Source organism: Notechis scutatus, chromosome 13 (assembly GCF_049901735.1).
Source record: "Notechis scutatus isolate UNSWTSFEM ecotype Mainland chromosome 13, rNotScu1.2, whole genome shotgun sequence".
NCBI lineage: Eukaryota > Metazoa > Chordata > Lepidosauria > Squamata > Elapidae > Notechis > Notechis scutatus.
In genome coordinates this window covers 6815970-6885593 of record NC_142021.1, presented here as the reverse complement: position 1 = coordinate 6885593, position 69624 = coordinate 6815970, and the positions used below count along the sequence as shown (strand labels likewise).

Here is a 69624-nt window from a genome sequence, read left to right as displayed (position 1 = left end):
GAGGGAGAGAGATGGGCTAGGTTGGGTTGGGTTGGAAGATTTCCTTTGCTTTTTCTCTCCCCCACCTTCTTTTTCTTTCTTCCCTTTTCTCTTTCTCTCTTTCCTTCAACCTTTCCTTTGCTTCCTTGCTTCCTCCCTCTCCTCCCTCCCCTTCCTTCATGTCTTCTCTTTCATTCCTTTCTCTGTTCTTTCTCCTTCCTTCCTTCCTTCCTTCCTTCCTTCCTTCCTTCCTTCCTTCCTTCCTTCCTTCCTTCCTTCCTTCCTTCCTTCCTTCCTTCCTTTCCTCTTTCATTCCTTTCTGTTCTTTCTCCTCCCTCCTTTCCATCCTTCTTCCCTCCCTTCCTTCTTTCCCTCCCTTCATCATCTACAAGAATTCTTTATAGAAATATAAAGGCTGATGTGCACGCTCACTCATCACCACCCCCCCCAGCTTTGTTCACAATCAGCAAGTCAGTGTGTGTGTGTGTGTGTGTGTGTGTGTGTTGGGAGTGCCAAAAGCCTGCTCTGGGGCAGTCTGCTACTCTTTCTTTGTTGCGCTCCTGTCCAGCATCACCTCTAGCAGTGCAATAATGAAAGGGCATCAGCCACTCCACAAATCAACAGGGAAAAAGGGGGGAGGGGAGACTGGATTAATTGCTCCTTGGGATCCTGGAAGGGCAGCCTTCCCTCCTGCCGTCCCCCTCCACCCGCACACCCCTCTTCCGCTCCAACCTCAGGACCATAGCTGAGGATTTGCTTCTGTTTTGGGGGGTCCCCGGTCCTTGGGATAAGGACAGGGGGCTCCGTCTCTCCAGTGGGTTGCAAGCCAATTCCTGCTTGCTTGGCTTTGATCGATCAATTGGCCTGCCAATCAAATTTAGGCACCGCCCATCTCCCTATCTGGGTGGACTCTGGGCAGTTCAGAGAGATGCAGGTAGTCCTTAACTTGCAACGATTCGTTTAGTGACCCTTCAAAGGTGCAACAGCACTGAAGAAAGTGACTTGGGGGCGGGTTTTTTCCCCCACAATTATGACCATTGGACATTCATGTGGTCACGTGATCAAAAACCTTGGCAACTGGCTCATGTATATGCACCGGAATTAAGCCCCCCCAAACATCCCCAAATGCCAGACTTTGCAACTGGCTCATATGTATATGCCAGCTGGGTGAATTGGGGCCAATCGCCAGGAGACGTTGAGTTCTAGTCCTGCCTTAACCATGAAAGCCAACTGGGTGACTTTGGGCCAATCACCAGGAGACGATGAGTTCTAGTCCCGCCTTGGGGCACGAAAGCCAGCTGGGTGACTTTGGGCCAATCACCAGGAGACAGTGAGTTCTAGTCCCGCCTTGGGGCATGAAAGCCAGCTAGGTGTCTTTTGGCCAATCACCAGGAGACAGTGAGTTCTAGTCCCACCTTAGCCATGAAAGCCAGCTGGGTGACATTGGGCCAGCCCCTCTCTCTCAGCCCAACCCACCTCACTGGATTGTTGTGGGCAAAAAGAGGAGCAGGAAGCGGTGTTAAACACATTCACCTTCTAGAATGGCATGTAAAATAATAAAAGTGTGGCCCAATGAAATAAACACATCAAAACAACATTGCTGCCCCATTCCCACCAGTTCCGCTCCGACCTTCGGAGGCGACCACGAGATGCCCAGGTACCCCCAAAGGCTTCAGGGGGGATATTTGGTGGGTCAAATGGAGCCCCCTCCCCTCCGTCCATCGCCCTTCCCCGCTGATCAGCCGGGAACTGGCCAACGTCAGTTTGAACTGGAATAAACTGGGTGAGGAGCTGGCTAGCTAGCCGGTTGGGGCCTCCTTCTGTTTTGTATTTCTCTCGGCTGCTAACCCCCTTCCAGGGCAGGCAGCTGCATGCAGCCGCAGGGCCTTTGAAGAAACGGGAGGTGGTGACCCCAAGGCCTCCCCTGTCCCCCCTCCTCTCCCCATCCCAGGAGGTCTTGAGTCAATCAAGAGGAAGGGGACTTGAAAGGAGAGGTGGGGAGGGGGACGAGCGGGGTGGGTTGCTGCACTCCAGCCATTTGTCAAGGGCTGAATGAAACAGGAAAGGACAAGAGGCAAAGGCAAGAAGTAAAAAGAAAGAAGAAAAGAAAAGAAAAGAAAAAGGAATTACTTCCAGTTTGGTGAACTGCTGAACGGCTCCCTCCCTCTGGAAAGGGAGTTGGGGGGGGGAGAACTTCACCCCCTCATGTTTAAAATACCTCCCCCCCCCCTCTGATCCCCTCCTCGCTTCAGATGCCCCCATCACCCTTGCTTGGATTGACAGCCCCCAAAGAGCAGCTTTTCATTTTTCTTTTAAAAATAAAAAATAAAACAAAGACCCATGTGGTAAAGCAATACCGATAAACGGAGGAGCAAGCAATCCTGGGGGTGGGGAAAGAAAGAGAGAATGCAAAATGGGTAAGATATAAAGGAGGGGTGGGGGGAGAGAGAGAGAGAGAGAGAAAATGGGATTGAGAGAGAAAGAGAGAATGGGATTGGAAGAGAATCAGACATAGAGAAAGCGAGAGAAAACGAGACAAGAGAAAACGGGATTGAGAGAGAATGAGACAGACAGAGAAAAAGAGTGGAAAAAAAAGAGAGAGAGAGAATGGGATTGGAAGAGGAATGCAACAGATGGAGAAAAAGAGAAAAAAAGAGAGGAGAGAGGACAGAAAAAGAACGGGAGAGAGAAAATGGGATTGAAAGAGAAAGAGAAAATGGAATTGGAATCAGACAGATAGACAGAGAAAAAGAGAGAAAACAAGACAAGAGAAAATGGGATTGAGAGAGAATGAGACAGACAGAGAAAAAGAGTGAAAAAGAGAGAGAGAGAGAGAAACTATTACATACAGTATTACTATTACATCTGACAAGGGTCCTTTCGTAAGACTTTTCAGGAGATGAATAAGCCAGAATCTTAGCCCACATTGGAAAAGCCTTAAATCCTCTCCAGGGCATAGTACAGGCTGGGGATTGTGGTTTGTTGCCTCCTGGGGGTTAATTTGGAAAAATTGGGGCGGGAGGGAGAGAGCTCACTTTTGTGATGCTTTTCCAAACCTAGCCCCCCCCCCCCCCACTCTCTCTCTTCTCTCCTGTTGCGAGTGGATCAACAAGAAACACAGGACCAAGAATTTTTGAAATTCGGAAGGTTGTGAGATCAAGTTGCTCCTCTCTTCCTGTTTCCTTTGCTAATAGATTTGGAGAGATGGGCTCCCTGACAGACAAAAGGGGCAAATGTGGCCATCTGGACCTCTGGAGCATATGGGGTGGTGGTGATGTCACACGCCCCCTAAAGCATCAAGCAAGATGACCAGTGGCAGTGGCAAAATTCACACCGCACCTTTCCTTAAAAACAATCTCACCACACTCATTTAGAGAAATGGTGGGGTCCCTTCCCTATGTTTGCAATGAACACACACACACACACACACACACACAAAGTGGCTTGAAACTTGGACAAACCTTTCCAAACACCAACATCGGAACGTGCCCACACCAGTTAAAAGTCAACGCAGAACCTCGATGCAGCAAACGAGAGAATTCTTACCGATACGAAACAACTCAGCATTACAAGAAGGAAATAATCCCACTCATATGAAGAAGAGAGGATGCAAATCTGGATCCCCACACCAGTGCTAAGATACCCCCTCCACTCCTCAATGGGGTGACATGGGCTGGCCTAAAGCAGAACCACCTGACAGGTGTGACATGCTCAGGTTACAGGAGCACACCACTGTGCCCATGTGCAAATGAAGCCATCATGGGCTTGGCTAAGTTCCTTGCTAGATATGAGCTCATCACCCAAAGGACTTTGGAAGGTTGACGATCGGCCAGAAAGTTACAGAGCCTGGCGAACTTTCTTCCAAAATGCAATAAGGGATCTTGTGCACGGAGGAGGTGTCCAGTATCTTATTATAGATAAACAAAGTTGGAAGGGGCCTTGTAGGTCACCTAGTCCAACCCCCCCACCCAAACAGGAGACCCTGCACCATTTCTGACAGATGGCAGTCCAGTCTCTTCTTGAAAGCTTCCAGTGATGAAGCTCCCGCAACTTCTGAAGGCAACTTCTGTTCCATTGGTATAGGGTTTCCTGCCTAATCAGGGGGTTGGACTAGAAGACCTCCAAGGTCCCTTCCAGCTCTATTCTGATTGATATTGATGTTTAGCTGGTTGCCCACTAAGACTCCAAGATCCCTCTCCCAGTTACTTCTACTAAGCCTGGTTTCACCCAGTCTATAGCTGTACTTTTTGAGTGATTGAATCTTTGGATCAGGAATATTAACATAAAAGGCCCAGAAACCAGTTTTAAGAAAATCTGGGACAGATTAGAGGAGGGTTGTGGCTCAGCAAAGGCAATTGAGAGTACCCCCCACCCCCCCACCCCCGTTTAAGAGGCTTGAGGATTTTCCTAAAATAACCAGCAGGGGGTACCACAAACTTAGAGAATTAAGTGATTTGTTAAGTATTTTTTATCAAGGCAACCTGGTCTACCCAATTATGGGACAGAGCACACTGCTTCCACCTTTCAGCCCGCAATCCAGGAGCCTTTGCAGGCAGTTGCTTCCATGGCAAACTATTTTTGGGTGTTGAATTTATGTTTACCGGCAAAAGAAATAAAGGGAGACTACTGGTATAGGTCTATTTCAAGTGATTTAGCTCTCAGCAGCTAGCCATACCCTCCTGGGTTATGCCATAACCCAGAGCCATGCCCAGGTTCGAATCCCAGAAGGGTATGGCTAGCTGACGAGAGCTCAATCGCTTGAAATAGACCTATACTAGTAGTCTCCTTTTATTTCTTTTGTCGGTAAACATAACTTTAACAGAAGTGATTTGTTGCGAGGACTACAAGCTGCCAAAGCAAGGAGTGTCCTGCCAGGCCTCTCTTGAACACTGCCAGGGGGATTAAACCCATAGTTTTGAAGGTTCCTCATGACTTACAACAGAAATGGGTTATGTACGGGTTTGAGCGTAAGACGAAACTCAAGCTGCCCTTCCCACCGTTCCGGGTGCTTGTAGACTTTGTCTTAAGAGCAAGCGAAGATTATGAACTATCCCCATTGTGCCTTCGTACTGCCACACACCACACCTCCCTGCCCCAAACAACACAGGCCGCTGGGTGCCAGGGCATAAAACCACTAGCCCCAGTAAGCAGTGTGCCCTCTACGCAGGGAAATGCATCCTCTCCTGAAATGCAGAACCTTCTAGAAGATCACAAGATCTTCCTTGAAAAAGAATCACATCTGCTTCGGGTGCTGCTCACCCACATCACACTTTGCCAGGGATTGTAAAGGTAGCGTATCATGCACAGAGTACGACAGCATGGACCACAACACGGTGTTACACTCTGGCCCAGGACTTTGGATCATCCAAGCCAACTGAGGACGTCAACAAGCATAGCGAGGAGCGGAGGAACACTGGTGTACGGAAGTATATGGAACTCAGTCAGGTGGCAGGCCTGGCCCAAAATCCCGTCTAGTTAAGAGTATCTAAGCTGTAAAGTTGTATTCAATTCTAGACAATCAAAGCAACAGGGGTCTCTAGCCTGTCTTGGACATGTTTGATAGTAAGAGAACTAGTTCCCCCTTACTCCCTCGACACCTGTGTGGTGGAGGTGGTATTCAGCCAGTTCTGACCAGTTCTGGAGAACCGGCAGCGGAAATTTTGAGTCGTTCGGGAGAACCGGCCAATGCCACCTCTGGCTGGCCCCACCAACCCCATCTCTTCTCTGCCTCCCGAGTCCCAGCTGATCGGCTGAGTCTGCTTTGGTTGCCCTGCACAGGAGAACGGAGCTGGAAAGCAGGTTAGTGAGGTGGGGAGAGAATGGGGGTTTTGCAGTAACCTTCCCATGTCACGCCCACCAAGCCATGCCCACAGAACCAGTAGTAAAAAAAATTTTGAATCCCACCACTGCTGTGTCGCCATTGTTGAGATGGTGGGGAGGAAAGCTACTGCTTTCAATGTAGACTTCATAGATGGCTGTACTTGTCTACTATAATTTGAATGCAACCAGAGTCCAGATGACTGGACGTAAATTCTCACTCCAGATCCAGCAATTCAAGAACCTCAGCTGAAACACACAGCCCATGATAATACTGCTCCTGGGAAGAGACATCTTAGGGGTCAACAAAGAGATCAGATTAAGGGTCTCCACAATGGCCCTTCTGCTGAGAGACATGAGACCTTGGGTGGGCCATCATAGGGGAATATTTGTTTAGGAAAAGTGTACAAATCCACGTCCATTAATATGTTCACCAGCACGCTAGACAAAGGAGGTATTTCTCGCTTCCAGCCATGTCACAACCGCTTCTTCATAAAGGAGCTGCCAGGTAGTAGCATTCATGTGCCCATGAGCTGTGGTGGCGCAGGGTTTAGAATGCAGTATTGCAAGCCAATTCTGCCTGCACACCAGCAGTTTGAGCCTGACTGGCTCAAAGCTGCCTTCCACCCTTCCGAAGTCAGTAAAATGAGGACCCAGATAGTTGGGGGCAAATTTGCTAAACCACTTAGAGAGGGTTGTGAATCGGTATATAATTCTTAAGTGCTAGTGCTGTTCCTTTTTTTCCATCCATGAATCCATGGTGCATAACGGTTAGAATGCCGTATTGCAGGCTAATTCTGCCCACTGCCAGGGGTTCGATCCTGACCAGCTCGAGGTTGACTCAGCCTTGCAATCTTCCGAGGTGGGTAAAATGAGGATCCAGATTGTTTGGGGGGCAACAGGCTGACTCTGTAAACCGCTTAGAGAGGGCTGGAAAGCACTATCAAGCAGTATATAAGTCTAAGGGCTATTGCTATTTCCCTGTCCCTTCATAAGCCCGGACAGGGATGAACATGCCTGAGACAGTGACGAAGACCATCTCAAATGTCCCATATTTCCCAGAACAAAGGAAAACCAGCAGAAAGATAAGTTGGCGCCTGCCTAACAACAAGGAGCAGATCCTTAAACACAATCATTTCGTTACAAAGCAGCCCAATTTCTACAGCGTGCTCAGAAAGCATCTTGCACTTTTGCACAATTGCACAGTGCACAATTTGAGTTGCACCCCCACCCTGGCTCCCCCCCCCCAGCCTTCCGTCAACCCCCAAGGAGAGCCAATTTCCCTGAAAAGAAAATTGGGGCGGCCAAGGGAAATTTGAGAGGGACAACAAACTCAAACAAAAGGACAGCAGTACAAGGAAGTCCTTGACTTGCAAACCACAATCAAACCTGGAATTTTCATTGCCAAGCAAGGCGATTGGGACTCACTGCACAATTTTACGACTTTATTTTGCCATGAAGCAAATCGCTGCGGTTGTTAAGTGAAACACCTGGCTGTTAAGCGAATCCAGATTCCCCATTGATCTGGCTTGTTTGGAAGCGGGCTGGGAAAGCCACAAATGGCAATTGTGTGTGACGCTGCAACACTGCAAGCATTATAAATGATCCGTTTGCCAAGTGTCCGAATTTTACTCATGTGAATATGGGGAGGGTGCAACGGTGAAGTGTGAAAAATGGTCGTAAGTCACTTATTTCAGTGCCTTCCCAATACCAGCTGCAGAAGCCCCCTCCCTCACTGGTGGCCCTGGAGTTGCTTTTGAGTAATTGATTCTGAAACGCAGCAAATCAGTAAATATTAACTACACACAAGAAATCAACGGGGGAGCCAGATTCACTCAACAACCGTGGCAAGAAAAACTTATTTCTTATTGTAGAACTCAATGATTGAACAGAAATTGGCAGGTCAACTGTGTTCATATGTCAAGGACTTCCTTTGTAACGGCCTAGTAATAGCAAATTCGCTTGTTAAACCAACATTGAAAAGAAAGTTCAGGCTACTTACAAGCCAGGGTGTAGTAGGTCCATTCGGTCTGGTCCAGAGATCCAAGCCAGGAAGAAGCAGCAGCAAGCAGGTTTCAGAAGGATGAGTGGCCAAGTTGCAGGGCTGCAGAAAATCAGCTACACACAGGCAACTCCGCGAATGAGAGCTCAGCTGGCACGTATCGGGAATAATTGCAGAGCTGAATTATTGACTCCCAAGAAGACTGTTCTTCTTCCTGCAGTTTGGCAAACTCTTTCAAGGAACCGTGTTTTGGGGCTGTTGACGGGTCCATATGGATGCTCTTGTGGACTTGGGAGCCATTTCCTGACCTCAAAGTTAGAGCACATCAAGGTTGGAAGTCTGAACCAACGGACCTCGGTTCTGTCAAGATTGTGGAGCTTTATTTATTTGTATCCTGCCTTTTATTATTTTTACAAATAACTCAAGGGTGATGAACATATACAGCACACCTTCCTTGTGTATTTCTAACAACCACCACCATCCTGTGAGGTGGGTTGAGCTGAGAGGGATTGGCCCAAAGTCACCCAGCTGGCTTTCATGGCTAAGGTGGGATTAGAACTCAAGAGTTTCCACACTTACCCAGCCACCTTTCATGCCTATAGTGGAACTAGAACTCACCATCTCCTGGTGATTGATCCAAAATCACCCAGCTGGCTTTCACACCTAAGGTGGGATTAGAACTCATAGTCCCCTGTTTAAGACTCCTCCTGCTTCAAATTTGTCCAGGCTTTTCTTCCATCTCCTCCACTTCAGTCTCTCTTAAGTAAAAGGTAAAGGTTCTCCTCGCACATATGTGCTAGTCGTTTCTGGCTCTACGGGGCCGGTGCTGATCTCCGTTACAAAGCCGAAGAGCCAGCGCTGTCCGAAGACGTCTCCATGGTCATGTGGCCAGCATGACTCAACGCCGAAGGCACGCGGAATGCTGTTACCTTCCCATCAAAGTTGCCCCTAATTTTCCTACCTGCATTTTTACATGCTTTCGAACTGCTAGGTTGGCAGAAGCTGGGACAAGGAACAGGAGCTCACTCCGTGACGCGGCGCTAGGGATTCGAACCGCCAAACTGCAAACTCTTCTGGTCGACAAGCTCAGTGTTAGCCACTGAGCCACCGCGTTCCCCTCAGTCTCTCTTACATGCAGGCAAGACACCTGGAATGGTAACCTTATTACATCTAAGCATTGCTTCATAAGGTGATAGAGATAGGAATAAAAGAGACGCCGTTCCAGTCTTGCAGTTACGCCTCTGGTTGTGTTTGGTTCCCAGGTCACCCTTGCTAAGACTGGGAGACCCCAGGTTTGGGGTTAACAGCCTGGGTTACGTTGGGGGATGCCACACTGAGTGTTAGCAAACCTTGCTAAGGTTAGGGAGGATGCAAACAATGGCTAGGATTGTGTATTTGCACAACCATGCACAATCCTTCAATCCTACAGGAATGCTCTGGGAATACTTTGGGGTTATTTCAGGTTGCACTAAACCAAAGGTCTTGGCAACTTTAGGATCTGTGGACTTCAATTCCCAGAATTTCTGGGATTTGAAGTGGACAAGTTTTAAACGTTGCCAATTTTGCAGACCCCTGCACTAAGCCGTGGCATGCTGGAAGACGGGGGAAGAGATAGATTCAAATTCTATGCCTAATGAAGACCCGTCTCTCCATCTTGCAGCCCAACCCACCTCACAGGGCTGTTGTTGTGAGGAAGATAGGAGAAGGAAGGAGTGTTGTATTTCCAGCCTGGAGTTATTTATACAAATAATAAAGGCGGGATTTAAAAAAATAAATACATTTGCTGGGTTGAATTTACTAAGTCCTCTATGGCTCAGAGTTTGAACAAGTCACAGGCTGCGTGACCAAACAGGTGCAGAATTTAAATATTGGAAAGGAGATGTCACAGGGTGCATTTAAAATGGAGGAATTATATTTTGTTTTGATTGTATACTCAAAGAAAATTGGGATGATGTGTTTTATAGTTTACTATTTTGCTCCATTTTTGCTAAAACGGATTAAGGTTCTAAAAACTTTTTTTTAAAAAATACCCAAGAAATTTATATTTGAAGTATACAGATAAATCTGTAATTGTCCTTTTGCTTTGTATCATAATTATGATACATTATTGATTAGTTGCAAGGCTGCACCAGGGTATAAAATGCAAGACTGTAACAAGACTTAACAAATTTAGAGTAAAAGGCAAAATTAAAAGAAAAACCAGTTCATATTTCTGTTTTTCTTCTTCTTTGTGTACGTAATAATGTCTTTTAAAGTAGATGATTGTGTATTCAGAGGGGGGGGATAAAAAAAAAACACCGCTGAGCCTGGATCCAGATGTTGTTATCCTTTGCACAGATCCATGGAAATCAGCGAGACTTAAATTAGCGACATGGATTAAGAGGATTAAATTAGCATATTTGCACCCAGATAAAAAACAGCAGTGGGGGGGCTTAAGTCAGGATTTTTGGAGCTTGTGCCTTCTGCAAAACAGATGGGACATCTGGCTATGGCTGCTAGAGGGGAAAAATGAAAGTGAATTCGGCTAATTTCTGTGGTTATAAAAATCTTCTAGAAGTCAATCCTGTTATAGCTGCTGGGATTATTTCGGTTGTAGAGACGTGGGATTTTCCCGGTTTGCATTTGCACAACAGAAGATAGCATGGTGGGCATGGCAGCATTTCTTAAATAGATTTCATGCCTTGTATTCATTCTTAAAATAAACAAATATTTTTCTCCTCCTCCTTCCTTCCTTCCCTATTCTTCTTCCTCCTCCCTTCTCTTCCCCTTATACATGTAGACTTCAATTTACAACCATTCGTTTACTGTTCAAAGTTACAACGGCACTGGAAAAAGTGACTTAGAATCGGTTTTCACACTTATGACTGCTGCCGTATCCCCACGGTCACATGGTCAAAATCCGGGCACTTGGCAACTGGCGTGTACTTGTGACGGTTGCACTGTACTGGGGTCATGTGATCACCACTTGTAACCTTCCCAGCAAGCAAAAGTCGATGTGGGGGGTGGGGGAGGACTCAGACTCACTTAATGACTGCATGACTCCTCTAACAGCTGCAGTAATTCGCTTAACAACTGTTGGCAAAAATAAAACTGCTTTGTTTAGCGATGGAAATTTTGGGCTCAATTGTGGTTGTAACTGGAGGGCTGCCTTTAGCAGGTCCATTCTATGTCTCTCTTAGATGGGTGCCCCGGAGGCAGGGGAAACGTTCACAGATCTCCTGGTGGTGCTTGCAATCAATCAATCAGAATAGAGCTGGAAGGGACCTTGGAGGTCTTCTAGTCCAACCCCTTGCTTAGGCAGGAAACCCTATACCATTCCAGACAAGTGGACGTCTGTTCTCTTTTTAAAAGCCTCCTGCGATGGAGCAGCCACCAACTTCTGAAGACAGCCTGTTCCACTGTACAATTGTTTTATTTGTTGGGAAATTTCTCCTTAGTTCTAGGTTGCAACTTTAGAATATGAATCCAACCTCAAGACGGGGTCTCCAGAAACTTCTGACATAGAATGACAAGAGTTGGAAGGGACCTTGGAGGTCTTCTAGTCTGACCCCCTGCTCATGTCTTCCCTGATCCCAGAAATGAGAAGCCAGAAGCCCCCAAAGAAGCTGGAATGGTGGAACGCAAAGCTCTTGTGGGCCTCAGCTGGGCAGGCAAAAATGCCTGTTAAACCCTCCGTGTGAACTTTTGAAAAAAAAAAATTCACCCTGGATCAGCTCTTCTGCACCTGCAATATCTTCCAGTCTTCCCTCCACCCTTGTCCAATTTGATTTTTCTTCTCCCCTCCCTCCCTTGGGAGGAAAAAAAAAGGGGGGGGGGGTGAATTCTTTTGATTAATAAGTCATGCTAGCAGGAAGGTTTAGGAGCTGAGTAATAGATGGTTTCTAGGTTTTTCATCTTTGGTTTCTGTTTTTTTTTAAAATATATATATTAAAGTACCACTTCCCCTCTGCTGGAGCCTGTGGTTGGTTTTTGGTTTTTGTTTTAAAGATTTAACCCTTTGTCATTTTAATTGTTCTTCTGTTTCTAATAGCGTCCGTGTTTTGATTACAGTGTAAGCTGCCCAGGGTCACTTTGGACAGGGAGGTGGATGGCGGATTCAATTGAATAAATAAATGAAAATAAATTCATTTGGCTTCACTGTTGGGTCGCTGCGCCGATACAAGTTTAAGCATCGAACAGGGCATGTCTAAATAAAAGCTAAGCATCTTTTTGCAGCTGGTTCCCAAGTATTTTCTCAAAAGCACCATCAAATTCCGGAGCTTTCTTCCAAATAATCCAGCACAAGGGCCTACACAGCTTGGTGAAAGTCACATACAGGTAGTCCTTGAGCCTAAAATATCCAGCGCTAACCAGAGCAGCTGTTAAGTGAATTTTGCCCCGTTCTACGACCTATTTTGCCACCGCTGTTCAGTGATTCACTGCAGTTGATAAGTGAATCAAGTGATCAGAATTAACAGAGTTGGAAGGGACCTTGGAGGTCTTCTAGTCCAACCCCCGATTAGCTTCTCCATTGACTTTGCTCGTCAGGTCGCAAAAGGTGATCAGGCCTCCAGGACGGTGAGACGGTCATTAAATAGGAACCAGTTGCCAGGGATCCGAGTTTTGATCGCACAGCCATGAGGATGCTGCAGTGGTTGTTAAGTGTGAAAAATGGTCATAAGTCAATTTTCCCGTTGCAACTTCGGTCACTAAACAAATGGTTCTATCACTGTGGCCCTCAAAATTCACATTGGGAACAAATGGCAAGGATCAACCACGCGTTTTATAAGATGGATTGATTTTCTGGCAAATTTACTTGTTTGCCAGGGGAATTTTACCACAAATATGCGAACTTGGTGAGTCAGACACCAGTAAGACACTGCGACTTTCATTAAATAGCTCCAGGCGTGGGGCGTGCTCCCATCTAAGGCCTCAGAGGTGATTTCACTGCTGGAGTAATTTCTGCCAAAGGGACATGATCAGAAAGGAGAAATCGTAAGCCCTTGAATGTTTATACTTGGGAATAATCTAATGAACTTTTACTTTATGCAGTCTTTACGTCTCCCCTCAAATGCATCATCCCCTTACAAGGAAGGGACATGAGAAGATTCGAATAGGGATTTGAAGATGAACAGAAGTCCTTAAGAGGGGGTGGAAAATCTTAGAAAGAAAATTCAGAGCAATGTTGATGATGACAGAATGTCCACCGACAACTGGAAAGAAAAAAAAAGCACGACAAATGAAGGTGGGGGAGACAACGTGAAGCATCACACCTAGGCTGGGCAGTGAAGCTCAAATTTATGGACACTTAATCCTTAATTTACCACTTGGTTAGATTTGGGAGAAACTTCTCAGCTGGATGCTAATTGCAGAGCAAATAAATCAGAGACTCCAGAATTAAAACTTTTTTTTAAAAAAGTTTCTTCTTCCCAATGTTCTGAGTTCACAGGTACGTAGCAATTTGCTAGAAGTTCCTGGAAGGTAAGAGTAGATTTTGAACGGTTTTCTGAAGCCTTGAACTGCTAGTTCTCACTGCACTAGTATGAATCTTTACACACACCAGGATGGAATGGAGTAACACAAAAGAAGGTGCAACATCCCACCCTCCTAACGTTTTATAGCAATTTCCCCATGGCTTGTTCTGGAGTTCCTTAAAGCACTTTGCGGAAAACTTTGTTCCTTTTCTTTAAGCAACTGTTTCTTATCAGCAGGGGGGAAAAACACCAGCAGGTTGTCAATTTCCCATGGAAATTGAAGATAAAACAAATGAATCCAACTAAAGGTTGTGTGAAGTATTAGAGAGATGAGAGCAGCAGAAAGTTGGGGGTGATCTAAAGAATTCACTTTTTAATATATATTTTTCTATCCGTCTTCTCCTGGTCTTCTCCTGCCATGGGCTTTTCAAAAAGGGCAGAGTAATTGGCTGACCTAGCAAGCTTTTTACGGACAATCAGGAACGCAGCATCCATGACTGTCGATGGGAACATATTTCAGGAGTATTTAATGAGAAAGAATTACAAAAGTTAGGTTTTATTGCACCTCGGAATTAAGAATATAGACAGCAAATCATTTTTCCTTCCTTCAGGGGAAAAAAGGGGGCAGCGGGCTGCAAATGAATGAAACAGGAAGAAGAAATGGCTAGGGAAAAGGAAGAGGAACCAGTCGGATTTAGATCCTTCGAAGTGAAGCATGAGACGCTGCCCTCCCAAAGGTGTCTCCATGCCCTTTTAAGATGCTGAGCTTTGAGGGAGGGGAATTTACAGGAGGGGGGGAGGGGAGAGGAAATGCTTATCAGGACATATTCAGAGTTCATCATGCTTCGTGGAGTCCGAGTTGGGCTTGATGAAAACCCCCTCCATGGCTTTCCAGTAGTTGTGGTGATTAGCGGAATGCATCCCGTGAACTTCCCGCTGACCCCGGATGGGGTGCCCGTATTGTTCCCCCGTCACTGAAAGGAACACATCAGTTCCCATGTGCTTGAAGCGCACGGCGTCATCTCGTTCCCAGTAGGTGCCACTGCACTGGACTGTCCACACATCTAAATCGTCCCCTTCGCCGTCATCGCCAAAGGCACTCACTTCCTGTCAAAGGCAGAAATGGGGTGGGAGAAAAAAAATGGCCGTGAAGATGCATCTTTGTGGTGTGATTTAAGCTGGGTTGACACTATAAGCTGCACCGTAAGCCGCAGAGTGCAAACAAGACCAAGCCGCCACATGACGGCTTAAGATCCTGGATGGACAAAACTGTCTCCTTAATCTTGCCAGCTTTAAGATCTGTAAGACTTCAACTCCCAGAATTCCCCAGACAGCAAGGTGCCTGGGGAATTCTGGGAATTGAAGCCCACAGATCTAAAGTTAGGAAACCCTGAATTGTGTTGGTTTAGCCTGCAGCATAAACACAGTTACTGTGATTTGTGAACTGGTTTTTAGCTTGTAAAACAAAGGCAGCAACCCAGATAAGAAATGATAAATTGGGACCAATTAGCTTTGAAATAATGATCTGATTCAAATTACATGTATACTGTGACTTGCTGAAGCATGAACTGCAAATGGTTTAAAATCATGAGTGCACACACTTGCTCTGCTTTAGTGCACGGTGACTTAAGTCAATATTTTCTAGAGCAACTTTATCCCTTTTTAAGGCATCAAAGGTTTGTAGCTAATGTCTGCAAAAAACAAACAGAAACTGGGAGCAAATAAAAATGTTGCTTTAGATAAAAGTACTTTCCCTCAGCCCTGTAGCAGTTTCAGTAAGTTTAACCTGCTAGTAGAAATAATCAGATAGTTATATCAGTTCGAAATAGGTATGAAACACTTTAATAGTCAACTGCAATGTACACAGTGTATGACACCATTAACAAACCACTCACACCGATGTCAAGTAGAATGCTAATTACAGAGGTACAGAGTTTCCTGGAGAAGGTTGCCAGACTGGGGAGATTTCTATATTATAGGCAGAACATAATAAAGTAGCTTGAACTTTGAATGTGTGGGCCTGGATCTTTGGGCCTGACAAAAAAAGTCAAATTGTACTGTAGAAAAAAATAATGGCATCATATTCTACTTCTACAAAGTAGTCCTTTAAATAGAATTAGAGATAGCTTGCCATTTGTGTAAATATATCTGAGTACAAATCATGTTGGATATGTATTTTTTGCATAGTAAGAAATGAACAGAATACCTCGAACAAGCTTTAAGGACTTTTAACATTGGAACTGTCAAAAACAGTTCATGAATGTGTTGTAAATTCATTTAAAAATCCACAAAATTGAGACCTATTATGCAAAAAAATCAAGTCACAGCAAGACTGATTAAAATTGTATAGAGTTATGCTGTATTATCAGGGGTCCCCAAACTCCGGTCCATGGACTAGCACCGGGCCACGGCATGCACAAACTGGATTGCACAAACAATCGAAGCCCCGTCCATAGGATGCAGGCAGCACACGAAACCAAACCCCCTCTGATCCGTGGAAAAACCTCTCTCCACGGGGTCCCTGGTGCCCAAAAGCTTGGGGGCTGCTGTTATATATATGTAGTGTCAAATGGTAGATAACAAATTAAAAAAGAACAATTGAACATTTCAACCAGGTAAGCATCCTTCTTAAAACTCCAACTTCAACAGTAGAATCAATTAGCTTTAAAGGTATCCACGCAGCTGAAATTACATCAAGTGTGAAAATACTCCAGTTTTACCTGGTTGTTGGAGAGCGGTGACGAGAAGTGGTGGGTGTGCAGATTCTTCCCAGTGTTGACATGAGTAAGGCGGACTGTCTGCCCGCATTTTACTGGTACTCCTCGTTGGCAGGATCCGTCATTTTTGCCCCTGATGCGCCAATAGCTGTTGGCATCATCTGATCCTTCGACTCCAGTCACAGACTGCTGACCACTACCTAACAGCAAAACAGTTACCCTCTCAGTCAGTGAATTGTTGCGCTGACGTTATTTGTTCCCAAGAAAGGACAGAAAACTCAATAGTTATGTTGCACTGCATTCATTTTCCCTTTTTCCTGATCCATCAACAGCAAATAAGGAAGAATGCTAAATGAAATCTCTTTGTACGGGATTTCTATTATTTACTTTTCACATTGGCAGCTCTGTGAAACTTCAATAATGTCTCCTAAATCTACATGTAGAACATCAACAATACAGAAGCCATTCTAGCTTTGAATGACAGACAAGGGACTTTCCCCTAGATATTCTGCCAATCCCTCAAAAAAGGTGGCTCAGTTCGATGAAACTCTGGTCTGACTAAACTGGTTTCCTCAAAATTGATGTTGAAACTTCATAGCCAGAAGCAATCTACAAAGCCGAAGCTAGAGAACAAACGCTGGAACTAGCAGGAACAAACTGGTAGCCATAACAAATAGATCAGCTTGGTATAGCAATAAGAAGCATAATAATAATAATAATAATGAGGTTTATTAGCTTTCCAGAGGTTGAAGAGCAAAGCAAACACCCTCCAACCCTATATAAAGCCCGTTTTGTACACTACCCCCACTCCCCTGTTAAACATAGCACTCAGCCACGGCAGCTTCTGGGTTTTATTTCCTGATTTTACTCACGGAGAAAAGACACACAGCTTCCCTTCTTTGGTAAACCCTATATGGACAGGTTGGCAAAAGCTCAAGAGGTGATGCCAGGGGAAGGGTCCCTGCCTAGCTAGGGGAGATTAAACCCATCTCTGCAGGTAGCACCCATTTGTAGTAGCGCCTTCCTATTCAGGAGCTGTCTATCTGAAATACAAGTCAACAGCTTCCCCCACCCAAGGGGGAGTTTAGACCCTTCTTTCCTTTCAGCTGCCATCACTGAGGGACCCTCCTGGTTCAGGAGCTGTCTATCTGAAGTACGAAACCTACCCCCAGGGACTTAGGGCAACTTTTCCAGGTAGCCCATATCCCTGAGAGAGCCTCCCCATTCAGGAGCTGCCTATCTGAATGCAAGGCACCATCAACCCTACCTCCCCCCACCCCAAGCACTAGGGGACTTTCCTGATAGCCCCCCGTTTGTAATAAACCTTCCCCATTAAGAGCTATTTATCTCAAGTAAGTATAAGCACTTTTACCCGTTGAAGTGCGTGTGTGCTTAAACCCAGCTTGCCAGAGAGTTCCCCGATGTGATAGAGCCTCCCCATTCAGGAGCTGTCTATCTGAAGGCAAGGCACCATCAACCTCCCACCCAGATCAGGGGACTTAGGCTTTCTGGGAGCTTCAACTCATGATAGAGCCTCCCCATTCAGAAACTGTCTATCTGAATACAAGGCAGAATTACACACACACACACCCCAAACGAAAGCACTTAGGCCCGTCTTTCCCGACAGGCCTCATTCACGATAGAGCCTCCCCATTCAGGAGCTGTCTATTTGAATATAAGGCACCGTCAAACCTCCGCTCCTCCCACCCCTCCATAAAGCACTTCAGGCCGTCTTTTCATAGGGAATAGATCCTCCCGGCTCAGGAGCAGTCTATCTGAAAGACGGACACCCCCCCACACACACACACCCCGCCCGCTCCTCCCTCCCAGGCTGGGTATTCTGGGAGTTGTAGTCTCCTCCGCTTCTCCTCACCGGATCCGTACTTGACCTCGTGCGAGTGCAGCCGCACGTTGTGCCGCGTGTTGAGCAGCTTCAGCACCGAGCCGCAAGTGACAGCGCCCGCCTCGGCCTCCTTCGCCCGGCCCGGCCCGCAGGCTAGCAACAGCAACAGCAACGGCAGCAGCAGGAGCGGCAGCGACAGGAGAAACGAGCCGGGCCGGGCCGAAGAAGACGAAGAAGCGCCGCCGCGCGGTTGCCGCATCTCCGTTCCTTCCGAGGCTTCGTCCGGCTGGTCGGCCGTGGCGGCGGCTGCAGCTCGAACTTCGCCTCAGGAGCCGTTTCCGTTGCCGGCGCTCGACGGCAGCCAATCCGCGGCTGCCAACACGGAGCACGTGTTCTGGTTCCGCCCCCCGGCGTCGCGACGCTGGGGAGCTGATAGGCTCGAGGCACGCGGCCAATCAGCTGCGGCGGCGTGGCGGACAGGAAAGGGGCGGGAAAGCTGAGGAGGAAAGAGTGGGTGGGGCCGCGAGGTGGCAGCTGCGCGCTTGAACCCGAGCCTGGTAGTAGAGGCTGGTTCGAATCCCGCCTTCCGTTCACGTGAATTTTAATTTGTTTGGTTAAATAATAAAGGCTCTTATTAAAATGCCTCCTGTTTGCGGGGATTAAGGTGGTTCTGCTATGGTGCTTAGTGAACCAAACGGTCGTTCTTAGGGCGTTGAAAGATTAAAAAGGGAGCTATTTGTTGGTGTATTATGCCAACTAGCATGCCACTTTAATCTCTGGGTGAAAGAGAGGGGAAAAAAAGGAAGGGAAAGAAAAGGGGAAAAAGAAAGAGAAGAGAAAGAAGGGAAAAGAGAGAGGAAGGAAGGAAGAAGGGGAAAGAAGGGAAAAAAGAAAGGAAAAGAGAAAAAGAAAGAGGAAGGAAGGAAGAAGAAAAAAGAAAGGCGAAAAAGGAAAGGAAGGAAGAAGAAAAAATAAAGAAAAGGAAAAAAAGAGGAGAGAAGGAGGGAAGGAAGGATGAAAGAGAAAGGAAAAGAAAAAGAGAAAGAAGGAAAAAAGAAAGAGAAGAGAGGAGAAAGAAAAAGAAACAAGGTGAAGGAAGGAAGGAAGATAACAGACCAAATACATGAATAGAGTACCATCTGGTTAAATTTAAGTTTTTGCACAGTATGCTTCTATTCTCTGAGAAGCTAATCTTTCCTTTTTGGGAGGTGGCCCACTCTGTTTATGTGCAGCGACAAAGAGAGCAAAGCCCACTCCCTTGTAGCATTGATAACGTTACCTAGTTGGGTCCCGAAACACCTGCAAAGAAAACCACCCAGCTCAGAGGCTCGCACCAAGGACCCCCACCCACCCCCAGTTCAAATATTCCCTTCTTAAGGAAGCTTCGTTAAATGGGTTAAAAACAAAGTATAGGATAGATGGGAAGCCAAGGGGGGGGGAAAAAGTCTCTTTTTTTAATGTTTAAAAAAGAAAAAAAGCAGGAAAAACTCAAGACATCTCTGACCAGGAGATGGAAGAGAGGATGGATTCTGAAGAATAAAACTCAACATTTCATGAATTTAAAACAAAAACAAAAACTCAATATCGGAAAGTTCAAGAGGCTGGTCGTTTTGCAGAGGAGATACCGGTTAGATTCGGTGGCGGGAAAGGCACGGAATCGGATGTTGGCAGGGCCCGTAGACAAACGTATATCCTTTATTAATCAGAGAAGGCTTGAGTTTCAGATTTTCGGCAGCACGGTTTTGCTCCCTTCTCCAATGTAGCTCGTCTTGTGCGACAAAGATTTCCTCCCCTGGACTTCAGAGCCCTGGCTGGCGGCATCCACCTCTGGTAAGAGACCAGCTGCGGTAGGTTTTCGGTTGGTCAACGAATGCCTTGGTGTGCCAAGAGACGAAGGCGTCTTCTCCAAATCGGGAACTCCCAATTTCTTAGGATTGTCCTCCATGATGGTCGAGGCCTTTGCACTGGAAGGAGAGAACTTCGAGCTTGGCGGTTCAGTGCCGTTATTCTCATCGGCTGAGGCCGGCTCAGCATCGGATGGGAACTGGGGAGGGACGATCTCAAAAATCTCTGGTTCTCCCTGATCCGATGAGCCCTTTATGGTGCCGTGCTCCCCAGCTGTCTTCATGCTGATCACTTTTCCTTTGGGCGTGTCTAGTGGTTTCATGAACAAGCTCTTCTTCTCATCGGTTTTTTTCTTCTCCCCACCTTTCTTCTCTTTCTTCTCTTCGCCTTTCTTCTTCTTCTCCTGTTTGGGCACTTTGGGCTTGGGTGGCCGTTTCTTGTAGAGCTCGTCGTAGACTTTGGTCCAGTCGATCTGAGAAGAAAGACGTATCCCGCTGCCCTTAATTTTCTTGTAGCCAAACATGATCTCCAGAAGAACCTTGGTGACCGGGACGGAGATAAAACCCAGCTTCTCGGAAAGGAGAGTTTCATAATTGTACTTGTATAAGATCAGCTTTGCGGCGTTTTCGATCAAGAAGTCGATGATGGACTGCTTTGGAACAGGTTTACCCTGTAAGCGGGCCCGTTTGATGTCTTTTGGAGTGATGGCATGCCTTATCTGAAGAAGTGGGAGAAAAGAAGGACCACGTTTAGAGAACCGATTAAGAGAAGCTCTTGCTCAGAGGCTACAGGGCTAGGATTCCTGGGGAGACAGACTGAACCCCTGGAATAAAGGGGTGCCAAACAGGAGAGTGGAGAAAAACAGAAATGAAAATAAACTTCGGTGGGATGACAAAGAACATGCCAGAATATTAAAAGGCCACTGGGATTGTATTTTCTTTTTTTTTGGCCTTCTTTAGAATATATTTTATAGTCCATGCTGATAATTAAAGATGGGCCATGTTTACAGATGCTTAATCCAATCCAATCCATCTATCCATTTGCTATCTAATCCAATCCAGTTGTAGGATAAAAGAGGGCAAAACCTGGGGGCGGAGTTAAAAGTGGCGTCAGCCTAGAATCCCTATGTAGCCACAAACAAGCTAACTCCAACCTTTCTTGAATTCCGTTGACCCTTAGTTGAAGTTCAGCAATTGAGAAGATTCTTGTGCATAGACCCGAGTAGCAATAAATTAGTTTAAAATAAATACATCAGTATAATAAAGTGCAATAAATCAGTACAAAATCACTTGGACCTTCAAGTGTAGACCTGATCTTTTGCTCCTGACACCAATCGAACCAACCCATCCCAGTTTAATCCAATCCAATCCATTTGCTATCTAATCCAGAATTATCTAATCTGATTTAGTGCCATCCGTCTCCTCTCTAATCCAATCCAATTTACAACCTAACCTGATCTAAGCTAATATGATCTAGTATCTTATCTAATTTAACTTTTTTCGGGAACAGCATGGCACCTTGTCTCCATCACTCTACTGGTTAATAGAAGTCCCACTTGTTCTGAGCCCAATTTCCTCTGCTTTCTATTATCGGCATGGGATCTCAAGTGGGAGAAAGGAGAAAGGAGATAAATCTTTCCATCTTTTGCAAACCCCTGAAGATCTAAAGAAAAAAAGGTTTGGTCGTCTTCTTTGCTTTTTTTGTAGCCAAGATTAAGCAGTACTGCCCTATGGATGGTAGACAGAAAAACATGTCTTCTAAAACATATCAAGGAATCAAGATGGAGAGGTGAGCAGGTCATGGACTAAAATAATTGTTCTACGAGAAGATCTTTGAATATGTTCAACCATGGTTTACCACCATTGACATGGAGAAGATCTCTAGGCCAGCTTTCTCCACCCCCTTTCCCCTCCAAAAGGGATGAGGAGCCCATTTCCCAGGATTCCTAGCCCCTACAGCTCAGCTTTCTGGGATGGGTGGCTCAAACACGCCAGAAGAGCCCTGAACTTAGTATCTTGGTGTTTCCCAACCTGTAGAGAAGAAATGATTAGGGGACTGAAGGTTTGCTTTGGTAAAGCCACACTTGGAAATACGGCATCCAGTTTTGGTTGCCATGATGTAAAAGAGATGTTGAGACTCTAGAAAGAGTGCAGAGAAGAGCAACAACGATTGGGAGACTGGAGACTAAAACATATGAAGAACGGTTGCTGGAACTGGGTATGTCTAGTCTGATGAAAAGGACTAGGGGAGACATGATATCAGTCTTCCAATATCTCAGGGACTGCCCCAAAGAAGAGGGAGTCAAGCTATTCTCCAAAACACCTGCAGGCAGGACAAGAAGCAATGGGTGGAAACTAATCAAGGAGAGAAGCAACTTAGAACTAAGGAGGAATTTCCTGACAGTCAGAACAATTAATCAGTGGAACAACTTGCCACCAGAAGTTGTGGATGCTCCAACACTGGAAGTTTTAAAGAAAAAAATGGATAACCATTTGTTTGAAGTGGTGTAGGGTTTCCTGCCTAAACAGGGGGTTGGACTAGAAGACCTCCAAGGTCCCTTCCAACTCTATTCTATTCTGATCTAATCTAATATTCTATTCTATTCCTTATTCTGTTCCATTCTCCTATTCTATTCTATTCTATTCCATTCTATTCTATTCTATTCTATTCTATTCTATTCTATTCTATTCTATTCTATTCTATTCTATTCTATTCTATTCCATTCCATTCCATTCCATTCCATTCCATTTTCTATTCTATTCTATTCTATTCTATTCTATTCTATTCTATTCTATTCTATTCTATTCCATTCCATTCCATTCCATTCCATTCCATTCTATTTTCTATTCTATTCTGTTCCTTATTCTATTCTATTCTATTCTATTCTATTCTATTCTATTCTATTCTATTCTATTCCCTATTCTATTCTATTCTATTCTATTCTATTCTATTCTAATATTCTATTATATTCTGTTATAATCTAATCTATTCCAATATTCTATTATTCTATTCTAATCTAATCTATTCTACTATGCTATTCTACTCTACTCTACCCTACCCTATTCTATTCTATTCCCCAGAAATTACCGATTTGGTTGTCTCTGTTTCGGCCTGGCTCGGCTCTTGTTTCTTCCTTGATTTCGGGAGGGGTGGCGGGACGTATTTTGTCTTGGTTTCCTTGGTTTTGGAGGGCGGGGGCGGGACATATTTGGCCTTGCGAGCGGCCTCCTCCGGGGTCGTTGGCTTCTGTTTGGATTTGGGGAGAGGTTTCCCGTCCTCCGAGAGTGGTTGCTTCTTCTTCTCCACCCTCTTCTTGCAGATCCCATCGAAGCCTTCTTCATATTCCTCGGATGTTTCTTCCTCACTTTCGTAACTTTCCGTGATGGTGTACTCTTCTTCCTCAGAGTCCCACGGCGTAGAGTACCTGTGCTGATGTGAAAAATCGAGGAACGGGATCCCGCCTGTCATGGTGGCCTCCAAAACTTTGAGAACCGCTTGGTTGATGACGTCCTGGAGGCCGGCCAAGACCTTGGTCTCTTCCAGGAAGGCGTGCAAGTGCTCGTGACAGATGTAATGCATGGGGATGCCATGTCGAACCGGCCGTTTCAAGACGTTGGTGATTTCCTTGTGGAGCGATTCGAACGACAGCGAATCTTGAGGGAAGGCTCTCTGGATCTTGGCAAAAAACTCCCTCCGGGGATGTTCAAACGACTTAGCCCAGATGTGCAAATGCTGCTGCTGGAAGTAGCTTTCCCCTGACTGTTCGGAAAACGCCTACGAGCAGGGAAGGAAGGGCGAGAAAGGAAAAATAATCAGCAGAGAGCAAATTCATTCCAATCGCCAAAGGAATGTCTTTTGGGAACAGGGGAGGAAGGAATAGGAAAGAGACAGACTGTTATGCCGCTGTCGGAGTCTGAATCCGAGGAGGAAGAGGAACAGCTGACAGGGAGTGGGAGTGTGGCTCCGTTGGCTGTGGAGGAAACTGGGGAAGGGCAAAGTCCGGCTGGGCAGAGAAGGGGAGAGGTAGAACAAGGGAGAGGGAGTTCAGAGGAAGACCCAGGCCCACCCCCTCTTTATCCTAGGGAGGAACGGAGAAGGGAGCAACGTGGGTTGCATGGCTTACAGGGGAGAAAAGGGCCCTGATTCCCTTCATTAGCCACAGCTGGGAAGGGAGTTTTTTAAATGCATGCTGAATGCAGTGTCTGCTGGAAACAAATGTGAATTTATCTTGTGTTTTTAGAACCAGAAGTTGAGGCAAATATTCCTTTACTGGCACAGGATCCCTCCCCCCAGGCAGATCTGAACTTCAAAATTTTGGGCCTCTGAAATATCCTTCCAAAGGACTTAGAAATACCGTACCTCAGCATGGATTCCTCCCGATAGTTCCTGAGCAATTTGCTTTCCAACTTTGGGGAGCCTGGAAACATATTTATCGAGGAGGCAAATTTTTCCCCCTGTCTTCGACGACTCCGGGCTCATAAAGTGCTTTTCCTGGTCGTCGTCTGAGCTGGACATGGTGGACATGGTGGTCGTGGTTTGGTACTTGATCTGGGAATGTGTCGAGCTGTAGGAATAAGACCACGTCTCGCTCTCCACGCTGGAGGCGGATTCCTCCTGGAAGTCAAAGATGGTTTCCCCACTTTGGGACGTCACATCGCGGAGCTTCTTAACGGCATCTTCCACGATCTGCTGAAGGCTCTCCAGGACATCCTCGTCGGCTAAGAAGTCCACAAATTCTGAAAATTCGTTGGCCAGGTCGCTGGTTCTCTCGTTGCCGCCGCTGCTGCCGCTGCTGCTGCTTTGGGGGCGTTTCCGTTTCCCTTGGTCTCCCTGGGAGAAGCTGTGGAAGGACCCTGTGGAAGTGACTGATGGTTGGGTTCGGTGCTGACAGCGCGACGGAGGCCGAAGCATGGCCCTCCAGTCGCAAGGATCTCTTCTAGGACTGGTGTGGGCGTTGATGTCCTACAAGGAAGGCAGAACGTAAACAAAGGCAAGCACAGGAAGTTCTTGACTTCTGAGCATTCATTTAGTGACTGTTTGAAGTTACAGTGGCCCTGTCACGCCCCTGTCGGAGTCTGAATCCGAGGAGGAAGACGAACAGCTGGCAGGGTGTGGGAGTGTGGCTTCGTTGGCTGTGGAGGAACCTGGGGAAGGGCAAAGTCCAGCTGGGCAGAGCAGGAGAGAGGTAGAACAAGGGAGAGGGAGTTCAGAGGAAGACCCAGGCCCACCCCCTCTTCATCCTAGGGCATGCAGGGAGGAATGGAGAAGGGAGGAATGTGGGTTGCATGGCTTACGGGGGAGGAAAGGGCCCTGATTCCCTTCATTAGCCACACCTGGGAAGGGAATTTAAAAGAGATGCATGCTGAGTGCGGCAGCTTCTGGGAGCAAACGTGAGTTTATCTTGTGTTGACTTTGCTTATCTGTGTTCCTGGCATATTCCCAACCATGTTGAGTTATTGCCATGCCTTCACGTCTGGAATTCTTGTTCCTGCCCTGCCAGACTTATTACCTCATTTTGCCTTAATTGGACTTACACAATTTTTGTTGACCACGTTTTGGACTTGATTCTCTGCAGCCAAAGGCTGTTCCTGGGAGAGTTTTTTCTCCAGCCCAGAAGGTAACTAGGACATTGGGGGCAAAGTTGGAGCTAATAAAGGGACCAGGAGTGGGATTCAACCGGTGTTACTACCAGTTTGGTGACTACGTTTTGCGCACGTATCTGCTCCCGTAAACACCCAATTTGGTGAGTCCTGTTTCTAGGAAGGGATGTGAAGAAAATCCCTTGGTCCTTCTTCCTTGGTCTTCACCTGAGGCCTTCTGAAGCTCTCATCATCGGCTAGATAGCCAGAATGTCTGCGACCTTCCATAGTGCTGAAAGAACAGCTCCTTAAAATTCTTCACACCTTCCTCCTGCTCCTTAAGAACAGCTCCTTAAAATTCTTCACACCTTCTTCCTGCTTTTCCTGCCTATGGAAAAAAAGAGAATTTTTTAGTGTAACCTATTGGTGGGTAGCCCTGTTTCAGCACGTGAAAATTCTTGGGGCCTCTTGATAGGAAAGTTATTTGCTTTGCAATAAAAACAACAGAGAGATGGCCTTATCAAAAACTCCTGACATTTTGAGCAGCTGTCATCACAAGCTTTCCATGTTCTGAGTTTTGCACATTAGAGTGCATGTTTGGATTCTTTCAGGTAGGATTATCTTATTTGCTACAACTGGTGGTCAAAACAATAAACAGACTGTTTGGCTGATTAATTGATAGTGTTATGTTTTTTTTTTTTTACAAATAAGAATTTCAAAAGTTGGGAGAGAGAGACTATCCTGAGAAATATCAGTTCCAACTATCCCGGGATAGTTCTGCCCTCCAAAGAATGGAAGCTGATGAAGGAATAAAATCTAAATAGAAACAGAAAAATTTCTCCTCTCCTTTCCTTCCTTCCCTCCTTCCTTCCTTCCTTCCTTCCTTCCTTCCTTCCTTCCTTCCTTCCCTCCCTCCCTCCCTCCCTCCCTCCTTCCTCCCTTCCTCCCTCCTCTCCTCATTCTTCTCCTTTATTCCCTTATTGATAGAGCTAATAAAAAAAATAAAATGATTGAAAATAAACATAAATCAACTGGAAAATTGCCAGCATTCTCTTCTATTGCAATAACCTGCTATCAATCAAATATAAGCATAATTGTGGTTTGGAAACCTAGTCTTCCTTCCCCTTTTTCCTCCCTCCCTTCCTTTTTTCCTTCCCATCTCCTTCCTTCCTTTCCCATTTCCTTCCTTTCTTCTCCCCCTCCCTCCGATTATCTCCCAAACAAAATACCGAAATATGAAAAGAATGTCAGAAAAATATTGAACTAGAAAATGAACAAAAACATTGAAAAGTTTACACCACGCCAAATATCAACAACTGAAATATGTTTAACTGAATGAACCACAACTATTGGGTTGACTAAACCACAACTGGTTGTGTTCACACAACTATGCTAACTCAGAAACCCCGGTCTAATAAAGCCCAACCACTGGCTCTGTATAAACACTTAAACCTCCAATGAAAGTGGCTTCCTGTATTTTTTCATTTCAACAAATCAGGCCACATCTGGAGATGGCAGATGGACATTCCATTAAGCATCAAGCTGGTTTAGTGTTTGACTAATGTTGCCCCTTTTGGAGAAAGCCAGATGGGTTGCCGAACATCTAGTTATAGGAAGACATATAAATGAGCCCGTAAAAAAGCTGGCAAACTTTGAACTACGTTAGCAATGGACAATCCTAAATACAGGGGTGGGATTCTACTGGTTCACACCGGTTCTATAGAACCGGTTGTTATGATTCTGTGCAATTCAGAGAATGGCAAATCGTGTCCCTGCTCGCCTGCCTCTCTCCGCCCGCCCCATCTCCTCCCCTCCCTATCTCCTCCTTATCATGCATGCGTGACATCACATTCATGCCCAACATTGCTGACTGCATTCTTCCCCACCCAGTCACTCCTTAAGGTATTTTGTCCCCTCCCGACGATCAGCTGTTTTTCCCCCTCCTGACGATCAGCTGTTCAAATGATCAGCTGTTCCAGGATCCCCTTCGCTGTCTTACTGCTTCATCCAGAAGGCTTCCCTGAGGCCCAGGAGGCAGAAAATGTGGGGGTGCTTCAAAAAAAAGAGAAAAAAGCCACGCCCACCCAGTCACATGGCCACACCCACCTAGTCACACCCACCGAACTGGTTGTTAAAAAATTTGAATCCCACCCCTGCCTAAATAGGATTTATACCTCACACAGCATCCGGTGAGACTCTCTGTATAAATTGGGGCATAAGTATCCTCCCCTCAGTGTGATTGTGGGTCCCACATCAAACTGTAGATCCCATCGTGACCGGCTGAGAGCATAGATAAGTCCAATATTTCATTTCTTTAATATAAAGGAGGTTGCGCTTCAATGATCAGATGGCCTAAGATATTGGCATTTGAACCCAGATCTTTTGAACATCGATACTTTATTGGGTTCTACTAACTCTGGTTGAAATGTTAATTTATATTGCTACTCCATATATGATAAGCCATAGGTTAAATCAATCCATCCCCCATTTGAAAAGCCCCATATAACCTTAGAATGGCCTTAATGAAAGTTAATTTGGGAATTAAAGAATGGGAAGGCTTTCTAATCTCTGGAGAAATTATCCAGGTCTTCGTCTTGTTGATGAAAGGTCCAAAGGTTTCGGCCAACGCGAGAAATCAATCCAGTCTTCAAGCTCCAGAGATGAGGTAGAGAGTTACTTACGGCTTGAAAGAAGAAAAGAAGAAAGAAAAGAATATTCTTCTCCTTTGTTACATCAGCAGTTCTACTGCAGAGTTGGCAATTCCATCCATTTGCATAAAATATGTTGTTGACACTTGAACCCGTACACCAGACCTCGGAATCCAGAATCCTGACTTGTGAGTTTTCATTCCAAAGCTCAAACTTTCCTCTTCCACGTCTGAACGATTGAATGGATTTTTATTCTGTTCTTTAATGGAGCATGTGGCATCCAGTGCAACAAAGCTGGTATCACAAGGAGGCCAATGGCAAATTGGGGAATTGTTTAAACTGCTTATATATTAACTCTGCAATCAAATATATATATTTATATATATATATATATATATAGCGTGCAAGGGCTAAATTGATTAATGATATATAAAGGCAGAGATCTTTGGTAGCTTAACACTCTGACAATGTCAGCAGAGGCTGACGAAAGCTTAGTAAGTACAATAAATAAAATTTTAAGTTCCGAAGACCGCAGGATGTCTGTTTCTTCTTTTACAAGTATGCCTGGAATTCATATTTTTGGAATAGTTTGTAATAGATAGATAGATAGATAGATAGATAGATAGATAGATAGATAGATAGATATCGATATCAATATAGATACAGACTTTCTATGATCGAAAAAGCTTAAAGTTCTGTAAGTATAATGGGACGGGTGATTCTGTGAGTCAGACTTGTCGATCAGAAAGGTTGGCAGTTTAATAATTCGAATCCCAGCGCCACGTAGGAGGTCCTGTCACTTGTCCCATGCAACTAGCAGTTCGGAATGCTTAACATCCAATGGATTGGTGGGATGTGAGAGTCATTGGTCTGTGTTTAGTTGGTCACATGACCATGGGAGTTTGGCGTGCTGGCTATCTGGCTTTGTATTGGAGATGTGCACCCCTACCTAAAATCAACTAGTCATATTTTGTGCAGGGCTACCTTTAATTAAGTAGTCCTTGATTTAAGAGTTTTAGTGACTGTTGAGCACAAGTGACTTTGACCATTTTTACTTTATTGCAGCACCCCATGTTACGTGACAAATTTGATGCTCGGGCAATAGTGGATTTTGACGGCTACCATTAGGGTCATGTAATCTTCTTTGTGACCTTCTGAAGCAAGTGCACTGGGTCTTAACCACGGGATACTACTTTAAACTTGCAAGAAAGGTCGTAAAATCAGAGAAAATCTGTTTGCTTAGCACCAGAAATCTTGGGCTAGCTTGTGGTCAAGTGGAGATTTTAGGCTGCCCATTTCTTAGGTGAGTGGCTGTAGAAATTGATGATGCATCAACAATGATTGAACCAGCCTGGTGGAATCATCCTTCTATTATGCTTTCTGAGCTTTTTGCTAGCACTGATGGTCTTCCCTTGGAATGAAATCCTGAAGAGCTAGCTAGAGAGCACCATAGTGGCCAGGGTCATCCTCCTGCTCCCATCCATCAACTTCATCCTTGTGGCACTGATGACGCTACCTAGTTGGGTCATGACCTGAAGACTAGCTGAGATCACCAAGCCCCACCTGGACAACTGTTTCCAACTCCTACCTCAACACCAGGCCTGCATCACCAGAACAACTAGACACAAGGGGAGTTTTTCCCCAAACGCCATCACTCTGTTAAACAAATAATTCCCTCAACACTGTCCAACTATTTACAAAGTCTGCACTACTATTACTATTCATCTTCTCATCGTTCCTATCACCCATCTCTTCCTACTTATGACTGTATGACTTGCTTGTATCCTTACGATTTTTATTGAGTGTATCCTAGTATGATTTGATTGCTTATTTGTACCCTATGACTATCATTAAGTGTTGTTCCTTATGATTTGTGATGAATGTACCATTTCTTTTTATGTACGCTGAGAGCGTTTGCACCAAAGACAAATTTCTTGTGTGTCCAATCACACTTGGCCAATAAAGAATTCATTCATTCATTCATTCATTCATTCCAACCCTGAGCTACAAATTTTCTCCTTTAATCAGTCAGTCAGTCAGTCAGTCAGTCAGTCAACCAACCAACCAACCAATCAATCAATCAATCAATCAATCAATCAATCAGGTCAACCCATAACTCCAGAGCTACAACTCTCAGCGGCTTCCACCCAGCGTGGCTCAAGGCGAGGAATGCTGGGAACTGTAGTTCAGTAACCTCTGCTTGGAGGCGGAGCGGGAGGCGCTGAATCAGAAACCCGGCGCCTCCTGCGCTTCCTTTCCGCTGCCTCCTTGCAGTTCCCTTCGAGGCCACCAGAGGGCTTCCCCCACCCACCCTTGCGCCTTTTGCCGACCAAATGCTTTCGCATTTCCCGGGGCTGAGCCGCGTAGCCGCTTCGGGCATGGGCGCCGCTGCTGCTTTGCCATGGGTGAGTGAGCGTGCAAGGGTCCCTGAGTTGGGGTGATGGGTCCCTTCCCCCCTTTTTTCTTTTGCAGCCGGGAGAAGCCGTTGCACGGCCGGCCGGGTGCAAATCTTGAAGCAGAGCCGCCTCTCCCCTCTGTCCTTCCTCGCCGGGCCTGGGCATCGAACCTGAATTCTAGGGGGTAGTGGGGGCGAGGGGGAAAAGCCGGGTGAGGTGTAAGAAAGGCACGAGGATCTGGAAAGCAAGCTGCGATCCTCCGAGCCTGGTTTCAGCGGCTAGCAAGGACCGGATAGATGCCCCCGGTATGCCCCCTCGCCCTGTGTGTGCCCACCGGTGCCTAGGGTGGCTGGCATTGCACCGTCTGCGCGGGGTTTGCAGACCACCACCACCCTCCCCGATCGAGCCTGCCCGCCCTGCTCTCCCGGCCGCCGGCTCGGATGGTCTCCTCCTTCCGTGCCAAAGCGGATGTCGGAACATCTGGATGCCACGCTTGGACTTCGCCTTCGGAGGCCGGCCCGGAAGGGGTGGCATCCTGGCAAAGCTGCAGAAGAGGTGCGGAGCGGTTTCGGGGGAGCTGGCCCGGAAATTGGGCGAGGAATCCGGATCGGGAGAGGAGGATGCCCGCGCTGGGGGTAAGGCGGCTGATGTGGGATTTAACAGATGAATTGGGAGGGACCTTGTAGGTCATCTAGTCCAACCCCCACCCCCGCCCAAGCAGGAGACCCTACACCATGGACGGACAAATGGCAGTCCAATCTCTTCTTGAAAGGATGAGGAGGAAGAGTCTCGCGTTGGGCTGGGCTGGATGACCTCGAAGGTCCCTTGCCCGTCTTTAATGCTAGGGAAGATGCCCGAAAGGGGGTGAGTGGGATTGGCAGAAGGAATAGAGGATCCAGTGGGAAAGGTCGAGGGCTGTTTTCCCCAGATGCTAGCTAGATGCCATGTTCCTCCCCTCCCACCCCTCCCAAAATAAGCTTGGATGGGGCACCACAAGGAAACCTCAGGTTTGGAGAGTAGAGGAGATACAGGTATTCCTTGACTTAGGACTCGAATTGAGCCCAAAATTGATGTTGCTAAGTGAGAAATTGGTTAAGGGAGTTTTTGGCCCCATTTTTACAACCTATCTCTACACGGTTGGTTAAGGGAATCACTGCTGTTGTTAATAGAATAGAATAGAATACCTTTATTGTCACTGCATTCACAAATACAATGAAATTTGAAAGCTACTCCTGCACAGTGCCCCAAACACCACATCACAATCACACTACAGAGTATTTAAAAACATCACCCTAAGCCAAAATCATTTTAGTATGCAATGTGAATTTGACCGTTCTGCTAAATTAAGCTAAATTATTTATCTATGATTTATCTATTGATCAGACTTATGTGGCCGCCCATACTTGGCAGAGTATAACTTTCAATCAATATACAATATAAAAGCAAACATAAAAACACTTAAAAAGTCAAATTAACAAATGAACAACAAATTTAAAATACAGAAACTGTAGGGAGAGAGTAAAAGGGATCAGCCTTAATGGAGAATCTCTCTGGTACTCTCAAATTCCCAGGCCTGGTGATATAACCAGGTCTTGAGTTATTTACAAAATGATGATGATGATTTAATAATATAATAATCTCATGCCAGACATTTTGTGGGTCATAAAACAATCCATTATTGTGGCCAGCAATCCACAGCTTGAAAAGCATACAAGCAAGGAAGAATACAAAAGGCATGGATTTATTTTTCGGAAAGACCACTGCCTTCAGCTGAACTCATTTTATTTATTTTATTTTATTTTTATCCTGCCTTTTTATTACTTTTATAAGTAACTCAAGATGGGGAACATACATAATACACCTTTGTCATCCTACTTTCCCCACAATAACCCTGTGAGGTGGGTTGGGCCAAGAGTGAGTGACTGGCTCAAAGTCACCCAATTGGCTTTCAGGGCTAAGCTGGGACTAGAACTCACCGTCTCCTTGTGATTGGATCAATGTCACCCACCCAGATTTCACACCTTAGTTGGGACTAGAACTCACCATCTCCTGGTTTCTAAGCCAGCGACTTTTCAACGATGGAGAATTCTTTTGGAAGCATTTGAAAATAGAAAAATAATGCAGAAATCCCCTGTAGCGTGATGCCCTTTTTCTGATTTTCTGTTGAAATCAATTCAGAATATTTACTAGAAAACTTATTACCCAGTGACTTTTACGAATTCTTTTAAGGTGAAATATTTCCATTTTAAGGAGCAAGAAGGAGGCGCTGAAAAGGTTTCTTTTCATCAAGCCTTCTTGAAAAAGGCGTTAAATTTATATCCTCTTCAGTGTGGATTGCAGTGGAGTTTGTGAGGTTTGTTTTTTTTAAAAAAAAAAAAAACATTGCTCTGTTGACCTCTTTTTGGCTTTACTTTATGAAAACCCAGCACCCTCAACTTGCTAGTACATGTGTCAATTGTTTTTTATACTCTTGATTTTCACTATTTGGAGCTTGGATGGTGATTAAAGATAAGATAGAAAGTAATTTATATCTAAAGATAAGATAGAAAGAAATTTCAACCTATAATCTTGTGTTGGCTTGCAACCAGCCCTGGAGTTCCTGCCACTGTCCAATGTTGCAGCATATCTGGATTTTCAGCTTGTTACTTCCTGATAGCATCCGGGTAGCTTAAAAAAACCAAGCAAAACCAGTATCTACAGACACATTGATCTCGTCTCTAGAAGGCAAGGGGACCTGTTCGGTTTTTCCTAGGGAAAAGTCCCTGGTAAAAAATTTGGTGGGTCAATTGCATCTTTCTCAAATCGGCTTTCTGGCTTTTACTGCAGCCCAAAGACCAAACTTGAGGGGGAAAAATTGTGAGTATGCCTTGACTTCCTTCATTCATGAAGACATTATAGGAAAGGAGAAGCATGAGGCCCAAATCAGGAAATTCACCTTTTCTTTAAAAAAATTCAAATATTAGCTCTTGAATTCGTGGCCTCTGATGGAGCCACCTGTAGCTCCAGAGTGGTTTGCTTTTGAATGAAATGTGGTTGGTGGGAAGAAAACAATGGAGCTTCTGATTTTCATAAATGAAGAAGAACCCAATGTTCTTTTTTTTTTTTTTTAAATCAGATTCTCTAATTGTGAAAAAAACAAACCACAAGGGAAAGGATGGATTAAAATGTTTTGAAAGGCAGAGGAGGGGAAATAGGTCGATAAAGGATTTTTCCACGGCTCAAAAATCCCAAGTAACTACAGAATCCTTGTTGGTAAAAACCGAGTAACGGAAAGGTCATAAAATGGGACAGATAACAGATAATCAGAGTTGGAAGGGACCTTGTAGGTCATCTAGTCCAACCCCCCGCAGCAGGAGACCCTACACCATTTCTGACAGATGGCAGTCCAGTCTCTTCTTGGAAGCCTCCAGTGGTGAAGCTCCCACAACTTCTGAAGGCAACTTCTGTTCCATTGGAAAAAGAGATATTAATAAATAACTATTAAGATCTCCTGCTTGAACGGGGTGGAGCTGGACCAAAAGACCTCCAAGGGCCCTGTTCTGAATTGAAATTAAAAGTCCCATTTGTGCACAAATTAGTGGCAGGCTAATGTTAGCGAGGTGATCAAATGGAGAAGATGGTCGATGGATAACTATTTGAAATTGTTATGATGTGGTATGTTTTACTCTGGTTGTTATTTAACCCTGGGCATCTTTTGTTTATTTGTTGTATGAGAAACAAGTATAAGTATGAACATAACATATAAACATATAAATGTAAACAGGTATAAGTATATACATAAGAAATGAGTATGAATAAATGGGAACAGTAGGACAGGGACAGTAGACACGCTGGTGCGCATATGCACACCTCCTTACAGACTTCTTAGGAATGGGGTGAGGTCCACAGTAGACAGTGTAGGGTTAACATTTTGGGGAGGTTTGAGGATGTAACAACAGAGTCAGGGAGTGAGTTCCAGACATTGACCACTCTGTTGCTGAAGTCGTATTTCCTGCAATCGAGTTTGGAGAGAGTTTACTTTACTTTACTGTCATTGCATCTAGTACAACAAAATCAAACACTATCTTCAGTGCACATCATGACCATGAAAATAAACACAAACACACATCCTTCACCCTCCACACATTGAACTGAAAACCCTCGACACAGCACTATACAGCAGAATTCAAAAGAGCTCCTGCCCTGGGATAGAAGCTGTTTTTCAGCCTATTTGTCTTTGTTTTTATTATTCTGTACCGTCTGCCAGATGGTAATAATTCAAAAAAAAGTTTCCCAGGATGAGATGGATCTTTGAGAATGGTTTGAACTTAACTTTGAGCTGGTATCTATTGTTTGCCTGTGTGTTATTGTGGTTTAGGGCAGAAGGGTCTCCAAACTTGGCAATTTTTAAGACGTGTGGACTTCAACTCCCAGAATTCTCCCAGCCAGCAAAATTCTAGAAGCTGAAGTTCACAAGTTTTAAAGTTTAGAGTAAGCCAAATAAACATATCGATAATAGGGCTCTTCCCTTGAACTGTGCCGCGCATTTTATCGGCTCCTGGTTGATCATGGACTCCTAAAAATAATAATAATAAGGGAGATCAGAGCTGATTACCAGCTTAAAAGGGTGGAAAACTACCCTTTTCCAAATACGGATTGAGCTGGGCGCGATTTTACGAGAAGCGAATCCTGGTTTCACAAGAGCAGAAGCCCAGTCTAAGAAGTTAAGGGTTAGCTTAGAAAAATGAGAGGAGTGAGAACTTTTTAAATTGGTTCTACACCTGTCCTTGTTCTATTTCTTTTCTGCCCAAATCTTGTCAGTACGCAGAGTCCATTTAAATCAGGTATTTTTATCTAATCTTTAAAATAATTTAATTTATTTATTTTATTTTTTTGTTTTTTATTTCCTGCTGTTATTGTTTTTATAAACAACTTGAGATGACAGACAGACTTAATCCTCCTCCCCGCTCTTATTGTCCCCACAACAAAAACCCTGTGAAGTGGGTTGGCCTGAGAGAAAAGACTGGCCCAAAGTCACCCACCCAGCTCTCGTGCCTAAGGCGGGACTAGAACTCACTGTCTCCTTGTGATTGGCCCAAAGTCACTTACCTGGCTTTCGTGCCTAAGGCGGGACTAGAACTCACTGTTTCCTTGTGATTGGCCCAAAGTCACTTACCCAGCTCTCGTGCCTAAGGCGGGACTAGAACTCACTGTCTCCTTGTGATTGGCCCAAAGTCACTTACCTGGCTTTCATGCCTAAGGCAGGACTAGAACTTGTCTCCTTGTGATTGGCCCAAAGTCACTTACCTGGCTTTCATGCCTAAGGCGGGACTAGAACTCAACTGTCTCCTTGTGATTGGCCCAAAGAACTCACTCACCTAGCTGGCTTTCGTGCCTAAGGCGGGACTAGAACTCAACTGTCTCCTTGTGATTGGCCCAAAGTCACCTAGCTGGCTTCGTAACCTAAGGCTGGAAGCTAGAACTCAACTGTCTCCTTGTGATTGGCCCAAAGTCACCTAGCTGGCTTTCGTGCCTAAGGCGGGACTAGAACTCAACTGTCTCCTTGTGATTGGCCCAAAGTCACCTAGCTGGCTTTCGTGCCTAAGGCGGGACTAGAACTCACGTCTCCTTGTGATTGCCCAGAACTCACCTGTCTTTCGTGCTAGGTGGGACTAGAACTCACGTCTCTTGTGATTGCAAGTCACCTAGCTGGCTTCGTGCTATTCCCGCTCTGCTTTCCAAACTAGTCACCCAACTGGTTCTCATGCCACCGTCTCCTTGGGATTGGCCCAAAGTCACCTAGCGAAACTAGAACTCACCGCCTCCTGGTGATTGGCCCAAAGTCAATCAACCTCTTTCATGCCTAAGCCAGGACTTTCCCGCTGTTTCTTCATTTGTTCTTTACAACAACCCTCCTTTGTGGTAGGCTGTGTTGAAAGAGTGCAAAATCAGTGTCCAAAATCCCATTGGTTCAAAATCCACCGATTTTGGCATTTCCTTACCGTTGTGTTAATGGCCTCTGCTAAGGAGTTAGCCAGTCATCGCTTCCTGAAGCTCCTGAATTTTATTTTTAATTTTTTTAACGCCTGCATCTTTTATTGCTCTCCCATCTGTGCTCCCACCTCTTGCACTTCAGAAGTTAAAAAAAAAATATCATGGCGCCCCAACTCTACCAATTCCCCACCTCTGCTCCAAATTCCTTCCCTTCATTGAAATGGGCTGAGCTGTGGCTCTGATTTAGCGCGTGTTTTTCGGCGGCCTTTTCTCTGCTCCAGAAATTGTTCCGGATCAACCATTCCCCATGTCAAAAGATTTAAATAAAAAAAAAAACCAACCCCAACCAGCTCAAACTCAACCACGGTGCGTTTTTCCTCCCTCGTCCAGAAAGCCGAGTTGGGCTAATCCTCTTAGTTACATCGCCTTCGGTGGGGCTTACTTTCCGCACACCCCTCCCGATGACGAGATTAGCAGCTGCCGTGGCACAGAGAGAGAAAAAAAAGGCACAGCTTATGTTTAGGCTTCCTTGGGACACGGCGATGGTTAGCCATGGCTGTGGCTTATGGGTGCTCCGGTTCGTCCTTTCCTTCTCTGCTTCTCCTGTCTTTGCTTTTGGTGGGGAGAGGAAGAGATACGGGCTAATGCGAGGATTTTGTCTTCTGGCTCACGTTTTGTGCGCCCAGGGTTGACTCCTAAGGATGCCCAAAGCCACGGTGGTGAAGTTGATCGTAACCGGGGATGATTTTGGCTACTGCCCGAGGAGGAATCACGGCATCGTGGAGTGTTTCCTGGCCGGGGCCATCTCCAACGTTTCGCTCCTGGTTAACGGGAGCGCCGTGTCTGACGCCGTCCAGCTGGCCAAGAAGTGAGTCTCTCCTTTTTTGTTTTCTTTTTCTTTGATTTCATGGGTATCAAGCAATTCTTAAACCCGAAAGATGGGTCTACAACCAGAGGTGGGTATTCAGCCGGTTCTGGCCAGTTCTGGAGAACCAGTAAGTGGAAATTTTGAGTAGTTCGGAGAACTGGTCAATTCCACTTCTGACTGGCTCCGCCAACCCCATCTCTTCTCCGCCTCCCATTGAGTCCCAGCTGATCGGCCGGCTCTTCTTTTGGTTCCCTGCACAGGAGAACAGAGCTGGAAAGCAGGTTAGTGGGGTGGGGAAGGAAAGGGGATTTTGCAGCATCCTTCCCCTGTCACGCCCACCAAGCCAGGCCCACAGAATTAGTAGTAAAAAAAATTGTTCTACAGGTTGTCCTTGACTAACAATCCTTTGTTTAGTGTCCCTTCAAAATGACGGCAGCAAAAAAAAAAAGCGACTTATGGTTTGTTTGTTTTTCACACTTACGACTGTTGCGGCATTTCCCCTGGGATGCTTGGCAACTGGCATGTACTTATGACAGTTGAGATGTCCCCGGGGGGGTGGGTCGTGTGATCCCCTATTGTGACCTTCTGACAAGCCAAGTCCAATTGGGGGAAAAGCCAGATTCATTTAACAACCGGGACCTAACAAATGCCGTGACTCGCTAGACAACTGTGCTAGGAAGGATTGTAAAAAGGGGCAAAAGTCACTTCACAAATGTCTCACTTGGCCACAGAAATTTTGGGCTCGGTCATGGCTGCAAGTAGAGGACCATGGCTGCAAGTAGAGTTGCAATTTTAAGAGGGACGGGCTTAAAACTCCCACAATTCCCCGGAGGTTTAAAACTCTGGGACTTGGAAGTCCACCAGTCTTAAAAGTTGCCAAAGTTGACAAATACAGTATTATTGCATACAACATGGAAAGAGCCGTGGTGGCGCAGTGGTTGGAATGCATTATTGCAGGCTAATTCTGCCCACTGTCAGTAGTTCGATCCTGACTAGCTCAAGCTGGACTCAGCCTTCCATCTTCCCAAGGTCGGTAAAATGAGGACCCAGATTGTTGGGGGGCAATAGGCTGACTCTGTAAATTGCTTAGAGAGGGCTATAAAGTGGTATATAAGTCTAAGAATTATTTGTATTGCTGTTCTCCTTCCTTCCTTTCCTTCCTTCCTTCCTTCCTTCCTTCCTTCCCTTCCCTTCCCTTCCCTTCCTCCCCCCAGTGGTTAAAAGGCAGTATTGCAGGCAAACTCTGCCTACTCTGCCTACTGCCAGCAGTTCGATCCTGACCAGCTCAAGGTTGACTCAGCCTTCCGTCTTTCCTTTTAAACGAAGACCCAGATTGTTGGGGGCAAGAGGCTGACTCCATAAACCGCTTAGAGAGGGCTGGGTAGCACTGGGAAGCGGTATAAGCGGTATAAGGGCACTGGGAAGCAGTATAAGAGCTATTGCTACACCAGATGTGGGCTGCTCTCCCAAAGTGTGGATTTCAGCTCCCAGAATTCTCAGGGATTCTGGGAGTTGAAATAAATAACTGGCACCAAGATTGCAGAAGAAAGACAGCTCTGAATTCCCAAGGCCAAAGGACTGTGCCGCCTTCTTTTTCACACAAGCCACCCCCAGATACAGGTCAGAAAGAAATGGTGAAGAACCACTAAAAGATACCGCAAAATGAAAATATTGTGTTTTTGAAGAGGTTAAAAACTGTGTCCGATGACAGCATCCCTCTTTAAAAGAATAAATAAATCCCTCGGTGTTTAATTAGGCGATTATCTAACTTATCCTGGCCTGCTTCTGTTCCCGTTTTCTCAGCCAGTCTAAGAGGATTTATTTTGTTGTGCTGGCTGTTACAAACCTGTGAGATTCTTCCTGATTCAGCCCGAGATTTCTCTCCTTCCCTTGTTACTCATTTCTTCCCACATACACTCTTATAAGTTTCCTTGGGGAATTCATTCTTATATACAAAACAGTGTGAAATCACGCAGCTGTGGGTTCTTTTCCTGGTATTAGCCTTCACAACACATAGCTTTTCGCTAGCACGTTGTAATGCATCGCTTTAGTATACAGGTAGTCCTCGACCTACAACCACAATTGAGCCCAAGATTTATGTTGCTGAGTGAGAAATCCGTTAAGTGAGTTTTGCCCCATTTTACGACTTTTTGTTAAGGGAATCCCTGCAGTTGTGAAATTAATAACACAATTGTTGAGTGAATCTGGCTTCCCCCCCCATTGGCTGTGTTTGTTGGAAGGTGGCTGGGATGCTGCAATAGTCAGATTTACGCGCTGGCTACCAAGTGCCCCAAGTTTTGATCATGTGACCACGGGGATCCTGCAACAGTCATATGTGCGAGGACCGACTGCAAGTTCCTTTTTTCAGTGGCATAATTCCACTGAACAAATGATTGTAAGCTGATGACCACCTGTAACACACACACATCCATCCATCCAATTCATCCACCATACACACACACGTACTCTAATTATCCATCATGTCTATAATCTCTACCTTTTTATCTTAGCTTCTCTCTTATCATCTATCATTTCTACCTCTATCTCAGCTTCTCTCTCTCTCTCTCTATCGTATCTATCATCATGTCTATCATCTCTCTTTATCTCAGCTTATATATCATCTGTCATTTCTACCTCTCTATCTCAGCTTCTCTCTCTCTCTCTCTCTCCCTACCTACCTACCTATCTATCTATCTATCTATGGTATCTATCAACATGTCTATCATTTCTATCTATCTCAGCTTCTTTCTATCTGTCTGTCTATCATCTCTCTCTCTCTCTCTCCTATCATCTCTACTCCTTTTTCTCAGCTTCTCTCTCTATTATCTATCAATCATCTATTGCAAGGGTCTTCAAACTTGGCAAGTTTAAGACTTGTGGACTTCAACTCCCAAAATCCCTGAGCTAACATGACTGGAGGAGGAATTCTGGGAGTTGAAGTCCACAAGTCTTACAGCTGTCAAGCTTGAAGACCCCTGATCTATCATTTCTAATTCTCAGCTCTTTCTCTCTCTCTCTCTCTCCATCCATCCATCCATCATCTATCTATCTAGAGTTAATATACGTAATACTCCTGCTTCCTATTTATATATGAGGTCTTCTCCAATTCCATCCTCATCACACCACCACCTCTGTTGGACTGAAAGACCATGATTAAGTCGAACCAGCTTCATGAGCCAATGGAAACACGTACCGGGGTCTCTCCTTGGCCACTATATTATGTTCATCTTCATGTTATCCTCTTCTTTGTCCAAATTCTGGAAACCTCATCTATCCGAGATGGCCCTTCACATCTACATATCCTTTTTAATAGGGAGACAATAGATGTTGGTCACACTTAAATCACATCCTGGAAATACACAAGGATAATTACAGTTCCTGCTGCTAAATGCTTGATTCCCACAAATTACGTCACGGAAGAGGAATCTGATGAGTCACCCTCTTGAACTAGGAATGGGATCCAAGTCAACAAATCCTGCAAGTTTTTCTCCTTGGCAGACGTTCAAAGTTGTGTTTGGTTTTTCAATTCCCCCCCCCCTCTTTCTGTAGACATTCCATTCCGATAGGACTCCATGCCAACCTTTCTGAAGGCACCCCGGTTTGCCCAGCACTGAAGAAAAAGTCCACGCTACTCAACCCAGAAGGGTTTTTCCATGGGAAGATGGGAATTCGGAGGTGTTTGAATGAAGGACTCCTTAATATGGTTGAGGTGAGGGGGAAGCCAGGCAAACACACCTCAGTCAACTCTTTCAAAGGTGGTTGAGATACTGTCAGCCTTGGAAGCCATATTTCACTTAGAAGCTTCGAGTCTACCTGGGAATTTGGGAGGGGGGTATTTCATAGAGAGGTGGAAGATTAGACTCAACAACATTCTTTCTCAGAGAGTCAAGGACATGTTGCCCTCCACCTGGAGGGGACTGACTGGAAGGATGTCTCCAGTTGGGACGATGGTGGATTGGGCCATGTGATGGGCTGGTGGGTGCAGGGGATGGGCTTTTGGTTTCTCTTTTGGGAAGGGGAAAACCCAGAACTCCCAGATTTGGGTTTTCCTCGATGTGCAAATATAACTTCTTTAATAAATTCTTTACTCGGACAAACTTTGTTTCTGAGAGCTGAATGAAGTGGGGTTTCACTGAAACGCTGACAGGTACGTTGTGAAGGATGCCAATGTTGAGCCAGGCAACTCAAATTGGTTGGGTTGGGTCTTCTTTTCGATGTAGGCCAAATTCATCAAGGGAGATGTTTCTAATGCGTTGTGGGTTTCTTTTTTCTTAAATGGTACCAAGCCTGTTTCAGAGCCCACACAACATTTTGTGCGTTTTCTGCTAAGAAGGGCAGGAAATCACATTGCTCTTTTGGGTTAGTGTTGTTCGGAGAAGATTTCAGGGTTGAAATGAGTTCTCATTTCATTGGTGCTCTCTTGAGCTGGTGGTTTTCTTGCAGACATTTCATTACCTCACTAGGTAACATCATCAATGCTAGAAGGGACTGGGGTTTGTGGAGAGGAGGAGGAGGACTGTAGCATCCTTGGTTCTCTCTGAGCTTGGTTGTTTTCTTGCAGATGTTTCATTACCAAACTAAGCAACACCATCAGTGTTAGAAGAGAGTTGGGTGAGAGGAGTAGGAAGACTACTATAGGGCCTTTGGTGTTCTCTGAGCTTGGTTGTTTTCTTGCAGGTGTTTCATTACTCAAACAAGGTTAACAGCACTGATGATGCTACCTAGTTGGGTAGTGAAACGTCTGCAAGAAACCAACCCAACTCAGAAACCATCAAGGAAAAAACCCTTCATTTTGGAGCTTGCCAGGATGTCCCTTGGAAGGTTTAGTTGTGTCCGATTGGTTTTTTTAGCCTTCATCTGACAATTTCATTTTTATAAATGAGAATGTTCGAGCGACGAATTTACAGCTTCTGCTCTTCTACGCTTAGGTGAAGCAGGAATTAATAGCACAAGTGGAGTTGTTTTGCGAACTGACAGGCCATTTGCCACATCACATGGATGGACACCAACACGTCCACGTTCTCCCAGGTAAGTAGGATCGGTCCACCGTCTCCCTTCTGCTCCTCAAAGACATTTCGGTGTTTGTATTTCCCCGGAATTGAGATCCTCTTACCACGTTCTTCCTCTTCGGTTACTCTTCCAGAGATCAGGCACGTATTTGCAGAGGTCTTGGAAGCCTACGGGATCACTTACACGCGGGTTCCCATTGAACCAGATCTCCCGCGCTGTGGTTGGATAGAGTCAACTCTGATGGATTTCTATTCGGGAGTGGAGAAGGATTCGCTGGACACCATAGAGGTCTTTCAAAAGCACGGCATAAGGTGGGGCATCTATAAGAATAGAACGAATGAGCTGGAAGGGACCTTGGAGGTCTTCTAGTCCAGCCCCCTGCTCAAGCAGGAGAACTTATACCATCTCAGACAAGTGACTGTCCAGTCTCTTCTTAAAAACCACCAGTGATGGAACAGCCACTATTTCTGGTGGCAAGCTGTTCCACTGGTTAATAGTCCTCACTGTCAGAAAGTTTCTCCTTAATTCCTGGTTGCTTCTCTCCTTGATTAGTTTCCATCCATTGTTTCTTGTCTTGCCCTCTGGGGCTTTGGAGAATCATTTGTGACCCCCCTCTTCTTTGTGGCAGCCCCTCAAATACTGGAACACTGCTATCACGTCACCCCTAATTCTTCTTTTATTTAGATTAGCCAGACCCAAATCCTGCAGCTGTTCTTTGTATCTTTTAGTCTCCAGGCCTTTTGATAGTCTTAGTTGCTCTTCTCTGAACTTTTTCCAAAATCTCCGTATCTTTTTTGGTGACCAAAAATGGTTGCAGTATTCCAGGTGTGGTTCTTACTAGGGTTTTATAAAGAGCAGGTTGTTTTCTAAGACTAGAGAAATACCTGTGAACCTAATTAGCAGTCAGGAACGGTGTACTTTTTGAACTTAGTTTTGAAAAGTTCTGCTGTAGATGGCCCTTACAACCATTTTTTTAGCCACTCTTTGGACTCTCAAAGTCCAAGACACCCTTTTTTTTCCAAAAAGGGACACTTCTTGGTTTCCTGCCTTGCAAACGTTTCACTTCTCATCCAAGAAGCTTCTTCTGTTCGCCTCTAGATTCTTGAATGAGAAGCGAAACATTTTCAAGGAAAACAAAAACAAGAAAAGTCCAGGTGCTTTTTGGAAAAAGCATCTTTGGGGACAACCCTAACCTGGATGATTGAGAATCTCCATCGATGAAGGCTTGAAATTGCAATGGCACTGAAGGGAGGGACTTACGACCAATTCTCGCTCTTAACAACTGTCGCGATATCACCATGGCTATATGATGAGAGCCCTTGTAACTTCAAACGGTCGCTAAACGAATTGTTGTATGACAAGGGCTACCTGTAAGGGACATATTATTAAGAAAGGATGCCTTATACCCATGATGGTGAACCTATTGCACGCGTGCCACAGGTGCCACATAGAGCCATTTGTGCTGGCAGGTGAGCTGCAGGCAAACTTACCTCACTGCGCATGCACGCACCTCACAGCTAATTTTCGGCAGGTTTGAGGGCTTTTTCGGACTCCCAGAGGTTTGAGGAAGGCTTCTGCAGGCTTTTCAGGTCAAAAACTAGGCCCGTTTCGTCACTTCCTGTTTTTACGAAAATACTGGAAGTGACTAAACGGGCCTAGTTTTTGGCCTGAAAAGCCTGCAGAAGCCTTCCTCAAACCTCTGGGAGGCCAAAAAAGGCCTCAAACTGGCTGAAAATCATCTGTAAGACGCAGTGCAGGTAAAGGGGCGGCGGGGGGTGGGTGGAGATTGCCTTCTGGGTGCTGGCACACGAGCGCGAGAGTACAAGCGCAATTTTTGGCACAGGACCCCCAAAAGGTTAGCCACCACTGCCTTATATAGTCCTCAACTTATGAGCACAACCGAGCCCAACATTTCTGTCGCTAAGTGAGGCCTTTGCTGAGTTTTGCCTCATTTTACGATCTTTCTTGCGAGTTGTTAAGTGAGTCGCCACAGTTGCTAAGTTAGGAACATGGTTGTTAAGGTGAATGTGGTTTTTTCCCCATGGACTTTGCTTGTCAGGTCACAAAATAGGTTTAGCTGATTGTGGGACACCACAATGGTCATACATAGGAGTCAAGCGCCTCAATTTTGACCACACCTGACCATGAAGATGCCACAGTGGTCATTAAGTGTGCACAACGGTCGTAAGCCACTTTTTTCCAATGCTGTTGTAACTTTGAACAGTCACTAAACGAACATTTTGTAAGTTGAGGACTGTCTTTCTGAAACATAAGTAACTTTTTGTCTTCCAGGTGGCCAGATATCTATATCGGCCTCAGCACCATGGGGAAAAATATGTCCACCCAAAACATCTTGGATGCTATTGATAACGCCACCACAGCGCATCTGGCCAAAGACGACTCCGCAACTCCTCCGCCCTCTTCGTTCTTGTGTCCTGGTCAAGGGCTCCGGACGGTGACGCTCGAACTCATGACCCACCCAGGCTACCCCAGCATCCCGCCTACTGGAGGTTGTGGAGAAGGCCCGGATGACTTTTCTCAGTCCTGGGAGCGCCTCCATGAACTCGAGACCTTGAAGAACCCAGAGCTCCAGAAACATTACCAAATCAGGAATATTCAGCTCTGTGCTTTCCAAGATCTCACCGTTTGATTCTCCGTGAAGGACGCTTCCCGTTTTTACATTGGCTAGATCAGGAGTCGGCAACCCACGGCTCTGGAGCCACATGCGGCTCTTTCGATCCTCTGCTGCGGCTGTCGGCTGATCCCACCACTAACTGGCCACATCCCTCCCAGTCCTTCCTCGCCTGACCTGTTTTCTATAGGAAACGGGTCCAAATGGCTCCTTGAGTGTTTAAGGTTGCAGACCCCTGGCCTAGATGAAGATGGCTAGTTCAGGGATGGCTCCCAGGGAGAGCAGAAGACACCTGGGAAATTTTTGCACCCTCTGCAGGCAGATATGGCTCCTCCTCCCCTTTTTAAATTTTATTTTCTTTCATTTTTTTTGCAACTGGAGGGGGGGAAAAATCTCACAGAAGATATTTTTGTGCGATTGTCTTCATGCAAAGAGCCAAGTGGAATTTCCAGAGTTGATGGTTGTGGGAGAGGATTGAGGCAGTCCAACGGGGAGCCATCACTTGGCGTTGACTTGGCAGAAATGCCAGCATAGACCTGAAATTTTAGGGTATACCAAGAGGGGAGAGAATATTGGTAACTCAGCGTTGAAAGGAGGGGCCCTTGTTGCTCTCTGAGCTTGTGGTGGTTTCCTTGGAGACGTTTCGTAACCAAACTAGGTCACATCATCAATGCATCACTGGGTGTTCATCTAATATAGAGGTCCCCAAACTTGGCAACTTTAAGACTTGTGGACTTCCAACTCCCAGAATTCCTCAGCCAACTATGTTGTAAGTCTGGGAGTTGGAAGTCCACAAGCCAAGGTTTGGCACGCTGCAAGAACCCAGCCATACAGTAACCTAGGTCTCTCTTTCTGCCTTATATTCTGAGATAGAAAGGCATTTGGAAGAATCCAATGTTATTTTAGGTTGTTCTTGCTTAGTAACGCGGTGATTTGTTTTAAGGATTAGTAAAAAAAAAAAAACCCACCATCCCAACTGTTTGAATAGCAAGTAGAACAGGATGAATCAAGAATATCTCGATCTGCGAGGCTTAAATCAAAATGTTATGAAAGCTTTGTTAGAAGGAAGAGACAAAGTTTGGAGCCTTCCAATATTTTTTTTTTTACCCTTGGGTTGAAGGTAGTTTAATATCAAAAGCGAACAGTTGTTTTAAGCACTCTCAGGCTTTGAAAAATCAACTTTGCATTAGGCAATCAAATGCTGCCTTTTTTTAACAGGCTCAGTTGCTTTATGCAAAACCACTTGCACAGATGATCCAAAGCTTCTTTCCCCATCTCTGAATTTCCTTTTTTTTAAAAGATAAAACGTTCCCTGGATTTTCACAGGATCCTATCTCTGTTCCAGTAGATATATTTAAAAAGCTGCTGTTAAACGTTATCTTTCTTATTCCACATTTTACAGGGAGTCTTTGACTTACAAACGTCTGTTTAGGGACCAATCAGTTACAACAGCATTGACAAAAGTGACTTGCAACCCATCCTCGTACTTACGGCCATCGCAGCATCCCTACCGGCCAGGTGAACGGAACCAGGTACCAGCATATAAGAATTATAGTGCCCTGGGAGAATTTCATCCTGATTTGTGACCTTCCCAGCTGGCTTTTCCAACAAGCAAAGTCAAATGGGGAATCCGGATTCGCTTAACGACCATGTGATTCAGAAGTGCAGTGATTCACTGAACGACTGTGGCCAAAAAAAAGGTCGTAAAATTAGGCGCGATTCACTTTAAGAACTGCCTTGCTAAGCAATGGAAATTCTGGTTGTAAGTTGAGAATTATCTGTAATAGGTCTCCAATATAATGTTTACTTTTTTTAAGAAATTACATTTCTTTGGTTGATTGTTTAAACATTCAAATCAATTCTGTGACTCTTGTAATTCCCACAAATTTCTTGAGTTCTCTGTTGACACTGAATTATTATTTATTCTTGTATTACTCTGGGACTAATGATGAATTAAACTAGATTTTTTTTTAAAAAAAAATCATCTTTTCTATGGATAAATAATTGCCTACTAATTAGCTCTGCGTTTGGTTAGGAACAGTTTTATAAATTGAAAATTGAGTTTCTTCCGGTCTCTCCCTGGCCTGCACTGGTCAAAACTAAAATATTTGAAAGGAGCATTAACAGAATGATGGCAGAATGTGCCAACATTTAGCCAACTTTTAGATGGAAATATTTACCCTTCCTTTCTAATTTTCTTATGTACTATATCAATTTATTTTGGCTAGTTTGTTCTTATATAGTAGAAATGCAGAGAGAATTGGCTGGGCATTTTAACTAGTTCTGCTTAAATTGCTTCGACAAAATACAAAGAAACATAGGCCAGGATAGATGCCAAGTTGATTTGATTAGGAGGTGGAAGGAAAAGAAAGAAAGAAAGAAAGAAAGAAAGAAAGAAAGAAAGAAAGAAAGAAAGAAAGAAAGAAAGAAAGAAAGAAAGAAAGAAAGAAAGAAAGAAACAGAGAGAGCAAGAGAAAAAGAAAGAAGAAAATGAAGGAAGAAAAGAAGGAAAGGAAAAGAGAGAGAGAGAAAGGAAGGATTCAGCTTAGCACAAAGAAGTGCAAAAGTGTTATTTACAGTTAATCCATTCATCAAAAAGTCATTATTTTAAAAATACTGCAGTCTTCTCAATTTACCATTCATTTAGCAACCAAAATGAAAACAGAACTTTAAAAAAGTGACTTACGCTGATCCTTGCACTTACAACAACTTCTCCCCACGGTCAAAATTTGGTCATTTGGAACGGAAGCAAGCCTTTAAACCATTATATGGCTTCAAAATCTAATCTAACAAAGCTAATGTGTTTCTACATACAGCGCATAACAGCCAAAACAGACAGCAAGACCTGTTAACACCCCAACAGTCACAAGAATCCCCAAGCAGCTGGAAAAAAAAATTGGTTTGGGCGAAAGGGTGGGACCCCATCCGCTCACATCTCTTGCAGAAATGAAAACGGGAGGTTTTCAAAAATAAGACTGGGACCACCTTTGGCCTGGATGTATAAGGTCTCCTGCCTTGAATCAACGGGGTTGGACTGGAAAACTCCCCAAGGTCCTAGAATTCTATGTTCTAAAATCACCTCTCGGGTACATCGAAAGAGGCTCTCCGCTATCCCTCTCTTCTTCAAAATTATTCACCCTGGTTTCACGTGAGGCTCGTGCGCATTTTGCACCTTATTGGAAATCCGTCTTTTGAGTTTTGCAGCCCCCAATTGGGGGGGTAGGGAGATCTTCCCACGGGAAAACAAAAGGGAAAAATGGGGAATCTCACAGAAAGAAGGCCGGGGGTGGGGGGGGGGAGAGAAGGGCTGGGATATTTTAAGATGTTGTTGGACAGAAGCAAGCCTATTTTAGCTGTAGATATAGCCCGGGAAAATTACATTTTGGTAGCCAGAAAAGGGAAAGAGAATAACGACACTCACAAGCTGAGTTTGTAGATGGGTAGTTGGTTATAGCTAAAGATTGAGGGACAGGTGTTGTGTTATTTGCACAAATGCAGCTGACACTTATTGGGCTTGAGTGCAGGAATCTGACCCACAGGGGAGAAGTTAAGATTTTTGTGGTTCAAAGTAACCAAGATAACATGGGGATTCTGAATGTCGGCGCCTTAAATTATCCAGATTTTTTTATGTTCTCTGCTCCGAAAGCACCCATGGACATATTTGCAATTCGACTTAAGAGATGTTTGCAATTTAAAAAGAGAGACCGATTTCCCCCCCATTCCCCAATATCGAAGTAAAAAGAGTTAAAGAGCTGAGTATGGAACAACAACTAAAAGAAAAAGGACATTTTTTTTTTTTTTGCAATGTCTTGCAAGGCAGGGTTTTACATACACTTCAGTTTGACAGGTAAAATTTGGCATTTTTTTTGTTTATTTTGAATCGGAGTGAGCGTGAATGAAACAAAGTCAGTTCCAACTTTCTGCAAACGAAGACACAAAAGTTGTGGAGATTTTGGTAATAGACAAGTGCTGGTCACCAAGCCTACACACACATATTAAGGAAAATGCAAGTGTCCATTAAGGTTTGTTGTTTTTTTAAACTTTAATCGCCTACCAAAGAATGTGTCTAAGAACACTTAAAACAGATGTTTCATACCCCAACTGATAAGGAAAAAAACTGCCTTTTTTTTTCTCTTTCTTTCTACTTTTCAAACAGAGGTACTTGGCTGTCAATCTTGTACAGTTTAAAATCAAAAGCTGGAGTGGAGGAGATGGAAGGGTGTACGCAAAATAATAATAATAATAATTAAAACTTGAAATGCTATTTCTACAGCTCCCCAACCATACATTCATTCCCTAAAGACTGAACAAGGATTCCAGATTCCTGAAAAATTAAAACCCACCGGAATGCCGAGAGATCTATGAAAGCGAAGACATGCAAAACAGAAATGTTTATTACGCACTGGGGTTTGGTTCTTCACTGCAGTTTCACAGAAATGGGTTTGAAATGCTCACTTAAAAGCCAGGCATTTTAAAGCTGAGCAGCCTGGGGAAAGAGTCACTGTGTCACGTAAACCAAGTTGCATTTTTGCCCATCCTAAAACGCGACACATTAAACGGGGTGGCTCGGTTCTCCGTGGGAAAGAACGTCACACGCCTGATTGAGAGCAGGGATAGCTGGGGTTGAATCGACATTGTTGAATCAATATTACTCCTAGAATGCCACATTGCATGTACAGGTTACTATTTTACGGAGAAAGGCAACTGCTCAATTTCACGATGGGCACGGGTTATTGCTTAATGGAAATTGCTTACGTTTGGGACGACAATCAATCAAACCAATCCATCATTAGGAGAAAATTAAAGTTTTGTCGTTTGCATGGGGAAAAGAGGTCAATTGAAGAATTTTTTGTGACTAGGTTTTTGTTCTTCAGAACTAAGTTTTCCAGAAGGATTTCCCCCAGTTAAGTCTCTCAGCTAGGAAGTATACAGGATAAGGAGCTGGGTTTAGTTGGTTAGTTGGTAATTTAATTCTGTTTTGGTACCTCTTGGTCCCATATTTGAAATTTTTGCAAATGGACTCGAGTCCTTCTTTATTCTAGGTAGCCTGCATAGACACTAAAGAATAAAAGTGGAGAGTAAAAAAATTTTTAAAAAAGGGAGGGGGGGGAAGAGGGAAGGGAAAGAAAATGACACTCCGCTTTGCTAAAGAATATTTTGTGCCAAAATGTCCTCCCCCTGAACAGAATACAAGCCATACCATTCATTCCTGCAAGCAAAGTTTGGAGTTCCCCATTTAATAAACATTATTGTAACCACATCAGCCAGATTTACAACAGATCTGGGGTTGATTCTGGTGGGGTTTGGGTTTTTTTTGTTTTTTTTGGTGTACATACTGCAGATTCGTTTATGTGACAAACCAAAGTCGGAAAAAAACTTGGACCCACGTCCGCAAAACACAGTGCAACGTTTTAAGACAGGGAAAACAAACAGCTCTTATTTTTCCCCAAAAAATGTCTTTCTGTTTTCTTTTTGCTAAGAAATTAAGTAGCCGTGGTTGTTTTCTTCTGTCTGAGGGAGGGAGGAGGGAAGGATAAGGGGCAACCAAAAAAATGGGGAATAACAAAAAAAGAGAGAATTGCAAAGGAAAATAAGAAACAACAGCCATGACCTTCTGAATTTTAAGGGCAAGTTATAAGCCTAAGACTTTTTTTCTGATAAATTGTGACCAGGAGAAAACAAAAAAGAGAAAGGAAAAGGAAACAGCATTCTTTAAAGTACATTAAAGCAGTGATTTTAAACAAAGAAAGCAGAACTAGAACATCTTAAATTTTTAATCCTTTCTTTACAGATTACCTAGACCACTTTTGATTAAGAAACGGTAGAAAGTTAGTTTAACAGCCACAAGTTAACACCAAGAGGTGACACTTGTCAATTTCCATAGAGAGTCCTGCTTTTTGGGTGTGTCTGAAATGCACTTCTTCAGCTCTTCTATCACACATTGCTGACATCAACTCGGTCAGGTGTATTTTTTGTTGTTGTTTTTGTTTTGTTGTGTTTTGTTTTTGTTGTTGTCGTTGTTTTTAGTCCACTGGTCGTTTTTCACCATATTTCTTTGTAAACTCTTCAGCATTCTTACAGAATTTTTTACGGTCCTTAGAGTATTCTTCGGCTAAGTCGGCTCGAAGGGGGTGCTCTGGTTGGGGGTCGTTCACCAGTGCTATGAGGGACTGGATTACTGTCGAAAGAAAGGAAGGTGGGGGGGGGAAGAGGGGGGGGCGGGAGGAAAGAAGAAAGAAAGAGGGGGAAAGAAGGAAGGAAGAAGAAAAAGAGAGATCAGCGTGGCTGGGAAAGAGAGGCAGAACCATCGATTTGCAGATTCCCCGAGATTTATTGATTTGTAATAGATCGATTATCAAATTTATTTGCCACCCATCTTGCAGTTCAGGGGACTCTGAGCAGGTGGCACTCGAATCCTTGGGAATGGCACTTAAGTCCTCCACAAATGTTTTCCAAATTCTATTTTTTAATGGAAGAGAACTGGGAAAGTTTCCAATGCATGTATGGAACGAACGACCAAAAAGTTGTCATGTAAGCCATAGGGTTTAAATCTGAATTGAATGCAAACAGAAATGAAAATGTTCGCCCTATAATTGCTGCTTTTTTAAGGCTCTGGTTCCTCAACTTTGCCCTTCAAAGGTTGAGTGCAGCCTTCAAGCCCAGTTTTGGCCATGGTTGGCTAAATAAACCACAACTGACTGGAATGTGCTAAAGCAAAATGGGACAAATTACATTACATCTGGAGCCATTACATACGACAATCTTCACTGGTATATTTGATATTGGATCAGCCGCCATAATGGCGGTATATTCAGATTTATGAATGGAGGAACTACTCTGTGTGTGCAAAATAATGTGTGTGTAAAGCTTTTTCTGGCAGAAACAAAGAGAGAAACTCGGTTCTGAATCCACACTCTAGCAACACGAGCAAACAAAGAATGCTGGATGAGGAATATCAAAGCTCATCTTGGACTATTAGAATAATCCATTTAAGAATTGGTTGAAAGCGTACTATAACACCTTACGGCCACCTAAATGGGGTTTTATTCAGGAGATATGATGAACAAGGTCGATCGTACACGCCTTGAATATTGGACATATCGTTTTTCAGATGTAGCTAGCGGCCTGGAAATTTCACGTCTTTTTATCCTTTGCGATAAATTCAGATTTTTAAACTAAGCTAGGGAGGGAAGAATGAGAAAAATCAGAATTCGTTCTCCCTCAAATGTGATTTTCATCACAAGATTTAAAGAGCCCGGCATGCTTGCGCTCTGAAATTCCTTCCCAAAATTAAGACCTAGTACAGAAATCGATAGCCCAAACGGCTGGAGATCTCTTACCTTGATCAGTTTTGGTGGCTGGTTTCCAGTTTTCAGCACTAATTACTGGCAGACAAACCTGCCCCTTTTCATCGATGTTAGGGTGATAGATTTTCGTTTTAAATGTGATCTTGGGAGGTTTGAATGGATACTCTGCAGGAAAGTTGATTTCGATTCTGAACGCCCCCTTGTCGTATGGAGGGTTGTCCTACGAGAGGTAACACAGAAGGTTATGAAAAGCAGCCCAAGACAACCAGAGAAGGAATTCAGAGGAAAGCTGGAGAGTGGGAAGAGGAATCAGATATACAGGCAGTCCTCGACTTAACCGTTTGTTTATAGCGACCGTTCTAAGTTACGGCGGCACTGAAAAAAGCGACTTGTGACCATTTATCACACGACCATTGCAGCACCCCCATGGTCATGTAATCAAGCTTCAGATACTTGGCAACTGGCATGTACTTATGACAGTTGTAATATCCCGGGTCACGTGATCCTGTTTTGTAGAGTTGTGCGGTGGACTAGAGGTGGAGCTCTCGCCTCACAATCAGGAGGCTGTGAGTTTGATCCCAAAAAGAGGCAGATATTTCTCTCTCTGGGCACAAGGAGAATATATCTGCAGAACAAAACTCTGCCCTGGTGACAGGAAGGGCGTCCGGCAATCAAACACCCTGCTAGCTCCATTCAGTTGCCTAGACTCCACCCCACAAGGGATTATGGGGTCATTAAAAGAAGATGTGATCCCCTTTTTGTCACCTTCTGACAAGGAAAGTCCACAGGAAATCCAGATTCACTGACAGTCGTGTTGCTAGCTTAACACCTGCAGCGATTCACTGAACACCTGTGGCAAGAAAGGTTTGTATGATGGGGCGAAACTCACTTAATAAATGTTTCGCTTAGCCACATATGTTTTGAGCTTGGTTGTGGTTGAAAGTTGAGGACTACCTGTACAAGATCCGCCACTTAAAATTATTTTTTTAAAGGATTCTTTTAAAAGGACTCTTGCAGTGCCTTAGAGGAGGTGGTTCAAAGTTGAGAATGAAGGGAACAGAAAAATCTTTTGTAGGTTTGTTTTACTTATTAGTGGTTTCTTTTTAGATCTAAATCTAGTCTTTTCTTAAGCCTCCCTTCCCTGCTTTTCTCTCTCTCCATTTTTAGCAATCTGACTCATTTTATTATTATTATTTTAAATCTGATTTTTTTTAAAGAACTCACATATTGCAATCTTTATCAGCAGGATTCAGTTTATTTTATGCAATCTCCTGAAAAAAAAATGGGAACTGAATATCCACTCTGGGTTTCTTATACTATTTCTCTTGTTTTTATTGTTGTACATATTCTTTTGTTCTCGGGTTGTCAGCGGCCCAGAGTTTGGCTGGATGCCTGGGCAACTACGTGAAATCAAATAAAAGTTTGCCTGTGTTAACTTTTTTTCCACAAAGGAGTGTTCACACACAGACAAATTCAATGCAAATTACAGTATTGTTTACAGAAGACAGAACGATTAGGAATTTACCAATAAAAGCCTGCCAGAAGGATTATCTTGTAAAACTAGTATCTGGATAAAACAGTTGAACGACCATTATTCTCAAAGCAGCGACTTGTTAAAAATTAAATAAAAAGACGCCCACGATTCTGCAAGAGAATTGCAAGATACAACTTGACAATTATTTTCTTTTAAAGTACCTCTATTCAAATATATATTTTGTGTGTGAATGGAGAATACACATTCCTTCATTCTGGGGAAGTAACACAGTCAAGATTTGTTTGGGGGTGGGGAATCCTGGGGAAATGGAGATAAATAAAAGAGGCAGGGAATATTCAATCCTTCAGAATAAATTATTCACTCATGGGCACAACTTTTTATACAGCTAGTCCTCGACTTACAATTGGGCCCAACATTTCTGCTGCAAAGTAAGGCATTTGTGAAGTGGCTTTTTCTCCCTTTCACGACTTTCTTTTGAGATGGCTATTAAGTGAATCGTCTCAGCTTACCAAGTTCTAAGGTTGGGAAGCGACTCTTGGCTTCCTCTTCGATTTTGCTTGTCAGATCACAAAAAGAGACTTCAACCATCATAAATATGAGCCAGCTGCCAAACATCCGGATTTTGATCAAATGAGATGCTGCAATGGTTGTTAAGGTCATACCGTGTTTTCCCCGAAAATAAGATCGGATCTTATATTAATTTTTTTGCTGCATCAGGGCTTATTTTCCAGTTAGATCTTATTTGGGGGGAAATACGGTTAGGGTTAGGTTAGGGTGTCCATCTGGCTGACGATCTTAACTAGGGCTTATTTTGGGGGTAGAGCTTATCTTATAAGCATCCTGAAAAATCATGCTAAGCCTTATTTTCCAGTTGGAACTTATTTTCGGGGAAATACAGCAAGTCCTTTTTTTCCCAGTGCCATTGTTAACTTAGAACAGTCACTAAATGAACTGTTGTAAGTCCAGGACTATCTTTCTTCAGAAGTTAAGAGGGACCAGGTTTGGTGCATTAAAAATGTTCCTTAGATGACACCGAGACGGCAGGGCGAGCATGTCCCAACTTCAAGTGTCCTGAGGGGGCTTTGAGTTCCAACGTTTTAACTGCTGACGGGCTGTCTCTTGGCCCAACACAAGAAAGGGGAGTACCACACTTCTGTATGCTGCAATGTGTGACGTACATTGTGTGGCTTTACTTTATCTTCCTTTGTTCTAGGTGTCTCCCGGTAAGTATCCTGTTTTCCCTCCGGCCTCACGGCCTTGATCTATGCTTTGACGAAACTATTCTTGCCTTTATCACAGGGAAATCAAAGCCTTTATCAAATGAAAATGCCAACTCTCAGGGAGTGAAATGAGCCAGAGTGAGGGTTCTATTTTTCCTGTTAGGTAACAGCTTGAAACCTTCCTCCGTCCTTTGAATTGTTCTTCGTTTGTTTTAATAACCCTGTTATTTGACCGGCTTGCCTGCAAGGAGGCAAGGAAAGAAGAAACCCCATGACAACTGGGGTTGTTGCATCTCCAAAAGGACACAAAGCTTCAAATAATTAAGAATGGGTTTCAAATTTATGTGGGGCAGATCTTTAGACCTGGGATTTAACTGTCTGGCCATGCAGCTAGTCCTCAAATTCAAGGAGACTTTAACATTTAGAAAAGTGGCTCTTAAGGCCATAAAAGAAATCACTTTTGAATCCAAGAATGACAAGTTGGTGGTAGTCCTCAACGTGCGATCACAACTGAATCCAACATTTCTGTTGCTAAACAAAGTGGATGTTAAGTGAGTTGTGTCCCGTTTTACGACTCTCCCCTCACGGGGGTTAAGTGATTCACTGCAATTGTTATATGAATCATACAGTCAGTAAATGAATTCAGCTTCTCCCATCGGCTTTTGCTTGTTGGAGGCCGGCTGGGAAAGGTTAAAAATGGTGATCACGTGACCCCAGGACCGTGCAACAGTCATAAGTACATGCCAGTTGCCGACTGCCCAAATTCTGATCACGTGACCAAGGAGATGCTGTAGGTCATCAGTTATTTTTCAATGCCGTTGTTAACTTTAAATGGCCACTAAATGAATGGTTGTAACCCAAGGACTATCTTAAGAGAGCATTTCCTATCCTGCCCAAGACTTGTGGGATATGAGGGACAGGTATAGATTCTGTGATAGGGAATGAAATCTAAATTTCTTGAAATAAATTCTATGTTTCCTGTACCTGCATATTATGTTGAATGCTGGCATTCTTGGAGGGTGCTAGAAACAAATCCGTCACCATAGTTGCTATTTTAGCTGGCTATTCTAAGGCCCATTTTGAAGCTTTTAAGACTTGTGGTGTGCTTTTTCTCCCTTTCGTTTTTCCTTCACATCCATTTCCCCCCCCGTTGTTGTTGTATCTTGTTAGCTGCACTACAACAGGAGCTTCTCTTGGGCCGGGTTTCTCTTTTTAAGTTTTAACCACTGAGCAACGATTTAGAGGTTTAAGGACTTTAGAAATTAGAAATACTTTTCTTTTAATGGAAAGATGGATGGCAGCTAATTTAATTATTCGGGTGGCATTCGCACAGAAATATTTTTTTTCTTCTTCACTCTGGAAATCGCCACGGATTCGCTCGGCCTGTTCTGCGAGGACCAAGCTAAAGGTGTCAGGGTATTTAGGGAAAATTAGAGAGTTCACTAGAGCTCTGGTGCATTTTAACAATTACAAGAGGTTACTTTTCACACTCACGGGAACAATAAGCCCTTGCCAAGTCAATAAGTTAGCTTCGTCCACCTGGATATTACGGAAATTCTTCATTCCACATTTGCGGATTTCTTCAAGCTCCTACAAGCCGAGCAGAGAGAGAGAGAGAGAGAGAGAGAGAGAGAGAGAGAGAGGAGAGAGAGAGAGAAGCATATTAACCACACCAGCCAAAATAACCAGTTGTAATATTCAGGAAAACACACGGGTTATTTTTACTTTCATATCGTCTTAGTCAAAGTCAAACTGTCTCCCAGTCGGTCTTCTCCCCTTTTTCTTCCTCTTGTCATGCTACAGGTTTACTACAAGGAGATATGGAAGGGATAGCTAAAATCAGGATCCATCTGGAAAAGGCCCAATTCCTCTGTTTGGCTTTCACAGAGAATTCAGACTTAATACCAGCCAGTATTCTGTCACTATGTTACACAGGTAGCTCTCGACTTATGACCCCAAATGGAGCCCCAAATTTCTCTTGCCGAGGGGGACAGTTGTTAAGTGAGTTTTGCCCTAGTTTTATGACCTTTCTTGCCCCAGTTGTTAGGTAAGTCACTGCAGTTGTTGTGAAGTGAATCAAGCTTCCCCATCGACCTGCAAAAGGGGATTGCATGACCCCAGGGCGCTGCAACCCATCATAAATATGCGTCAGTTGCCAAGCTTTTGGTCACATGGAGATGCTGCCACAGTCATAATGTGAAAAACTGCCAGAAGTTGCTTTTTTCAGTGTCACTGTAGCTTCAAACGGTCACTAAATGAACTGTTGTAAGCTGAGGGCTACCTGTACAATCAGCTTTTCAGCTGCTGCCGATTGACTTCCAGGGCAGTTCAAGGTGCTGATTGTCACCTTTAAAGCCCTTCCTGGCTTGGGACCAGGTGACCTGAAGGGTAACCGCCTCTTGCCGGTCACATCCACCCAACCCATCAGAGCGGGAAGGCAAGGAATGTTGCGGTCCCAGGCCCTAGGGAGATACACCTGGTGGGACCCAGAAGAAGGGCCTTCTTCGTGGTGGCTCCGTCTCTCTGGAACACCAGAGATTAGAAGGGCCCCCACTCTAGCACTCTTTCGAAAGGCACTGAAGACCTGGTTTTGCCAGCGGGCCTGGGGAACCCAGAGTGGGATGGAGACCATCCAATGGCTAGTGTGATCTGCTGTCATCGGGGCTGTGGGTGGGAGTTTGGGGAGTGATTTTTTTTATCTTTTTCCCAGATTTTGTTCTATTGTACTTTATTAATCTATTTGATTCTTTTTGTTAGTTTTTGCTGCTTTTTTATTTTTAGTTTTAAATATGGTTTTACATTGTGTGAGCTGCCTCGAGTTGCCATGGGCGAATAGGCAGCAACATAAATTAAATAATAAATAACTCTCCCGTGCCAGATTGTCACAAAGAAGTGGGAGTCAAGCTACCCTCCAAAGCACCTGAAAGAAAGGACAAGAAGCAACGGATGGAAACTAACCAAGGGGAGAAGCAATTTAGGACTAAGGAGCAATTTCCTAACAGTGAGGACAATTAACCAGTGGAACTGCTTGCCTTCGGAAGTTGTGGGTGCTTCATCTCTCGAAGTTTTAAAGAGATATTGTCTGAAATACTATAAGCTTTCCTGCCTAACAGGGGACTGGATTAGAAGACACCCCCCCCCAAGGTCCCTTCCAATTCTGCTAATTCAGATTATATCATACATTTGCCATCGCACAGCACACAGCAGCCAGACCAGTGAGCATCAAGAAGATAGTACCCTTCCCTACAATTGCAAGCAATGTAAGCAAATAAACGTAGCCCTAACTGCAAAGGAACCAGATATTTTTAAAAAAGGAAATTAACCAAAATAGGATTATTCCCTTATGGGGGGAGGGGGGGGAAGGAAAGAACCTCTTCTTTAGAAACTTGTCAAACTAGCATATGATGACTATCATCATATCCTACGAAAAAGGAGAGAAAAAGAACCACGACTTGGGGAAGGAGGACTGTTTTTCGAAACTGGGAGCACCACTCCTACCCCAATATCGATATAGTTAGTAAAGCTCAACGTAGTAACAAGAGCTTGAAAAGAAAATGTCAAGAATAACATACAAACGAGATAAGAGTTTGTGTTGATTGTTCGGTTATGAAGATAGCTAATTGACCTACAACACACATCCAAAACAGATGGTGATGATACATACACGGATCAACAAAACCATTTCAAAATGTTGGTTTCCACCGATACGTGGCTGCTCCTGCAACAGTTTGTGTTACATCTGCCTGCAGTTTGGCAGTTCGAGTCTCAGCAGGCTCAAGGTTGACTTCCATCCTTCTGAAGTTGGTAAAAAGGAGGACCCAGATTGTTTTTAGGGGCAAGAGGCTGACCCTGTAAACCGCTTAGAGAGGTCTGGAAAGCAGTGTGAAGTGGTATATAAATCTAAAGGTTATTGCTAAATGCTATCTGGGCACTTTCTCCCAGTCCCTCTCTCTCAGCCCAACCAACCTTGTGGCGATGGGGAAAGTTGGAGGAGGAAGATGGGTTGGATATGTTCACCGCCTTGAGTGATTTGTAAATAAATAAAAAAAAATCTTTGTTCACTTCCAGCAAGTAATTAAAGCCACTCCAAGGGAGTACACAAGGATCAAGGTAAGATGATAAGAGTGTGATATAGCCAATAATTGAAATGCCAATCAGTAGTAAATTTTAATGTAACAAGAAGCATAAATTGAAAGGCATATCAAATGTTGGAGAATTGTCACTTATTTCATCAGACTCATTCCAAGATAGACTGTCCAACTGACCATTCTAACCCAGCCCTTCCAAGAGGCCTTCAGGTCAAGGGAAGACTATTTATTACTTTACATAAGCCTGAGTGTTAATTGATTCTACTTGTAAGGTTAAAAAACTCTAGAGCAGAGCAACCAATAATGTATCAGTTCAACCTATATACTTGAATATGCTGGGTTTTTTTTGGAAAATATACCTATTCTCCAAAACATCTGAAGGTAGGACAAGATGGGAGCTTATCAAAGAAAGATTCAACCTAGAACTAAGGAGAAATTTCCAGACAGTGAGAATAATTAATCAGTGGAACAACTGGCTTCCAGAAGTTGTGGTTATTCCATCACTGGAGGCTTTTAAGAAGAGACTGGACAGCCACTTGTCTGAAATGGTATAAGATCTCCTGCTTGAGCAGGGGGTTGGACTAGATGACCTCCAAGGACCCTTCCAACTCTTATTCTCTAATTCTGCTTCGAGATTGGGTCCATCACCATCATGAATTGACCTGATCTGGTGAAACCATGAAGATTTGGTTGGAGCAGGAGTCACCCACAAAATCCATAGAGTAGATGGGATATAATTAGCTACGCTCACTGCTAACAAAAATAGAAATCTCTCATGAGGGATTTGACCTGCACTGTGAAAATATTGCACTGGTTCCATGGGTGTGCCTGATGCATTCAGCTTATGCAGGCGTTCAGCCGAGTAAATGTTTGACAATTTAGCTGTGTAGGGTAATAAACCAGATTGCTGTTTCCTTGTCTTGGAAGGCAGACATTCAAAGTCAAATTAGAGTAAACCTCTCAAACCGTCTTGAACACTCTGGATTCAAGAACTGAAAAAAACAAGACAGAGAACTTAAAAAGTCACTAGCCTGCCAGTTCAGCAGTGAGGAATTTCCCAAGAAGTTGGCATCACCCTTGGTAGTATTAAAGATGATGTCGTAATTACGTGGCTAGGAAAGTTTTAAGTGTTGTGTCACTGTTTGCTGATAATATCCAGCGTTCCGTATATTACACTTCCCGTACAAGTTTACATAGAGTTTCATCCAAACCCAGGCCAATTATCTTGCTTCTTTTCAGTTCATTTCAACTGAAATGAAAAGAAAATGCCACAAGACTCATGTGAGAATCTGTGACCTTGGGTGGGGATGTCCCAGATTTATTGTTGGCGTGCGTGTCATATGGGTCACATGAAAACTTCTGAGTCACTGTGAATATCCATTTGGTTCTTCCCACTAGTGGGGACTGTTAATCAGGAATAAACCAGCATTTATGTCAGTTTCTGCCCTTTTGGGACTCTAAAACCAACAACCCTTAGCCAGCTTCAAACCCTGGGTGTACCTCTGGCTTTGCTAAGGAAACCACTACGATTCTTGCTTCAGCTGCAATGCTACCTGGCTCTTTCTAATTCAATCTCTAAGGACTGAAGCCGTTTCCATCTACGATTTATAAAACATTATTATTTTATTATTATCAAATTTATTTGCCATCCATCTCGCAGTGAAGAAAGGACTGAGCAGATAATTATGATTTAATTAATGCTGTAAGCTGCCCAGAGTAGTTTTGTTACAAGGTGGGTAGCAAATAAGATTGATCGATCGATATAAATGATATAGAGATAAGATTGATAGGATAGACAGACAGACAGACAAAGAGACTGACTTCATGAGCTCAGCTAACAAGGCTTATTCAATAAACCATAGTTTTAAAGTTATAACAATGCTAGGCCCAAACTAAAAAGTGCCACCAGTATGCCAACAACTTTCAGGTCTGTATTTTCTTTCCATCAAACTGCTAAATTCTATATTAGGATCTATTTTTAGCACAGGACCAAAAGGAGGTGCTCAGATCCGGGCATGTGGGCTCAACTTCTACTGGACAAGGTTACCTTTCCTTTCTCTTCAAGACACAGGTTTACATCTTGGGCGAACTTCGGAATTCAGGCTGAAGTGTCATTCAATATTTGAATATGCCTGAACAATTAAGACCAGCTAGTCAGCTACACTCAATGCTGAAAATATCAGGGGTGGCCAGAGTAAGATGCACTTAACTTATATCTTGTTTGGAATTATTCAATTCTGATGTGTCGAGATTCTTCTAAAAATATATTTCTAAGTTTTAATTTGACTGGAAAGTTAGAGCCAGACTAATGTTTCTCAACCCTGGCAGCTTTAAGATGCATGGACTTCAACTCCCAGAATTCCCAAGCTGGCTGGGGAATTCTGGGAACTGAAATCCACACAAGGTTGAACAACTGGGCTACAAAACCTGGCTATAAAAACCATGCAGTGGTTTTGTTTCAATCTCTACTCTGTTGACTCAGGACCGTTTTGCACACTTCCAGCCACTGCAGCCCCGTGATGTACATTCAGATCCTTGACAACTGGTTCATATTTATGACGGTCGCAGTGTGATACCCTAACCCTGACAAGCAAAGCCAAACGGGGGAGCCAGATTTACTTAACAACCGTGTTACTAACTTAACAGCTGCAGGGATTCACTTAAACAAACGTGGCAAGAAAAGGTGTAAAGTGGGGCAAAACCCACTTAACAACTGTCCTGCTCAGCAATGGAAATTCTGGGCTCAGTTGTGGTCGTAAATCAAGGACTACCTATAATGTATAGCTTTAGTTATATCTGACACGTTTTCCCATGCCTGGACGTTTTAATCTACCCCCCAGAAAGGCAAATCCTGGGAATAAAAGAAAGTTAACATTGATCACTTAAAACCTCTGGGAGGCATCTGAGTTTCCTCTTTATTACTCCTCTTGCGAGGGGAAGGCTTTTATTTATCTGGGGGGTTTTGAAATGAAAAATAGATTTTGACTACTCTGTTGCAAGAGAGAATTGCTTGTGTGTGTTTTTTGTTTTGTTTTTACACAAATAAGGTTACATTTTAGGTTGTTGACTGTGTTAAAATATAAGAGAAAAAAAAACAGAAGAAAAAGCTCAAAATACAGGTAGTCCTCAACTTACAACAATTCATTTAGTGGCCATTCAGTTACAACGGCGCTCAAAAAAGTGACAGGACTGTTTTTCACACACATACGACCGTTGCAGCATCCCCATGGTCACACGATCTACATTTGGATGCTTGGCAACTGACTTGTACTTATGTCGGTTGCAATGGGAGAGGGGGAAAAGCAGGATTCGCTTAACAACAATTTGACTAATTTAATAACTACAGGGATTCACTCAACCACTGGAGCCCAGAAAAGGACGAAAAATGGGGCAAATTCACTTAACAAATGTTTTACTTAGCTGTGGTCTGAGACTGTCATAAACTGAGGGCTCTTGCAGCAGAAATTTTGGGCTCAATCGATTTCTAACATTTAAGCAGGCATAAGGATTTTGGGGAGTAGTAAATACAAATGGATGACCTCACCACCAGGTAACATCTATTTCCTAGCTCCAGTGTACTTGTTAGGAAAATTAAATAAGTGTAATCTTCAGGAATCATTAACTGTGCTGTCTAAAAGTCTCCTATTGTGGGAAGGATGCTCTTTATTATTTGGGATGCTTCTTACAGATTTCGGCCCTCCATTTCAGTATGGAAATTTTTAAAAATATTTTGCCTTCGCACGTAGCATGGACTGGGGATTTCAAAGGTTATTGGTGGATTGTAGCCTGCTTCATTCCTGGTGACTTAACCACGGTATTTAGGCTTAGGTATCCTGGAGCCTCACATCTGCAAGGTTGAAGATTCTGCAATTCCTGCCTGTAGGAAGTTGCCTTTTAATAACCAGGTTTAGTAACTTCTACTTTATAATTAATTCCGTTCTCCATGTACAAAGTGAGATCAAAATCACCCATAAGAATAATTATTTCAGAGCGTACTTCTTTCAAAAAAGAGAAATATTTCAAGTTGAGCACATAATTAAACAGGGGATTGGGGATAACCTCTCACTCTGGATCTCCTGGGTAATTCTGACTGGTAACTTTTTCTCAGCCCAACTGTGATCTTACAGTGTTGTAAAAGGCTAAAGCGATGAGTAATAATGCTGCTGCCAATGCCTCACAGGAAACGTGAGATATAAATGTAATAAAATAAATAAACCTCCATTTAGGCATCTCTATGTAAATGAGCGTGGGTGGGGGGGAAACGGATGATCTGCAGAATTACCATCCTGAATGCATCGTTGCTTTGTGAGGTGATTCCAAACTTTTATAGCATACATTCCTCTTTGTGACATTAAAAAAAAACAAAAACCTGTCACAAGTTCAGGAGTAGGAACACAAGTCACATCTGTATTAAAATCAGTCACTATAAAGCGAGCCAGAAACTTTCAGAGGTTCTGATCGTCCTGTCAACTCTGCCTGAAATTAATATTAAGATAAGGCAGGCTTGAATTACAGACCTAATGAGCAATCAGCTGTTTAATACCCTGTGCTACTTAAGGGCACAAAGATTAAAGGGTTGTTTTTTTTTAAAAAAAATCTACAATTCACAGATATTATTAAATCGACAATTGCATCAAAAGAAGGCCAGGGAGGAACATTTCTTTGCTTAGCTCATGGAATTTTAATATTCATTTTCGTTTTGAGTTAGATAAACAACACCCTTTGTATTAGCAATATATATATATGCATGCATTATACACACACACACACAAAATGAGGGAACACAAACCCAGTACTAAACGAACCTGCAAACTCTGTATTACACTAACATCCAAAACGTAGTTACTCAATATGGGATCTACTATCCTATGTTATAAGACTACAGGTTATTGGGGGTTCAATATCCTCAAATAATTTCTGTGAAATAAGCAATGTTTGATTCATGTATGCATCTGTATCCCACCTTTATTATTGTTATACGTAACACAAGGCAGCAAACATATTCAAAGTACCTTCCTCCTATTTTCAGCACAACCACCCTGTGAAAGTGAATTGGTTGAGAGAAACTGAATGGGCCAAAGGTTTTCAAGCCTTAAGGCAGGACTAGAATTCAGTCTCCTGGTTTCTAGCCTGGTGTGTTAATCACTAGACCAAACTGGCTCTGTATTCTAGCTCTGATTAACAGGTTTTGTATGATTAAATATACTGATATTGCTGTCAGCTGTTAATTGTATATCACCATTGTATCTGGGTTGGGAATGTATTAAAATCCAGTATATTTTTTGCATGTAAAATGGCCATGGACTCTAAGTATCTTCTTGCTTCTTCAGTTTAGGTTACAGGTAGTCCTCATCTTATGAAAACTGAGCCCCAAATTTCTCTTGCTAAGTGAGACAGTTGTTAAGTGAGCTTTGGCTCATTTTATCACCTTTCTTGCCACAGTTGTTAAGTGAATGACTGCAGTTATTAAATTATTGTGGTTATTAAGTGAATCTCGCTTCCCCATCGACATTGCTTGTCAGAAGTACAAAGGGAAATCACATGATCCAGGGACATTAAAACTGTCATAAATGAAAGAGTTGCCAAGCATGACGTGGGATGCTGCAACAATCGTTAAGTATGAAAAACAGTCATAAATCACTTTTTTCAGGCCGTTGTAACTTTGAGCCATCAGTAACCTGTTGTAAGTTGAGGACTACCTGTATCAGTTATAAATGTGCAAGTGAACAGAGGGTTAAAAACAGAAAAGGCCATATTCTTTAAGGAAATTACTTTTGCTGTTAACTGCAAGGGTATGACTTTGACATATGAGTACCTAAGCAAGCAATTACAATAAAGTACAGAGTACATGACAAAATTAATAATATGGATGGACTGTATCTGTAAAATCAGATTTCCCCCTTCTCCAAGTTTACAGAAACACCAACCCGGACTACTCTGTAGGTGGATGAATGTGGGAGAAATGTTTAATTCCAGGCAGGATTTGTGAGAATTATATCCATAACTGTCTCACTTAGCAAGAATTATATTAGTGACATCATTACTTAAAAGTCCAAGTATTTCTTGAATTCTTCTAACTAAATCCTGTTCATGGAGTTTTAAAACGTTAAGAGGGTTACCCCAAATCTATAATCATATATAAAAATATGTAAAAGAAAATGAGAGACTTAAACCTTCTAAAGCAAAAAGCTGAATCAAGGTGTGGTAGCCAACTTCACATCTCCGCTGTTATGATGCAATGTTAGCAAAAGCTTTACCCGAATATTAAAAAAACAAACTCCTATTAACGGCAAGGAATATACCATAAAAGGTCCCTTCCTAGAAACTCCTAATAGAGATTTCCTAAACCTCACATGCTAGACAGGATGAAGTTAGAAAGTGAAAGTGAAAACAAGCGCTAGAAAGTAGATAGCCTGCTATAAAAAGAATGAAAAAGAAAATGCATCTCAAACTCATTTATGTGATGCCTAAGCAGGTTTCTTACTACCTTCTGACACTGACATAGTTATGCTCTTACCTAATAAATTATATTGGATTATTTGATATGAATTTTTATAGATTTTAACACGTGGAAACCCCATTCGGCGCAGTGTAGCGTTACGTCTACCTGACTTGTAGTTCTTCCCTGCCAGCTTACTCTTTTTAAGATCCAAATGGACCGCTTTGTTGCCTTTATTGTCCCAAACCTGTTCTTATGGATATTCCACTTTACATAATCCAGGAAGTTAATAAACCCAATCCTTTTACATTGTCTTCCTATGGCTGAACAAAGCAACTGCAGGGACCAGGAAGCTTTAGGATGAGCACATAACATAAATGAAGACCAAACCAACCATCTCACCTGCATACTTTGCACAATAGCATCCAGCAGGTCAGTTAAGGCTACATTCCCAGGACAAGTTAATCATATGTAGCCTTAACCTTAGTTTAGGGGGGTGAAATTTGGGTGGGGGGGCAGGATTGAGCATACTGTGTGAAGCAGACAATTTGCTTATGATGTAATTCCATTTACTATCTGACACTAAAAAATAGATTATTTAAATTTAAGAAAAGCTTTGAGGGGCTGAGGATGGGGGAAGGTGCTGCTTAAGCTTGGTTGTTTTCTTGTAGATGTTTCATTACCCAACTAGACAGCATCATCAGTACTAAAAGAGAAGAGTTTGCGAGGAGGAGGAGGAGGAAATGATGATGTTGACAGGGTCCTTGGTGCTCTCTGAGCTTGGAGGTTTTCTTGCAGACATTTCATGACCCAACTAGGTAACATCATCAGTGCAAACCCCACTCCCTCCTAGCCCTGATGATATTACCTAGTTGGGTCATGAAATGTCAGGAAGAAACAACCCCCCCAACTCAGAGAAGCACCAAGGACCCCACAGTCCTCCTTTTTTACTCCTCCTCCTCCTCCTTTCCACAAACCCCCTTCCCTCCTAGCCCTGATGATATTACCTAGTTCGGGTCATGAGACGTCTGCAAGAAAAAAAAAAACCCAGCTCAGACACCACCAAGTCCTCTTTTTCCTCTTCTCTTCCTTCTCTCCGCAAACCCTAACCCTAACCCTCCTTGCCCTGATGATGTTACTTAGTTGGTTCGCGAAACGTTGGGAAGAAACCCACCCAGCTGAGAGAGCACCAAGGACCCCAGAGTCCTCGTCCTCCCCTCCCTCCTGATGTTACCTAGTTGGGTCAGGAAACGTCTCTGCAAGAAAACCACCCAGCTTTCAGAGAGGATCTCCTGGTGGTTCCCTTTCCCTCCCCCAAGATAGGGAAGGAAACCCCTCCCCCCCCCACTTCCAAGGAAAAACCTTTGGGCTGAAGAATGGGGGGTGGGGAGGGGGGCAGGCAAAGCATCCCAGCTGGGCCTCCTCTTCGGGCCCCCACTTCGCCCAAAGCCGCTTTCGTAACGTCAGGAGGCGCCGCCGCCCATCCGAAGACGCGCGGGGGAGGAAGGGGGGAGGAGGAGGGCCCTCCCTCCTTCTCCCTCTCTCCTCCCCGGCCCATTTTAACCCCCTCCTCCTTGAGGGGAGGGGGCGGTCTCTCACCTCAGATGCCCCCTCCTTGTCCCGCTTTGCTTAGTCACCCTCCCCCCCTTAGAAAGTGAGAGCCCCCACCTCAACCTCCCCCCGCGCCGCCATCGACCCCGCGAGAGGCCTCCTCGCCCCCTCCCGCCGCCGCCCCGCCTCAGGCTCCGGCGGGGCCGCCCCGGCCGCCCGGCGGAAGCGCGGCCCCGGAACCTCGCCGGCGCGGCCCCGAAAGCCGAGCGGCTTCCCGAAAGCGAGGAGAGACATCCCCACCCCCCCTACCCAGGCCGGCGGTCCTTTCGCCCGCTCGCCCACCCTGGGCTCGGCCGGCCCGTCCTCCCCGCGCGCGCCCCGCCTCTCTCCGGCCCCGGCCCGGCGGCCTCAGCCTGGATGTTACCTTCATCAGCCTCCTGCTGGCCGCCATCTTGGATCTGCTGCCGCTGCCCCACAATGCATAGCGGCGGCGGCGGCGGCGCTTCCTGGAAGGCAGGCAGGCCGGGCGGGCGGGCAGGCAGGCAGGCCGGGCGGGCGGGCGCGAGAAACAGGGTGAGGTTGGCGTGATTGAGGCGAGCCTGGCTGGTCGGGCGGGTGGGGAAAAGAGGAGGAAGAGGAGGAGGAAGAAAAGGAGGAGGGGAAGAAGAAGAGGAGGAGGGAGGAAGGGGAAGGAGAGGAGGAGGAAGAAAAGGAGGAGGGGGAAGAAGGAAGGAAAGGGGGAAGGTGTGAGTGAAGGTGGAGAAGAAGGAGGAGGAGGAAGAAGAGGAGGGAAAGAAGAAGGGAGAAAGGGGAAGGAGAGGAGGAGGGGGAAGAAGGAAGGAAAGGAGGAAGGTGTGAGTGAAGGTGGAGAAGGAGGAGGAGGGGGGGAAGAAGAGGAGGGGGAAAGAGAAGGAGAGGAGGAGGGGAAGAAGGAAGGAAAGGAGGAAGGTGTGAGTAAAGGTGGAGAAGGAGGAGGAGGAAGAGGAAGAAGAGGAGGGAGAAGGGGAAGGAGAGGAGGGGGAAGAAGGAAGGAAAGGAGGAAGGTGTGAGTGAAGGTGGAGGGGGAAGGAGAGGGGGGAAGAGGGAAGGAAAGGAGGAAGGGGAGCGTGAAGGTGGAGAAGAAGAGGAGGAAGAAGAACAAGACAAAGAGGCGGAGGGGAGGAGAGCGTGAAAGTGGAGGAGAGGAGAAAGGATGAGAAGGGCAGCAAAGTGAGGGTGAAGATGAAAGGGATGAAGGATGGGAAGACTGAAGACAATGAGATGAGGGTGAAGGAGCAAGTGAGAAGAAGAGGAGGATGGAGGAAGACAAGCTGAAAAAGGAGGGGAAGATGGAGTAGAGCAACAAAGTCTCGAGAAAGAGGAGGAGAAGAGGAGGAGGAGGAGGAGGAGGAGGAAGAAGAAGAAGAACAAGAAGAACAAGAACAAGAAGAACAAGAAAGAAATAATGATGGTGAAGCAGCAAGTGAGAAGAAAATGGAAAAAGAAGGGGAGTATGTGAAGATGGAGAAGAAGAGAAAGAGGAACAAAGTGATGGTGAAGACAAAAGGAAGAAGGATGAAGGCTGGGAGGAATGTGGTGATGAAGAAGATGACAAGATGTTGGTGGAGGACCATGTGAGAAGAGGAGGATGGAGAAAGAAGGAGGAAGACAGAAAATGGAGAAGAAGAGGAAGGTGGAGAAGAGGCAAATGTGAAGACGAAGGAAGAGGAAAAAGGGAGGAATGTAGAGGATGAAGACAGGATTATGGTGAGGGAGCAAGTAAGGAGGATGGAGAAAGGAGGAGGAAAACTGAAGATGGAGAAGAGGAGCAGAAAGGTGAAGAAGAGGAACAAAGGGATGGGGAAGAGGAAGAAAAGGATGGGAGGAATGTGGAGATGAATAAGAAGATGATAGTGAAGGATCAAGTGAGAAGAAGAGGGGGATGGAGAAAGGAAAAAGAGGACAGTGGAGATGGAGAAGAGGAGGAGGAAGGTGAACTAGAGGAACAAAGTCTTGATGGTGAAGAAGAAAGTGAGAAGACGTGCAAACTGCAGAAGAGGAGGAAGAAAGGGATGAAGAAAAAGAGGAAGGACCTGAGGACAATGAAAAGGAAAAATGTAGGGAATGATGAAGATGATAAAGACAAAAGTGAAATTATGGATTCAATTATTCTTCCATTCAGTATTTTAAAAGAGATTTTTGTTTTGCAGTCTTCTGGAACTGGTACCTGTTTCCTGTTGGCCTTCTGGCTGTAACAGGTTTGATCTGATTTGATTTGGTGCCCTCACCTGGTTACCTCCCCAATTAATTTAAACATTTTTTAAAACTGCATTTGATCCAGCCTGGAAAATTAAACCCCCAAAAGCAAGCATATTCTCCTTTGCATTGTGGACTGACTCCTTTTCTCCCTCAGTTTTTTAAAATAATAAATCACCTTAGAGTGTGGTGTTTTTATTGTTCTCAGTGGCTTTGGATACAATATGTAGAAACAAAGGATGTAAACGGAGATATAAACAAATCAGCAAATTCCTAAGTTTCCCCTCTCTGGTTGATAAAAAGATTCGTTTGTTTTGATTTTGATGTGTATTTTCTTACTGGCTGCTTTTAGAAGCTTAAAAATACAACTGTGTATTGATAGGCAAGTTGTAGGCGAGGATGACATCAGCGTTTTCATAGCAGCCGGTATAAGATTTTGAAGCCATTAATAATCCATGTAACCTATTTTGCAGACGAGCTTAAATTAGCCAGTGAAGCAAAAATAAGGGATGGGTTTTTGATTATGC

At 44.2% G+C, this 69624-nt stretch overlaps 4 protein-coding genes and 1 long non-coding RNA gene across 10 annotated transcripts; 1 reads left to right on the top strand and 4 right to left on the bottom strand.

Annotated features, from left to right (window-relative positions):
* Window positions 1–13749: 13749 nt before the first annotated feature.
* SDF2L1 (stromal cell derived factor 2 like 1) lies at window positions 13750–18138 on the bottom strand. Its single transcript, XM_026686670.2, has 3 exons — window positions 17842–18138; window positions 15972–16168; window positions 13750–14358 (listed from the first exon to the last, which is right to left on the bottom strand). Exons 1-3 carry the CDS (start codon window positions 18068–18070, stop codon window positions 14080–14082), a joined length of 705 nt encoding a protein of 234 aa, XP_026542455.1. The 5' UTR covers window positions 18071–18138; the 3' UTR covers window positions 13750–14079.
* Window positions 18139–19245: 1107 nt separating this feature from the next.
* CCDC116 (coiled-coil domain containing 116) lies at window positions 19246–25937 on the bottom strand. Of its 2 annotated transcripts, XM_026686681.2 has the most exons (5): window positions 25604–25624; window positions 25464–25559; window positions 24016–24618; window positions 22744–23430; window positions 19246–20374 (listed from the first exon to the last, which is right to left on the bottom strand). In XM_026686681.2, exons 2-5 carry the CDS (start codon window positions 25521–25523, stop codon window positions 19532–19534), a joined length of 2193 nt encoding a protein of 730 aa, XP_026542466.2. In that variant the 5' UTR covers window positions 25524–25559; window positions 25604–25624; the 3' UTR covers window positions 19246–19531. The 2 variants fall into 2 exon arrangements, with proteins under 2 accessions (XP_026542466.2, XP_087798565.1); XM_087942439.1 differs by having other exon boundaries at window positions 25464–25937.
* Window positions 25938–30173: 4236 nt separating this feature from the next.
* Window positions 30174–46743, top strand: YDJC (YdjC chitooligosaccharide deacetylase homolog). 5 transcript variants are annotated; one of them, XM_087942452.1, is made up of 6 exons: window positions 30174–30288; window positions 36939–37120; window positions 40670–40829; window positions 42049–42148; window positions 42264–42441; window positions 44423–46743. In XM_087942452.1, exons 2-6 carry the CDS (start codon window positions 36954–36956, stop codon window positions 44778–44780), a joined length of 963 nt encoding a protein of 320 aa, XP_087798578.1. In that variant the 5' UTR covers window positions 30174–30288; window positions 36939–36953; the 3' UTR covers window positions 44781–46743. The 5 variants fall into 5 exon arrangements, with proteins under 5 accessions (XP_087798578.1, XP_026542467.1, XP_087798579.1 ...); XM_026686682.2 differs by having other exon boundaries at window positions 30250–30914; XM_087942451.1 differs by lacking the exon at window positions 30174–30288 and adding an exon at window positions 32978–33056.
* LOC148129610 (uncharacterized) lies at window positions 34818–36370 on the bottom strand. Its single transcript, XR_015745220.1, has 2 exons — window positions 36261–36370; window positions 34818–35607 (listed from the first exon to the last, which is right to left on the bottom strand). It is a non-coding gene; the product is annotated as an uncharacterized LOC148129610 (long non-coding RNA).
* A 3775-nt stretch (window positions 46744–50518) lies between the features above and the next one.
* UBE2L3 (ubiquitin conjugating enzyme E2 L3) lies at window positions 50519–67341 on the bottom strand. The gene is made up of 4 exons (XM_026686664.2): window positions 67287–67341; window positions 56279–56374; window positions 52103–52289; window positions 50519–50940 (listed from the first exon to the last, which is right to left on the bottom strand). The coding sequence occupies exons 1-4, from the start codon at window positions 67311–67313 to the stop codon at window positions 50786–50788; spliced, it is 465 nt and encodes a 154-aa protein (XP_026542449.1). The 5' UTR covers window positions 67314–67341; the 3' UTR covers window positions 50519–50785.
* Between the last annotated feature and the right edge of the window lie 2283 nt (window positions 67342–69624).

Bases quoted from the DNA above. Each gene is read 5' to 3' on its own strand.
- SDF2L1 (XM_026686670.2), bottom strand. From the start codon at position 18,070: ATGCGGCAACCGCGCGGCGGCGCTTCTTCGTCTTCTTCGGCCCGGCCC. The intron at 16,169-17,841 runs GTGAGGAGAAGC...TTTTGCTGTTAG, and splicing joins CGAGGTCAAGTACGGATCCG to GTAGTGGTCAGCAGTCTGTG. The intron at 14,359-15,971 runs GTAAAACTGGAG...TGCCTTTGACAG, and splicing joins CACCGCTCTCCAACAACCAG to GAAGTGAGTGCCTTTGGCGA.
- CCDC116 (XM_087942439.1), bottom strand. From the start codon at position 25,523: ATGGAAGGTCGCAGACATTCTGGCTATCTAGCCGATGATGAGAGCTTC. The intron at 23,431-24,015 runs GTACGGTATTTC...CCCTGCTCGTAG, and splicing joins CGGGAGGAATCCATGCTGAG to GCGTTTTCCGAACAGTCAGG. The intron at 20,375-22,743 runs GTAATTTCTGGG...CCACTTCTTCAG, and splicing joins AAACAGAGACAACCAAATCG to ATAAGGCATGCCATCACTCC.
- YDJC (XM_087942452.1), top strand. From the start codon at position 36,954: ATGCCCAAAGCCACGGTGGTGAAGTTGATCGTAACCGGGGATGATTTT. The intron at 37,121-40,669 runs GTGAGTCTCTCC...CTCTTTCTGTAG, and splicing joins GCCGTCCAGCTGGCCAAGAA to ACATTCCATTCCGATAGGAC. The intron at 40,830-42,048 runs GTGAGGGGGAAG...TTCTACGCTTAG, and splicing joins GACTCCTTAATATGGTTGAG to GTGAAGCAGGAATTAATAGC.
- UBE2L3 (XM_026686664.2), bottom strand. From the start codon at position 67,313: ATGGCGGCCAGCAGGAGGCTGATGAAG. The intron at 56,375-67,286 runs GTAACATCCAGG...CTCGGCTTGTAG, and splicing joins CCAGCAGGAGGCTGATGAAG to GAGCTTGAAGAAATCCGCAA. The intron at 50,941-52,102 runs GTAAGAGATCTC...TTCTTTCGACAG, and splicing joins AGCCACCAAAACTGATCAAG to TAATCCAGTCCCTCATAGCA.